Source organism: Mus caroli, unplaced genomic scaffold (assembly GCF_978045245.1).
Source record: "Mus caroli unplaced genomic scaffold, Mus_caroli_1 scaffold_11, whole genome shotgun sequence".
Classification (NCBI taxonomy): domain Eukaryota; kingdom Metazoa; phylum Chordata; class Mammalia; order Rodentia; family Muridae; genus Mus; species Mus caroli.
Genome location: NW_028227266.1, coordinates 76,856,951 through 76,928,393, shown reverse-complemented (window position 1 = coordinate 76,928,393; position 71,443 = coordinate 76,856,951). Strand labels below are relative to the sequence as shown.

At 44.6% G+C, this 71,443-nt stretch overlaps 2 protein-coding genes and 1 long non-coding RNA gene across 9 annotated transcripts; all 3 read right to left on the bottom strand.

Moving 5' to 3' along the window:
- Window positions 1-5,625: 5,625 nt before the first annotated feature.
- Window positions 5,626-7,702, bottom strand: LOC110302220 (uncharacterized). 4 transcript variants are annotated; one of them, XR_003837599.2, is made up of 4 exons: window positions 7,502-7,702; window positions 6,791-7,275; window positions 6,549-6,642; window positions 5,626-5,851 (listed from the first exon to the last, which is right to left on the bottom strand). It is a non-coding gene; the product is annotated as an uncharacterized LOC110302220 (long non-coding RNA). The 4 variants fall into 4 exon arrangements; XR_002378787.3 differs by having other exon boundaries at window positions 6,791-7,066; XR_003837598.2 differs by having other exon boundaries at window positions 6,791-7,702.
- An 8,157-nt stretch (window positions 7,703-15,859) lies between these two features.
- On the bottom strand, window positions 15,860-53,420 carry LOC147002076 (ciliogenesis associated kinase 1). Of its 4 annotated transcripts, none has more exons than XM_085844807.1 (13): window positions 53,145-53,420; window positions 48,811-48,865; window positions 44,207-44,328; window positions 43,030-43,109; window positions 33,500-33,632; window positions 30,474-30,645; window positions 27,971-28,138; window positions 25,543-25,854; window positions 22,947-23,137; window positions 22,677-22,825; window positions 19,473-19,617; window positions 16,758-16,880; window positions 15,860-16,203 (listed from the first exon to the last, which is right to left on the bottom strand). In XM_085844807.1, exons 1-13 carry the CDS (start codon window positions 53,243-53,245, stop codon window positions 15,981-15,983), a joined length of 1,974 nt encoding a protein of 657 aa, XP_085700933.1. In that variant the 5' UTR covers window positions 53,246-53,420; the 3' UTR covers window positions 15,860-15,980. The 4 variants fall into 4 exon arrangements, with proteins under 4 accessions (XP_085700933.1, XP_021026974.1, XP_085700935.1 ...); XM_021171315.3 differs by having other exon boundaries at window positions 19,473-19,601; XM_085844809.1 differs by lacking the exons at window positions 15,860-16,203; window positions 16,758-16,880 and adding an exon at window positions 16,890-17,755.
- Window positions 44,207-53,414, bottom strand: Cilk1 (ciliogenesis associated kinase 1). The gene is made up of 3 exons (XM_085844810.1): window positions 53,145-53,414; window positions 48,811-48,865; window positions 44,207-44,328 (listed from the first exon to the last, which is right to left on the bottom strand). Exon 1 carries the CDS (start codon window positions 53,396-53,398, stop codon window positions 53,279-53,281), a length of 120 nt encoding a protein of 39 aa, XP_085700936.1. The 5' UTR covers window positions 53,399-53,414; the 3' UTR covers window positions 44,207-44,328; window positions 48,811-48,865; window positions 53,145-53,278.
- Window positions 53,421-71,443: the final 18,023 nt, after the last annotated feature.

Sequence of the window (71,443 nt, the reverse complement as noted above, 5' to 3'; positions counted from 1 at the left end):
CGGTCCCCCAAGACAGGATTTCTCTGGTCTAGCCTGGCAGTCCTGGAACTTGCTCCCTAGACTAGGTTGGCCTCAAACTCACAGAGGTCTGCCTGCCTTTGCTGGGATTAAATCAAATTTAATTGCAGATCAAACATCTTAACCCTTAAAGGTGAGAGCAGGTTTTGACTTGGTTGTGGCAAAGAATCTTGGTAGGATGATGAGGCTCGAAAGAGTCCGGGAACTTAAGAAAGGCTCATGAAGCTACTCTTTGAGGTTAAATTAGTAAGACAGTTACGGAAGAGAGGCTGCCTTTGTGCAGCTGACTTCAAGCTGTCCAATAAGTTCTGGGATATAGCTCTCATTACCCATGCTGAGGTGGACTTCTCAGAGACACGGCTTCCCTAATGTCTCCCTGTTAGAACCTAGTGGGGAACCCCCCACTCAACTCCCTATTCGGCCTGCACCCAAGAATCACGAACAGACGACCATCTTGATGTAAATACATGAGGACATTTAATTACAGAGCTCCGGACCAATATGCATCCCACACAGGAGATAACGGATGTTGGCCACGAGGCTCGAAAGCTGGGGGTTTTTATGGGGTAAGGGACTTAGGGGTGTGGAATTCAGCATAGCGACACACTGTTGGCTTATTCAAACATTAACAGAAAGATTACAGGGCACCAAGACTTTGTTCCTGTGGGCTGGGGGCTTATCTTTGTTCACATAGCAACCAGTTGATGTATGACTTTATCAGTTGTCAAGAGGCAGTAGACAGAGGGGAGGTTCCGGCCAGGTGGTGTTGACCCAGACAAGATAGCCCTGCTTGTCCTCACATTCCTCTTTATCTTATAGGTTAAGCTGTTCCCAGGAATGTTTTAACTACGGGGCATACCCAGGTTTGTTTTTCTTTATTCTCAGCCCCAGGTAGCCTCTAGGCTCACAAACAACCAGCAATTTCTGAGTACTTTATATGACTTACAGGTCTTGGAATTTCATCTTTCTTTCATCCCATACTCCAGGAAGTGATCCCTCAGTCATGCTCTGTAAGTAACCATGGTAAACTAAGTGGTTTAGCAAGATAAATGGGCTTCTAAATAAGTTCTCCTTTGTCTGTCACAGATGCCCTATCTTGGGTGAATAGACATTGTATGTATCTTTCCAGGGAACGAAAGCCACTAGTGGTGCCTGAACAAGGACTTATGGATCCAATGATGTGTCAAGAGAAGCAATCCTATGCTCCCTGCTATGGGTAATAAAATATCTCACCAAAGACAGGGAGTGCTGGAGCATGTGTTTAATCCCAGCACTGGGGAGACAGAGGCTGGCAGATCTCTATGAGTTTGAGGCCTGCTTGGTCTACAGAGCAAGTTCCAGAACAGTAAGGGCTACACAGAGACACCCTCCCCCTTCAAAAACAAACAAACAATCAAATCTCACCAAGGCTGAACTGTCTAAGGGTAGGACATCCTTGGGTGGCTGTCTTCCTCTAGATGTTGTGGGGTTGTTATACCCAGTTCTTGGGAACCCCAGAAGAACTCTAGGAATTATAAGTTCAATATGAAAACAAAGAGAGCCTTTATTCCTGGAATCAGAGCTGGATCTAAAGCCTTTCCCACTGCTCAGGTTAGGGATGCTATGCCCACGTCCAGGGACTCAGAATATATATATACATATATACATATATATTCCCATATGCGTGAGCAAGGATCCTCAAATGTTGGAGTTACATGAGTGGGAAGGTGACAAGGGAAGGACATCCTTCAAAGCTGATAACGTGGGGGCTGGAGATTTGGCTGACTGGAAGAGCACTGACTGCTCTTCCAGAGGTCCTGAGTTCAAATCCTAGGAACCACATGGTGGCTCACAACCATCTGTAATGAGATCTGGTGTGTCTGAAGACAGCTACAGTATACTTATATAAATCTTTTAAAAAAGAAAACTGTTAACGTTTGTTCAGATAGTGGGGAAACCGTGCAGCGGAGGAAGGGACCTTGGCCTGGGACATAACTTTATGGGGCTCTTAGGAGCGAGTGTATTTTTACAAACTGGTCACAGCTATCTGGGAACACTTAATTGCCCTTCTCTCCTGATCTAAGAGTGGGCCTCTTATCATTGCAAGGACATTTAGTCCTCATTCCCTTCAAGGGCAGGAGCCATCTGCACCAGAGAAATGTTGATTATCTATCAAGGAGAGTGTCAGCCTCAGTAACACAGAGGCTAGCTTATGTTGCTTTTTGTCTTTTCCCAAAGCTGGCATCTGCTGGTCACCCCCTCATTTCGGGGGTTCGTTATGGGGAAGGGAGTGCCACCATGAAAAGGGGAATTGCAATATTCTGGCACTAGGCTGGGCCCTCTCCAAAGGTTGGAGGCATCTATGCTGGGAAAGGGGTTTGAAGGGGGAATTCAGGCTGGTTTCCTGTGTCTCTTCAGGGTGACAGGCTTAATTCATGAATGGGGTCAACCCTGTGGATTCAGGGGCATCCTTCAAACAGCTGATGGACTAGAGAATGTATTTCCATCCCTGAAAGTAGCCTGTATGGGTTATGATTCTCGCTATGGTGGGCCCACTGTGTGGCCACGGCCATCAGTGACAGGAGATGCAACCCTGGCTGAGTTGTCCACCTAGAAAGCAAGAAAAGACTTACAATAAGAAAAAGACGTGTGGACAGCATTATACAACCCAGTCCGATTTAGCAGGAAAAGCAGAAGAAAGAGTGGAGGAGATGGAGGTGTTGCCTCTCCACGTCTTACAGCTGTTGGTATGTCAGGGAAGGAGAGTACGTAGTAGAATCCACACTGAAGAGGCTTTCCTATGACCCAGCCATGGGAAGGATCAGTGTAGAGAAAAGAAGGTTGAAGAGATAGGCAGTACCTCTTCAGGTCCAACTTTACTATGGAGAGTGGAGAAACTCATGATCCAGCATGATAGGACTGTGTTCATGGGAGAGCTGAGAAAGAAGTTATTTCTTCAAGGATCTCAGGACTGGTATGGGGTTTCAGTGGTTTGGCTGGGCCCCATAGTGGAATGTGATCTTTATGTCCTGGGAGAGGCTTCAGGGGGTCTTATGTGATTCAGAGCCGCATGCAGGATGGGCTTGTCATAGAGGGAGCAAAACATTTAGGAGTGGATGAAGACAAGGGAAAACAGATAAAGGGGTCTGTCCGGTCACTCAAAAGAACAGACACGTGGCATGATTTGTGTCAAGGCAGAATTCCTAGGGAAAGGATCGACAGGAGTTCTGTGCTCATTTGCCTCTGGAAGGCTTTAAAGCTAGAATGGAAGTTTAATTAGGGGTTAAAGTAGAGAATACAACAGTACAGGTGAAAAAGATTAGAACTTAACCCATAGGTTAAGTATGCAGTGTACATTTCTTTCCTGTAAGAGAGTGTATGGGGGGTGGAAACTATACACCCTGACCTAGGCCCTTTTAGCAGCCAGGGGTGGCTGATAGAGAGGCATGATCCATGGTCCTGGGACACGGACTGTCAGAGCCAAAGGTGCTGGCTCCAGTATAGCAGGGAGAGCATGGTCCTCCTCTATTACGATCCTGGCCTGAGCCAAGCACTATGAGTCGGTCTTGTTGAAACTATCATATATGGGAAGGTGTATAATGGTCTCACGATGGTGGCATATGAGAACGAGGGTGAGTAGGCCTCCACCCACACGGCTGTACCTAACACTGCTCTTTTGACCAATGATGACAGAAATGAAGAGTTCTTTTCTTTCTTTCTTAAAAAGATGTATTTTTATTTTGTGTATGTGAGTGGTTTTGCTTGCATGTATGTCTACCACATGTGTGCAGTGCCCATAGATCCAAGAAGAGGGCATCAGATGTACTGGAATTGGAATTCCAGACAGTTGTGAGCCACCATGTGAGTGCTGGGAACTAAACCCAGGTCTTCTGCAAACATAGCAAGTGCTTGGAATTGCTGGTGCATCTCTCCAGCCTCCGAGAGAGAGAGAGAGAGAGAGAGAGAGAGAGAGAGAGAGAGAGAGAGAGAGAGAGAGAGAGAGAGAGAGAGGGAGATCTTTTCATTCTATACTAGACTTTAGTAATAGTTCCTTTTTTACTACCCCCATAATTATGTAACACCAATTGTCATTTGACTGTCATAGATGACAGTAGACGTTCAGAAATGCTTCCCATGAAAAGATTTCATTATTGAGCTGGGCGTGGTGGCACACACCTTTAATCCCAGCACTCAGGAGGCAGAGGCAGGTGGATTTCTGAGTTCGAGGCCAGCCTGGTCTACAAAGTGAGTTCCAGGACAGCCAGGGCTACACAGAGAAACCCTGTCTCGAAAAACCAAAAAGAAAAAGAAAAAAGAAAAGGTTTCATTATATATTCCTAACCTTTGAGAGTTCTACAGATTTGGAAACATATTTAGAATAACAACAACAAAACAAAACAAAACAAAAAACAACCCTAGCATTTCCAGAGTTTGGATGAAGGCATCCTTATGTAGGTGGGAAAGCGAAAAGGAAATCCCAGAGGCAGCCATAAAGCTGCTAGGTAAGAATTCCAGTGCTGGGCTGGGCTACCTCCAGATGAGTTGATGACCAGGCAAGCCCCTGAGGCCCCACAAGCCACTAAGGCTATTGACAATGCTGTTGGTCGCACACCAGAACTGCATACCTATTGCTGAAGAAACTGCATTCTTTTGTTGCAGGACATGGAGAAATCAAGCTAGCACTAATCTGACGGAAACTGTCTTCCTTGATGGCAGACTTTTAAAATCCAGAAGGCAATGCCCAGGCCATTGCGGAGAATGGTTGCTGACACTGCTGCTCAGCTATGGATCTTGCATACACTACCAACATGACAGGCAAGATGGCTGAGGCAATAATGTTGTGGCTCTCATGGGTGCAACAACTAGTTTCCAGTCGGATTTAAGGTCAGCATCATGGGAAGGAAGCCATGTTTGATAATGTAATCCAAGGGCACAAACCTGAAGTTCCCGCAGGGAGACTATACTGCTATTGTTTACGTGTAGAACTGCCCCTAAACATTTGGTCTTGACCCCAGATGACTGCTGCTTCCAGCCTGTTTTAGAAGGAAGCATACTTTCTGTGAAGGGAGGTGAGCTACGGAGACTCATAACAGGTCAAATTGTTGAGAATAAGTGATTCTCTTGAGGCATGGGGGTCAAATGCCAGCCATAAATGGAACACAATAAGTTCCATCCTCTCCAAGGCTTGGGGAACATTGCAGGGGTGAAGGCAGAAAGGATGCATGAGAAAGGGGTGGAGCACTGTGCAGAAACTCCTTCCAGTTTGAAACTTAACCTCCCAGAGGGAGCTTTAGCAGACTCAGACAACTCATGAAGTTTGTAAGTCACATGAGGCTGTTGGCCGAAGTTACATAACAGAAAATAGTTGCTGGGGGAGAGGAGATTGAGCTGCCGTCTAACGTGAGTCGTCTCTCGTGCTGGAGTGGTGTTCTCAGTGATCCCGCATCTCCTATGTGTCTGTAAGAAACCCCCCAAGCAGCAATCCAAAAACCAAAAATCAAACCAAACCAAAACAGAGCAAAGACAACAAACAGAAGGCAGGTACTGCATGGTAGCCATACACCCAAATAAGCTAATAATTACTTTAAAATATGAATGGTTTTAATATATCAATGAAAAGACAGAAACTTATGCTTGAATAGATTTTTTTTTAAATCAAAGAGAGACAACAGGTAAGGGAGATGCCCTCTATAATGAACTCTTGCGTGCTCACAAACAGAAGCACATGTGTACACACATGTGGGGCAGCGGGCATGGGGGAATAAAGGGGTCGGAGAGAACCCACGTCCTGCCAGAGTCCCAGTGCTCCTTAACCGTTGTTTTCCAAGGAGGTCATTTGGATATTCTGTTCCTCCTGTTGTGACATTGAGAAAAGCAAAGAAACACCTGTTAAAACAACAACAACAACCAACCAACCAACCAACCAAACCACAAATAAACCAACACAAACAGTTCCCCCAATCACAAGGTAGAAATCGGACAATATCCAAGGCATGGGACATTCTGTGAGATAAGGGACTAGACTCAAGAGCCAAGGATTCTCTGGGAATAATCCTCATTGATGGTCTCAGTAACGTCAAGGGAAAGGCTGAGAAACCATCCTAGCCTTGGGGAAACTGAGGAAACATGACTAGATACACTGTGGGATCCTGGACTGGTAAGAGGACATTAGTAGAAACACTGAAATCATAATAAAGTCTGCCGCCCATTTACTTGTGCACCAGGCACACTTTTCTTCTCAGTTTATCATGGTTATGTAAGGCGTTAGCACCCAGGAGAACTGAGGGCTCTGAGGTTCAACTTTACAACATTTTTATAAATCTAAAGTTATTCATAGTGTAAAGTCTACAGACCTTGTTTAGAGCAGCACTGAGACACATTACTAAAAACTCCACATGAGACAGACTGCTTTGAGGATAAAGCCTTGCAGATTTTTTGGTGGGTGTGATAACCTATACCCGTTGGAAATAAATACCAAAGCGTGGCACTCCCATATGAAACTATGTTTGGAGGAAAGACTCCCACAAAGCAAGAGGAGGCAGGAGACATACCAGCACACCCTAAAGCTGTACACATCCGGGTAAGGGCTGCACACAGAGTTATGCAGTGTTTTGTTTGCTTGTATCTGAAAATCCCCACAGGAAGCTGAAGAATAGAACAAAAGCAAAACTTGCACACGCAGGCCAGGAAACAAGGCTTCCAACCATGCGACGCAGGAACAGAAAATTCACCTAGAGGGTGTATAATCAATAAAACTGACAAAATTTACATTACTTCCCTTTGTCCTTATTACCTGTTATCCCTCGTAGAAACCAAGGGTAACTTAAAAGGGGGAAAGAATCCCGTTAATTACATCCTAGTTCAAAGAAAAGTCCCTGACAGGAAGGATCTTATGGCTGACCAGGACCAGTAGTGATGCGAATAGAAGGCTGTCTGGCTAATCTGTGAAAATACGGTGGGCTGGGTACAGCTCCAGCGGCAGCTAATGCCGGTCTCACGAACTCCATGCGACCTCTACTGTTTGGACAGTGGAGCTTGTGCCTCGACGTCACGATGGCTTTCGGCCTTTCTGGAAAACAAACAAACCAAACTAAACCAAAAACCAAACACCAAACCGAACAAACAAAAAACCCGAACGCAGTACAGAGCGGTAAAGCAAAGTCCTATCTTCATCCTAATTTTCTGGACATAACTGAATGTTCAGGATTTGGGAGGAGTGTTTTATTATTGTTGTTGCGTTTTCCCTCGCGCAATAAAAAGATGCCACCATTTTAACACCTGAAAGAAAGAACAGAACCCTTAGCCTTGGTTTTCAGAGTGTCTTTTTCACATTCCGATTCAGGGAAGCTGGGGCCATTCGTTGTAAAGGTGTTAGCCTAGCAGTGCACATTATAAAGTTCTTGGACTTTGAGAAACTCAGGATTTTCCAAATTTAGCTACAAAGGGCACGGGAAGCCAACGGAGGGCCGGGTGCATCACACTGTTCTAAGAATTAGCTTTTTACTCGCTTCGGTGTGTCACTTCGGCCACAGATGGAGACAGACGACTATGGCCCACGGACGACCGCGTGAGCCTCGTGAGGCTGGAGATGCGCTGGGTCTAGCTTCCGCCGTCCGCTCCGCCTTGGCAGAGGTGCCGACACGCAGCGAAGGCAGAGAACCCAGCTCGTACGGGGCCGCACCCGACGCGGGTGCCTGGGCCAGGAGCAGAGCCAGGCCGTAGAATAGACAAGGCCGTCGGGGGCGGGGCTTCGGGAGGTTTAACCAATCCAAACTGTTGTATTTTGCATAGCCACAATGCATTTTGGTTAACAGTAAAACATCCTAAATTTAAGTATTTTAGCTTAAACTTAGAACGAAGCGAGCATAAAATGATTATTTAACCCTAAAATCGGTTCAGGATTTGTTATAATATCAAGTACAGTCGACTACATCAGGTCACCATATGTGTAAAGTTACAAAATTCTATGGCCTTATATACCTACCAAGAGCAAGAGTTCTCTCGGATGTGAGGGCGATCTGGCTGCGACATCTGTCACCCCATTGATCGCCAGGGTTGATTCGGCTGATCTGGCTGGCTAGGCGGGTGTCCCCTTCCTCCCTCACCGCTCCATGTGCGTCCCTCCCGAAGCTGCGCGCTCGGTCGAAGAGGACGACCTTCCCCGAATAGAGGAGGACCGGTCTTCGGTCAAGGGTATACGAGTAGCTGCGCTCCCCTGCTAGAACCTCCAAACAAGCTCTCAAGGTCCATTGTAGGAGAACGTAGGGTAGTCAAGCTTCCAAGACTCCAGACACATCCAAATGAGGCGCTGCATGTGGCAGTCTGCCTTTCTTTTGTAGTTCCGGCAATTTTCGTTTTATTTCTACGCTTTTAAAGCCTTATTTAAAACTATATATATAAAATAAAATTTTCGTTTCATTTCTACGCTTTTAAAGCCTTCTTTAACTTAAAAAAAATTAAAAATTATATTTAAATAAGGCTTATTATATTGAAATATATTATATTAAAATAAGGCTTTTAAAGCCTTATTTAAAACTATATGTGTGTGTGTGTGTGTGTGTGTGTGTGTGAGAGAGAGAGAGAGAGAGAGAGAGAATATGAATTCAGGTGAAGGTTCCAAGCAGTTGTGACAAGGGTTCTGTCTGGGAACAGTTCTACCCCACCTTTCTTTCTTTCTTTCTTTCTTTCTTTCTTTCTTTCTTTCTTTCTTTCTTTCTTTCTTTCTTTCTTTCTTTCTTTCCCGTCCCTGCTTAAATTTATTTATTTATTTATTTATTTATTTATTTATTTAAAAAATGTTATTAGGACAAAATGCTATTGCACTTGAAAAGGCAAACACCCAGGACAGGTAGGCTGTAACTCTAAGCTGCTGAAGGAGGAAAATGGAGGAGGTAGTGAGGAAAGCCATCCCATTTAGTCTAGCATGGACAAGTGGCTTCATGGTGGGAGAGGGAACTTTAGAGACTCAAACAAGAAGACCCAAAATACTGGGGAAGCCAAAGCATTATGGAAAGCATGCTTAGATTAGAAAAGAGAGAGAAGAAATCACACTTTTCTGTATAATTTAGAAAAGCAGGCAGATTGGTGACCCTGTAGACTGACATTCTGAGAATGAAAAGACAATATCTCATTGTAAGGCTAATTGTTCTGCCTCATACAGTAAACTCCCTTTCACTGAGTGATTGACCTGGCCCAACTAGCTCGTCAGGTTCTATTCTCTTGACCAGAAGGAATTTTATCTTAATACATGTTTATTACTACACACTAATATTCATCCCCCTCAAAAGGTAACCCTAACTAAAAATCATTTAGGAGCCAGATCAGGGATCAGCACCCTCATTAACACTTCTGGCAAGGACAAGGCTGTCAAGAGGCCCCGATGTCATTTTTAGCTTTTATTTTTTATTGCATTTAAAAATTTTTATTTATATGTATGTGCACCACATGTGTACCTGATGCCGGGGGAGCTGAGAAGAGTGTGTTGGATCTCCTGAAACTGGGAGTTCCCGATGGTTGTGAACCACCAAAGGGTTGCCAAGAACGGAACTCTGGTCCTCTCTAAGAGTAACACGTGCTCTAAGCCACTCAGCTGTCTCAGCAGTCTTTCATCTCTGGCTCTTAGCCAAGAAAAAACTGGTTATTTTTCTTGGGGTCTTATTACCTTAAGCTGCCTAGTTAGTTTCTACCTCTTGTTCTTGTCAGGGGTGACCTTAAATACCATCAGGAATTGGGGTGATGACTGGCCTTGTTTCTCCCAAGTGATTGAGAACATTGGGTGTGGCAGTTGGGGTACCCCAAAAGTACATCAGTGTTTTTTGCTTGTATAATTCTGAAGTATAGGGAAGAATGAGTGTCTGGAAAAAGACATGGGGGAGAAGTAAGTAAGAGTGTGTTGTCTGCATTATGAGTTCTAGAAAAGGCATCAGGAGAAGCCAGAACAGAGGATGTTTTTAAAATGTCCAAGTCAAAATCCACTGGAACTCAGGATGTTTTCAGGCCCTGGGTTGGCTCTTGGAATGACCAGAATCAAGGTGAGGTCCCTTCCAGATAGCTTCTGGAAAGGGAAAGAGGAAGGGAGGGAGGAAGAGAAGGAAGTTACCCATCATTTAATTTTTAAGTTAAACAATAAATCTGTCTATCTCTTGGCTGCAGGTAGGGGCTGCAAGTGGTGAACTGAGCTCAAATCCTAACATCCTATATCTGGGTAGCATTTTTTTTTTCTTAGCAAGAAAAAAGTCCTTAGTGAGAAATAATTGTATAAATAACACCTCATATAGACGTAAGCCTGAGGTCTGGGGAGCGCCATCCCTTGGACTATTAAAGAAACATTGTTTTAGTCTTTGCTTATACTTTTGTTGTGTAGTAATTTCCTCTGAGATAGAACCTTACATTTTCCATCTCCTTAAGACAGGATGTTAGGGGGGCTGGAGAGATGGCTCAGCAGTTAAGAGCACTGACTGCTCTTCCAGAGGTCCTGAGTTCAAATCCCAGCAACCACATGGTGGCTCACAACCATTTGTAATGAGATTTGGTGCTCTCTTCTGGTTTGTCTGAAGACAGCTACAGTGTACTTTCATATAATAAATAAATAAATCTTTAAAAAATGACAATCTTTAAAAAAATGACAGGATGTTAAAAGGAAAACATTCTATCCTATAAAGAAGCCCATTAATTCAGGAAGTAAACAACTCAAAGGTTTTAGGAAGTCCCTGAAACCAACCAGATATACTAAGCCCCTCCCTCTCCAAACATATGAGCAGTAAAGCCTGTTGAGAGACATTCTCAGACAAGTTGAGCTGCCTAAAAGACAGTCTCTAACTTGTTGAGTTAATAGAACTTAAACTGGGAGATCAGATTCCTATAAAATTTACTCAATGAATTAAAGAGTACTCAGAACATGAATTTCCTGGAATATACTGCCAGTACTCTGTAAACTATAAGTTTCTTTAAAGACAAACTGTAGGTGAATGTGGCTTGAAAAAAAAACTAATTAAGCACATTGAAAACAGGAACAATAAATAGTTAAAATAGTTTAAAAGAAAGCTACTTAAAAAAAATCTCTGGTCATGTATTTTGCTTAATTCTGGAAAAAAATAATTTACTTGTTATGCTGCCCTAAGCATATATTCCCAATTCTACTGTCATGAATGTAGACAAAATATGTCACTAAGGAGGTGTTATAGTAACAAAGGAACTTTTTTTTTTTTGGTGTTTCAAGACAGGATTTCTCTGTATAGCCCTGGCTGTCCTGGAACTCACTCTGTAGACCAGGCTGGCCTCGAACCCAGAAATCCGCCTGCCTCTGCCTCCCAAGAGCTGGGATTAAAGGCGTGCGTCACCACACCCAGCTTTTTTTTTTTTTTTTTAGGTTTTTTTTAGGTTTTTTGAGACAGGGTTTCTCTGTGTAGCCCTGGCTGTCCTGGAACTCACTCTGTAGACCAGGCTGGCCTCAAACTCAGAAATCTGCCTGCCTCTGCTTCCCAAGTGCTGGGATTAAAGGTGTGCGCCACCACCGCCAGTCAACAAAGGAATTAATTAATAAAAGAAGACTAGCCAGAGAGTCACAGACAGTCATCCTTACAGTAACAGCAGTTTCTTCTCAGTCCTAAAGGTACCATCTACTGAAATGGTACAAAAGACAAAAAATTCTAGTCCATGTTTCTTGAATTGTAACTTTATTTGGAGCAGAAGTTTCCATCTATAGTATTAACATCCTCAAACATCTCAGGATAAGTCATTCAAAAAGTAACATTGTATTTCAGGAGGGTCCCTCTTTACCCCCTGTGCTTTGCCTTCTAATGATGCGAAGGTTGCTTTGGAATGGAGTCAGTGGAACGGAACTGCATTCTGTACGGAGATGTGGGAGCTGGGAAGGCTTTGTCCAGCCGGTGTTCAAGTCACATATCAGTGTTTAAGAAAAAACCAACACCCCTTAGGATGATACGAGCCCCTCTTCTGTCTTGATAATTTACATGAGCAGACCATACAAATAAATTATAAAACATACAGTACATTAGTTTGGAAACTGTAAGGACAATTGTAAACAATACCTACCCAGTTTATTAAACAAACATCTGCTTAGAACAACACAAAGCAGTAAGTATGTCAAATATTTTCTTAGAAACTTATCGCTTCTGGTCATACAGTGACCTGTGTCACCTGCCCCACCATTCCCACCCCCAATGGCACAAGACAACGGCTTGATGTTACGGAAATGTGACTTCACAGGAAAAGATGGTGCCCATTAGCTCCAACGGTATTTGTCCTTGGAACTGAAAGGGAAAGGAGCCTTCACTTGACACAGTTTGCCTTCCTGTACTCAGGTCTTAAGAATTCAGGAACATGGCAGTATGGCTGTTTTAGTTGTATGTGGTCCTTAGGCAAGCACTGTGTCTGAAACATTGTTTCGGGATCAGCTTTCTACACTCCTTAATTAACAGGACTTACCATAAAGGAAATAATCCTAATAGCAGCAGCTTTTATGCAAACATAGTTTCCCTTGTCTCTGTGAGGCAAACTCTGGGCATCTCAGCATATCCATGCCACCAAACCAGGCCCAGAATGAGCCACTCTGACTTGCCAGAAAGCTGTTTTGATATTGCTTTTAATAATAAATCTCCTTTATTTATTTTGATGCAATATAATTTAAGCTTTCTCTCTATGGGTGTTTTGTCTGCATTCATATCTGTGCACTGCATGCCCTCAGAAGAGGGCAGAGTCCTTGGAACTGGAGCTACAAATGGTTGTGAGCTGTCTCCTTGGTGCTGGGAATCGAACCTGGGCCTTCTGGAGGAGCAGCTGGTGCTCTTAACCTCTGGACCACTCTCCAGCCCTCCAAAGCTTTGCGATTGAAAATGAGGTACAGTTATGACTAGGTGCCATCTAACCCCTCACTCCTGTCAGCATTTTGCTTTTCACTTCATAATTCTACAGTAGGTAAAATATATGCAACAGGCAAATTCGACTATCTCTGTTTACAAAGGGCTATTTCTGTCTATAGCACATAGCTTGCATACAATTTCCCCTTTACCCATTTGGATGAGAGAAACGTACGTCTGCGGTTCTTGCTAGTTCTTTAGAATTTGGTTTTCCACTAAGCTGGTTTGCTCAGCTGCCCAGCTTGCTGCTCTCATGTAAACTTTCATGGCTAACGTCCCAAGGGAAGCTGTTTGCTAGTCAAGGAAGGGAAACCAAGTTAGGGTCCACAGAACATGAAGGAAAACAATTTCATGGCGTCAAACAACTGGGTAGCTGGGATCTTGTCAGTTTTAAAAAAGAACATAATGACCTTAGTTAACACTGGCTAGATTACAGAGAATCCACAGGGGTTCAAGATTTATTTCTATATCTTAATGGTATCTACAACTTGCAGGCAGCTTTGCAGCTAGCCGAGCAGGATTTGAGATTTACTTTTTATACATAATACAGAAAAGAGGAAATAAATATTAACCTTACAGTAAAGGACTCATCTCCGGACGCACATTTTGTTGGTTTAGAATATAATACAGAAACAAACGCTTTCAAGTTGTGCTTGCATGTGCATTTTCTAAGGTTTTGCTGCTAGCTTGTTAACAGGGAAACATTCACTCTCAAGCCCTTGCCCGTGATGTGCGTTCTTCACACCCCTCAGAATTAAAAGGGCTCCATCGAGTGTACTTTTGATTCAGATTCTCCAAAGCATAAACTGCTTTCTGATTTTAGGGCAGACAGAGCCCTTTGGAAGTCACTGTTAATACATCAAAGCAATCATTTACTAACGTATGAGGAATTCACCTTACCTTACCATTTTTATCTACAAAAAAGAACGTTTCATATGGTTTGCTTTGCTGCATTTGGAAACTGTAACAAAAACGTCCTTTGGGCTCTGGGAGCACGCGAGTGGCTCTACCATTGGTTGAGGTTGGCTACTGCCCTCGTGGCGGTGGCGGTGACTCTTCCTTTTGCCTGAGGCGGCTGCGTCACACAGAGATGGACGCAAGTGGATACTCTGTATGTTTCTGTCTCCAGACAAGCTTTGCTATTTTCAGAATTGCTGTAAACATCCCTCTCAATGGGACAGCCTCTGTCCAACAGAGGTCTCAACCTCAAAACACGCCACATAAGATGGGGGTTGAGACATGGTACAGTCTGAACATAACATCCTGGCGAGTGTGACTTCTTACAGTTTAGATCCCCTTCCCCGCCCCCCAAAGCTTCCCTACTCCTAAATTCGTTATGAGAAGTTGGCCTGCGGCGTTTATGAGCTGCTGCTCCTAATCAGGTGTGGAAAATGCAGCTGAGTACAACCTTCACTCTCAGTTAAAAAAAAAAAAAAGTCACTGGGTATGGTGGCACACTGGGTATGGTGGCATGCGTCTTTAATCCCAGCCCTTGGTAGGCAGAAGCAGGCAGATCTCTAAGTTCGAGGTCAGTCTCGTCTACAGAGTGAGTTCCAGGACAGCCATGGCTACATAGAAAGATACTTGGCTCTTTTGGTCTTTCATCTTGGCAGGGATATAGGCTTAATTGATTGTATTACCGTATGTTAAGAAAATTTTACATTAAAGCAATGATAATAAAAAAGGTACTTTTGACATAAGAAAGCTTCCCTTTTAAGGGATTTTTAACAATTAGATTTTTATAAAGATTTTACATGTATATGTTCCTGTCAGTGGTGTTTATATACACGAGTGCATGTGCCCACAGAGGCCAGAAGAGGGCGTCGGATCCCTTGGAACTGGAGTGGCTGAGTCATCTCTCCAGCCTGGATATTTTTAAAAATGGAAAAAAAAGTATGGACCGCAGGGGTAGGAGGGAGCCTCCTCTCTGGCTATAGGGGTGCAGGTCACAGACACCTTCGATGGGCTGCAAGCTCCCCACCCTGCCTCTGTGGCTCGGCTGGGCCTGAGGGAGGCTGGCTGGCAGTTCTGTGGGTAGGTAGATCCTGGCTGGTAGGCCCCAGGGAACCAAAAAAAAAAAAAAAAAAAAAAAGCTCACCAGATCAACAGGTGAACAGGTGATTGCAACTCTGCCATCTCCCTGTCTGCCCAGCAGAGCTGGCTGTCCTGCTCAGCCCCTTCATCCCCATCCACAGGTGTGGGCTGGTGAAGCCAGAGGCCAGCAGAGATTTCAACCAATACAAAGCAACGAAGAAGTAGGAATGTGCTGTCTCGTATGATTATGCCTGGGTTTATCTGGATTTTTTGCAACTGTGTTTGTGAGTGTAATAAAATTTCACCAACTAGTTATGAAAAGTTCTTTGTTTTGGGGGCAAAAATAAAGTGAAATGTCTAAAGAAAGTGACAGTTTAGGACAGAACAGTTGTATGAAAGACAATCGTATAAAAAGATAGGATCAGGGCTGGGAAGCTTGTACAAAGCCCAGGGGTAAAACCAAGCACGGCTTACACACCTGCAATCCCAGCACTCAGAAAGGTAGACACAGGAAGATCCCAAGTTCAAAGCTATCCTCAGCGACATAGTTGAGTGGGAGGCCAGTCTGGGCTACATATGACCCTGTCTCAAAACAACAAAACAACTTCCACCCCCAGAACAATCAATACAAGCTGTTCAGAAAAGCAGTGAGCAGATCACCTTCCGAAGACCAGTCTAAGAAAGCCTAGAGTACCAAGTGGGCCACTCCATAAAATTCAAATATATTGAGTAAATAATTTCGTATCCCACTGCCTTAAACTGCACCCTGTCACAATACTGAATCAATATTATTACATATTTCAAAATCTGTATAAAATATTACATGGAACAATGAACAAAAAAAAATCACTTAATCTTTAAAAAGTTCATTACAAAGTTGACTGTATAAAATGCTAAAACATAATCCATATATACAAAATGCTGTTGTTTAAGAAAATAATGAGACCCGGTTTTAGAATAAAATAATTTTATACAAAAAGAGGGTATTGCATTCAAATCAATGTTTAAAAAAAACATTTAAAAGAAATATTGAAATGCATTAGTTCAGAACAGCTGTAAGTGTGGGTTGTTTTACACCGCCTCGTGGTTGTGCGGGTACAATGGAGTCAGCTGAGGAGCACGGCCCGTGGCCTGGACAGTCACCGCCGAGATGGGTACTTGGAAGACCAGTCTATCCTGCCGTGCACAGGCTGAGCAGCTGGAGGTCGGGGAATCAAGCCGGGCGTGCTCCTGGGCTGGGTGTGAAAGAAAGGCCTCCCTGGGTGAGGTCTCACGGCCTTGAGGGAAGAGTAGCCTGCAATGGAAGAGAAATGCTGAGTGGGACCCAAGGCAGGTGCAGGAAGGCCAGCACAGGGACAAATGTCTGCAACGGACACGGGGTGGGTGCAAATGCACAACTGCCTCCTTCTCGTCTCCCCTACTGCAGGCAGGGAGAAATCTGTGGGAAGATTCTATCATCTGGCAAAAGCCCCCTGTCTCTTTCTTGCCCCTCTGCACCCTGTATTTTAGCCTCTTCACTGCTCTCTGAATTTGCTAGGCCTGATCTGCTGCAGAGCCATTCCCAGTGCCTGAGGGCTCACCCACTAACTTCCGCCCCACTTCTACTAAGCGCCTTTTTGTAGCAAACTTTATTGACTCCGTGGGCTCCAGGCCCCAAGTCCACTTTTCGCCTGCTTTGGTTTTTTTTCTCCTTAGCATTTATGCACATCAGACTTAGTATGTGTTTACACTCAATTCACTCGCAGCCTCGACAGAGTGCTGCCTGACTCTGCAGACCCTGTCCCTGCCACAGAGCAGCAGCTCAGGAACTACTGGACTAATTTACAGATGACAAGAACTGCGACTCACCGGGGGGAGGGGCTGCGAGGGGCGCCAGCTGAACCCTCTGCATGGCAGAGCCGATTTCCTTTTTCAGAAAGGAAGGGATGTAGCTTCCAGTCAGTCCACTGGAGCTCGCAGAGCCTGAGCCAACTGAGGGGTGGAAAGGAAAGCTCATTACCACAGAGGCACGCCTACCACACCAAGAGTTCAGGAAAGCACGTTGTTACCTCTGAGGGAAAAAGGAGACTGAGGAGAGCTCTGAGAAGCTATGCCACCATACCACAGTCAGAAAGGCCACGAAGGCAAAGGACATGCCTTCCCATGGGCAGGCAGCAACTAAGGGGGCCACTGTTAAACTATGCAAGGGACATATTTGATAGTTTTCCTACCAAGAATTGGTTTAGCCTGTTCTGAAACTTTTTTTCTTCTATTCCATCTAATGGAATATCCTTTCATGTCAGTATATACAAATTCTGAAATGCAGCTGAATGTAATTCACTTAACATATTCTCTCATGCGAAAGGGTAATCCTATTTATTTACATGTTATAAATAGCCATTAAATATCCTGCTGATAACTAGACTCACTGGCCCCAACAAAAATGTCCTAAAAGGTTTATGTCTTCCTGCCATCTTTCCTATTCTCTACTCCCCACTTTCTTATTTTTTCCTAAGGCAGCATGCTAGTCTCCTGAATGCTGGGATTATAGGTGTGTGCCACCAGGCAAAGCTTGTTTAAATCACTTACATTTCAAAGTGTGCTAAGGGAAGACTGTATGCTGTCCTTCTGCCTTTGTATTCTAGGAGGTTCGTGGTATAACTTGCAGAGAGCAGGTAAGCAGTTAACATAGACTCATGGATGAGTTAATACTGACCATTAAGGACAACAGAGGATGGTGGTACTGAGCACTAAACAGATGAAGTTCCACTGTGAGGAAGAGTTACAGCTGCATTGTCTTGACAACAAAAAAGGCATCTGATAACTGCTTAGGGCAGAGTGGGGAATGCCCTGGAATGCATGGAGTACTGGTAAGTAAGGAGACAGGAAAAAAAGTGAGAGGAGAACTTGAACCCCCCGCCCCAAGGAGAAAAAAATCAATAAACACAAGGATAAACCTTAAGACATATAAGTTTAACATCAGTGAGAGCAGAGGCCCTTGGTCCAGTGAAGGCTCCATGCCCCAGGGTAAGAGAATGCCAGGACAGGGAAGCGGGAGTGGGTGGGTTAGTGAGTACGGGGAGGGGAAATGGGGTAGGGGGTTTTGGGAGGGGAAATGAGGAAAGAGGATAACATCTGAAATGTAAATAAAGAAAATATCTAATAAAAAAAAAAGACATACAAGTTTAGACAGAGGATAGCATTTTATGCCAGATCAAGATTCACTTTAGCCTTGGGTACCAAGCATCAATAGGATGAGGCACTATATCCAGCTGGGAGCAATGTGATATCTATAAAGCCCAAGATGCACACACCCTTTAACCTAAAGCTGATCCAGCAGAGGACCTGGTGCCTGTGTGCACACAAACAGAGATACAGTAGTGTCCACTTTGTGTCCACCTTGGCCCCTTCCAACGAACAAGCTGCAAACAGCCATTCACGTGGTCCGAAGGCAAAGAATGAATAGTGATCTAGTATAGTAATGGATAATCCAGTGTAGTGACCAGTCATGGCACATACAATTCAGGATAGATACAACATACTTAATATACACTTTATTTTTTAAAAGGAAGCATTCCTATAAACTTTCAACTATGCAAAACTCACTGACTTTTATATATATCTTTTTAAATGCACAGGAAAAGTTGACATTCCATCAGGCCTGGTATATAGGGTGGGGTACGGGGGCTTACATGTGTTCTTAGGTGGCATGATGGGTACCTGGGCACAGCATTCCTACATGAGCCCTAATGGAAGAAGGTGCTGGGGAGCGGCGAGGGTTAGGTGTGCACTGGGTGCCATGTAGAGCACTCGGCCAGGGAAACAGCACGGGGAAATTGTCTACCTGGCTAGCCATTTTGGAGGACTTTATTTTAAAAAACAGTCTGGGGCTGGTGAGATGGCTCAGTGGGTAAGAGCACCCGACTGCTCTTCCGAAGGTCTGGAGTTCAAATCCCAGCAACCACATGGTGGCTCACAACCATCCGTAAGGAGATCTGACTCCCTCTTCTGGAGTGTCTGAAGACAGCTACAGTGTACTTACATATAATAAATAAATAAATAAATCTTTAAAAAAAAAAAGCTTAAAGTTCAAAGGCAGCCTGGGTTGTCTAGTGAGACCACTTAGACCTCGTCTCAAAAACAAACAAACAAACAAAAAAAAAAACAGTCTGTCCACTTTCCAACCAGAAGGGACTCTGCTGCTCTGGGCAGGGCAGGTTCACCAGTCAGAAAGTCCAGCCGGAGCAGAGGAGTCCAGACTAACACTGACTTTAGGAGCCAGGTGTCCAAAGCACACCAGGGCATCAGGGGTTAGATTTGGTAAGTCGTGTAAACTTGTTTTTGGCTTCCTCCTGGGTCAGGGAGGACTGCTCCACTCCCCACCTCCCATGAGGACAGAACCTTTGGGGAGCTGGCTGAACCCCTAGGGCTGCTACAAAAGGGAGAGCAGGGCAGGGAAACTGAAGATGCCTGTGTCTCAGACAGAAGGGACCCACACCATAGTTCTCTAGGGAACTTCCTCCAGCCCTGCAACACCAGAAGAATTTGCCTCTGGTCACTCAGGAGTTAATAACTGTTACTCACCTGAAGTTATTTTGCTCACTACTGATACTGTTCCTGAAGATTTTCCAGACAAACCGGAACTGGACCATGAATTTGATGGAAGAAAGTCTTTGCCTGGATTTGGGAGCACGCCATTTCTTATATTTATTCCTAGAGAAGAAATGAGCTTAAAATGCAAAATAAACCAGACAGACAGAAACAATGGTACATCTACACGAAGGACATTAATCAGTCATAAAGAGACCAGGAGCTCGCCATTTGTCTGATACGGACTTTAGCCAAGGGAAACGTACTAACACACAAAGAAAAAGATTACATGACTTCACTTATATGTGGAGTCTGTCTTTGGTTGTGAGACTAGCCTTTAATGACTGAGCCATCTCTCCAACCCTATACATGGGATCTAAAAAAAAAAAATCAAATATACATAGATTATAAAATAAATACAGAGAGAAAATTCAAAACAAAACAAAACAAAACAACAAAACCCCAAAAACTCAAGCCATCAAGTTACCAGGTGTGTAGGGACAAAATGGAGACAACGTGAGGGCAGGTCAGAGAACAGGGTGCAATCTGTGAGTCTTTTTTTTTTTTTTCTTTTTTGAGACAGGCGTTCTCTGTGTAGCCCTGGCTGTCCTGGAACTCACTCTGTAGACCAGGCTGGCCCCGAACTCAGAAATCCGGCTGCCTCTGCCTCCCAAGTGCTGGGATTAAAGGCGTGTGCCACCTCTGCCCAGCACAATCTGTGAGTCTGATCACCTAAGAACCACAGGCAACACAACTGTACTACATATGACATCTTTTCTAAATTAGTAGGTGTTTGCTGTTCTGTTAACTCCACGAGACAGTGGACACTGTTAGGTCCAAAGCATCCCCACCCCTCCCCCACCCCTAGCGGCAGTGCCACTGCCAAGGTTGTAAATGATGCTCTGGTCTCATCGCAGGCTGGACTCTGACAGGGTAAACAGAAGGCTTGCTAGTGGATAAACAAAAGCCCCAAACCAGCATGCCTGAGGAACCTGTGATGTGGGCTAGGAAGAACCACAACCTCCCTCAGCCCCACTGCAGCAGCAGACAGCCTTCTGCATCTATTAACACACACTAACACACACTAACATCCCCAGACTGGCTCCCAGGTGGCCGGGCCCGCACACCTCTCTAACCTTCCTCTTACCTTCTAAAAGGTAAAGCTTTTACACCTTTTGTTATTCTCTCTGACCTCCGAGAGATAGCCAGGACAATTCTGAATTTCCCCAAATAAACCATTCCTTTCACCAGTGGTCCAGTTTGGTGGTTTCACTGCACCCTTGCTGAGCTGGTTTGGATGGCAGTGGCCCCCATAGGCTCATGTATCTGAGGCTTGGTCATTAGGGAGTGGGGCTACTTGAGAGGGATTAGGAGGTGTGGCCTTGGGGCAGTGGGCTTCCAGGTTTCAGACGCTCAAGCCAGGCCCAGTGTCTCTCTCTTCCTGCTGCCTGTGGATTTGGATGTGGAACTCGCAGCTCCTTCTCCAGCACCATGTCTGCCTGTGTGCTACCATGCTTCCTCCATGCTGAGAGCCGACTGAACCTCTGAAACTGTAAGCCAGCTCCAATGAGATGTTTTCTTTAGAAGAGTTGCTGTGGTCATGGTGTCTCTTCATAGCCACAGAACAGTGACAAAGCACATGCTTACAGTCACTCTAGTACATTTCTTACTATTTATGGATTGCCTGTGACATTGCTAGATATCTTAATCAGACAAAGTAAAGTTTATTTGAAACATAAAATAAATCTATACCAAATTTCAAAAATGAAAGTAACATAGAACATAAAAAATTTCTGTGGTAAAAAAAAAAAAAAACCAAAACAAACACCCCAGCAAAACCCAAAAATATAGAAACTGGTGACATCACGTGACAGACACAAAGGGAAGAGGCCATCTTGGAGTGGAAAACATTGTCTCATTTGTGGCCAGTCTGTGGGGTTTTCTTATGCTTCAGCTAACAGATCTGTCCATGCTTGCCTTTCTGGTCCCCTCCCTCCCTCAGGAGGACTCCGTCAAGGACTCCTAAACATTTGAATCTTCCCTCTTCCCAGTGACTTCTTTCCTGTAACAGTTAGGCTCTCTCCATTCCTCACTGATACCCCATGCCACAGCTCTGCAGCCCCTGGCTTCTTTTTGTGTCTGTTCTCTGAGGTTCCACCTTCTCACACGACCTGGATCACCTCACCATTAGCGGCTGAGGACATCGCTGTGCAAGCGGACATGCCTCATTAATGCTACTCCTTCAGATGCGAGGCCACCCAGGACAGAACATAGAAGCTGTGAGGCCATCGAGACAAACGTTTACCATGCTCCATGCTCCTGCCAAAGCCAGCCTCCACAGCTGCTCTATAGAACCGAAGCTTACACAGTCTATTCATCCATTTCCTCAGACCTGGGTCCCTCCACATTTGTCACCACGAGAACCATCACTGCAGACTTCTAGGATGATGTCAAAACCCTGAGAGCCTGCCTGGCACATGCATGTGCGAGGGTTGTGTGTGTGTGTATGTGTGTTCTGTCAAACGTTCTCAGTGCTTAGCATACAGTGGCTGCTTGACTGTTGAGTTAATCTGTGAGTGGATGGTCAGATAATGGTTGGAATCTAAAGTCTGTAGAGAGGCTTGGGCACTTAGCAAAATACAAAATTTAATGTCTATGGTACTTACAAAATACAAAACTTAGTATCTATAGTACTGCCCAGGATGTGCAACTAAACTGCTCCCTGGTTTCCTGAGTAGCAGAGACAAAGATGCTTCAGACATGCTCTGCAGTTCCTGCCAAGCCTTCCATCCTCAGAGATTCAGCTCATGTGTCCTACACTAAGTCTCTTATCTCAGGACACCTATGTAAAACAAAACTGCAAGGCCCAGATATTCTATGACGTCCTCACCAACTCAGAGGCCAGTGTGTGCTGAGCACACTAACCAACCACAGAGGCAACACAGCATGCAGTGTGAGGCGTGTCTGGGGCCTATAAGAAATTTGGATTTCCTCTCATGAGCAATGGCTGATGGCTCTGACAGGGTCTCAGCTGGATGAGTTACATGGTGTGGTCTACACTGTGGGCTAAGGAGGACACAGAGCCAACATGGAAGCACTCATCCTCCAGAACAGAACATATTTACGGATCATGTGCAACATGATCCCAGAGACAAGACAGGCTATTGGTCATTGAGGGCAGCGTGCCCTTTCTGTTACCAGGCAAGTAGCGAGAGTGTTTCAAGTAGTGCTGCTTTGCTGCGGACTGCAGGGTCGGCGTGTCTCTCCTCTGCGAGGAAGCCTGCGTGGAGACAGTGGTTCCTGTACCCACCGGCTCAGATGGCTTCAGGTCCAAAACACTTTCAAACCTGCATCAAGGGAATGTGGTTTAAGTCAGGAGGGAAGAGGGGATACTGGTGACCTGTAGATCCAAGTCAGCCTGCTCATGGGGACAGACAGCACGCCTGCGGGGACAGACGGCACACTTGCCTGCAGAGGGTGTCATCACTCTGTCTTTTCTTGTTTTTTACATCTATCCTGGTGAGAGAGGGACTGAAGTCTAAGTCATCCAAGTTGGCCCAATCATCAGAACCCTTTGTCGACCTGGAGATGAGACCCCATCTTCTCCTGCTCTTTGGCTTGATTTCACCATTTTTCTGTTCCAGGCTGGCTAGGATTTTCTGTGAATACAAATAGAGAAGAAGGAAAAGAAAAAGCAACATTAACAGGGTTTATCTATCAATAATTTGTGTGTCTGTGCGTGTGTGTGTGTATGTAGGTGTGAGTGTGCGTGTGTGTGTGTGTGTATGTAGGTGTGAGTGTGTGTGTGTATACGTGCACACATGCTAGGGAATGAATCCACAGCCTTGTACTTCCATCAATAAATAGTTTCTATCCTGAATTTCCATTGTTACAGTAAGAAGGATTGAAGTATGGTAGGTAGTATCCCACAGGCTCCATCTACTTGGAAATGCAAGCCCATACCCCTGTCTCTAACTCACCCTGCACCAACTACAATGCTTTGTAAACAGAACTTCCCAAAGTTACACGCAACAGGAATGTAAGAAAGGAAGACCCAAGAAAGTATTCCAATGCATTCTCTTGTTACTGCGACAGAACACCCTGACCCAGGGCCCTTCGCAGGCCGGGCAGTGGCAGCACACACCTTCAATCCCAGCATCTGGGCGGCAGAGGAAGTAGATCTCTGAGTTCAAGGCCAGCTTGGTCTACAAAGCAAGTTCCAGGACAGCCAGGGCTACATATAGAAAACTTGTCTGGGGTGGGGAACAAACCAACCAGACCAAACCAGACTAAACCGGACCAAACCAAACCAAAAGTGCCTTAGCAAAGAAAGCATTGCTTTGTCCTGAAATTCCAAGTTTGAGTCCATCCTGGTGGGGACCTGAGGCGCCAGTCGAGCACCCACGGCCAGGAGCAGACAGCGATGACTTCGTATGTGCAGGCTGCTCCTCGGTTTGCTCTCTCCACTCCTGAAGTCCGGTGGGCAGCCCAGGAAACGCTGCACATACTGGGGTGGGGACTCTCCCCACGTCAATCAACCCAAGTAATAAAACCCTGGGGCTGGCGAGAAGCTGCGTGGTTCTGAGCTCACACTGATCTCACAGAGGACAGAGTTCCGTCCCCAGCACTACGTCAGGCAGCTCACTGCCTGTAACTCTCCAGAGAACTGAACACTTCTGGCATCGTATACTGTCCACTTAAAAGCTAGCTGAAAAAAAGAATTGCACTCAGTTAGCAGCCCAGCACTGACATCAACCCATCATCGTCCTATGAGTAACGGTCTGCACACGGAAGAACGGCTTCCTGCTCCTTAGGATTTTCAAAACACCGTCCTAGGCATTAGGATCTCCCATGACCAAGAACGAACTGCTGTGAGCGGGGAGGAGAGATAAATTAAGATTTCATCCATGGATGAAGAAACTGACTCTGTAGGAATGAACAATAATAATTCCTAGCAATTCCTGAGTCTTAGGAAGTATTAGTCAGGGTTTCTATTGCTGTGAGAAAACACTATGACCAAAGCAAATACAGAGGAAGGGGCTCATTTCTTCTTACTCTTCCAGTCCATCTCTGAGGGACGTCAGGGCAGGGACCTGGAGGCAGAAACTGAAGCAGAAGCCATGGCTACTGTCTTGCTCTCCAAGTCTTGCTCAGCTTGTTTTCTTATACACCCCAGGATCACCTCCGCAGGGGTTGTACCACCTACAGTAAGCTGGACACTCCCACATCAACCACTAACTAAGAAAATACTCTACAGGCTTGCCACGGGCCAACCTAATGGGACTGCTTTCTGCCTCCTCAAACAACTCTAGCTTGTGTCAAGTTGACATAAGCATGCTAGCACTATGTATGTTTGATAATATACTAGCTACTATTCTTCTTTCAAGTATTAACTAGGTCAGTCCTCAAAACAATTGTACATTATAATTGTTTCTATTTAACAGGTGCGTAATACGGAACCGAGAAGCCCGATAACTTGCTTTTGGTTAGCAAGCTGCTGAAGAGCAGAACTCTGGCTACGGAGGCCACTTGCCGACTCCTCCACTCGCTAGCAGGAGACTGTGGTGGTTTGAATGGGAATGTCTACCATAGGGATGTTTCAGCACTTGCTCTCCAGATGGTAGCACTGTTTGGATAGAGTTGGAGGTGTGGCCTGGCTGGAGGGAGTATGTCTCTGAGGTTGGACTCTGCCAAACCCAGGCCCTATTTCCCTGTGCTCTCTCTGCTTGGTTGTCTGCAGTCAAGGTGTGAGCCCTTAGCCTCCTGCTCCTGCTGCCATGCCTTTGCGGGCTCTAACCCATCGGAACCATAAGCGCAAATAAACTCCTTCTTCTCTAAGTTGCCTTCGTCACACCGTTTGATCAGAGCGACAGCCGGAGGGCTAATACTGATATGGAAAAGGTGGAAACTGAAGTCAGCCTTCTCACAACACCATGGTACTGTGAAGATAAATGTATATGACCTTATGCACTGAAAAGGAAAATATTTCACACATACTCTCTCTAGCCAGAAGAAAATAACTGAGATGAAGAAACAAGTGTCTGTGTAGACACTCAACACTTACTGGCGGAAGATTCTTATTGTGAAGGGATGGGAAGAATGGAGGGCTTGGTTTGCCCTCCTGAACATGGCTCAGCTGCTCAGTCCTAGAGACATCGCCTTTGTAGGGGTGCACAGAATGCTGAGGGGGCTGACTGGCTTGGCTTGGTCGTGAAGAAATCAGCGTATATGCCTTGGCCGGGGCCTGGGCAGGAGGGGCTGGCTTGATGTAAGGAGGAGGGCCTGTCTTGTCCTGGACCTCTCTTTGTGGTTTTCCTGAGTCCTTGCTGATGATGCCCAGTGGGTGTCCGATCTGGAAGTAAGGATATCGAAGTGCCTAGAATGACAAGTGAGGCATTAGGGGAAAGGCAAAGAAGGGACAGGGAGCACTGTTATGATCAATGGACGATAGCTCATGTGAACACTACAGGCTCTTAGCCAAACCTGCTCAATAAATCAATAGCCTGCATTGGCAATCCCTTCTGTTTTTCCATATCTGAGCTAAAATAACATTTACATATTAGTTGCAATACTGAAAATTATTTGGATAAGGCAAATGGTATGGATCTGGGAATGGTGGGACATGTCTCTAATCCTTGCACTCAGGAGTTTGGAGGGAGGAGGACCATAAGTCAAGGGCCAGACTTGGTTAAACTTGTTCAGGTGAGGCCAGCTATAAAAGATCTGGTCCCAAAATCAACTGACTAACCAAACAGCAATAGCAAAGCAGGCAGTGGGTATCTCTGCCAATACTCAGGCAAAATCAAGAATACAATACACAGTACACTCAAGCCTCCCCACTAAGACATGCTTTAGAAGCAGGTTGCTATGAATAACTGAGTTTCTGGATAACCAAGGGGTAAGCTTTAACGTGTAGAAGCTTACAATTGTATGAAATTCTGTATGTATTCCCTGGAAATTGTTAATGGATCTTACTGAAAGTAGCAGCATTTTCTTAATGAGTCTGGAACATAAGTTACGGACATCTATAACTATTATATGTAAGCACAGAGTCAAACAATGTGGGCACCCTGTCAGAGTCCTGGACTCTGGTGTGTAACCTTAGCATTTTCGAGTCTGATTTGATTTGGGGGCCTTTTTAGCTTTTCGGATACCAGTCCTCCTTGGTTCTCGGTTCTATAAGAGCAAGAATAAAGGAACTTAGTTTAATATTTTAGGGGCATCCTATAAAAATGCAGTGTTTCATGAGAAATTTTCTTTTCTGCCCTTAAGCCACTTGTGAGTTTCACCTTCTAAAGTGCATAAACTTTGTAACTCTTTCGGGTTCTGAGGAAGAATTTTTCTGTCCCCTTAACCTTCCCCCAACTGTCATCTCTCTAGCTACCACGAATTCTAACATTAAGCTGGCACTTTTGTGAGAAATATCACAGATCATCCTCTCTGGCTAGAACTGGTCATTTTTTGATGCTCTGAGCAGTGTAATGAATCGTTCACGAACCAAGCTGACAAAGGTGACACAACCAATGCAAAACCAGGCTTGCAGGGGGCAGGTGAGTGACGAGAGCCACCTCAGCTCTTTTGGGTACATTTCATAATTTATCAGTGTAGCCCAGGAAAGGGTAGGTGGGCAGATAGGAGGAGCAGCCCCATTCAGAAGCCCTGCCACCTGGATATAGGCCCCTGCACTCTCTGTACCAATACTGAAGAAGTGACAAGGGAAAAACCACTCAAACTATCTAAGACGTAGTTTTCTTACCTATAGAAGTGAAAACAAAAACATTTACTGTGTGGAGTCCTCATTAGATTGAAACCACATAAAACAAACCATGACATGTGCAAAGTTATGAAAATGCAGGCTGCAGTCTAGCTCTATCCCTCTGCCGTCCTAGCTAGCTGTACAGGAGGGAGCTGGGCTTGTAAGCTAAGATTACTTTTCAGCAATCTGTGCAGGCTTATCTCTCAACCACTGAATGATCCTAACTCCTACAGAACACATTTAAACACTTCTAAGACTGACAGGTACACGGGTCTTTTCTGAACTGCCCTTTTTTTTTCTTTTCTTTTCTTTTCTTTTCTTTTCTTTTCTTTTCTTTTCTTTTCTTTTTTCATTGGATATTTTCTTTATTTACATTTCAAATGTTATCCCATCCCGGTTCCCCCCTCCTAGAAACCCCTGAACCACTCTTTCTTTCTTGACAATTTTATGTTCATTTTCACTGCCGATCATGTATGTATCACGTGTTGTGACATATATGCTAATGTTCGAATCAAACACAGTTTAATCTGAACTATTTTAATTGTGCACAAGGTTCAGATTACCTTAAATTCCTCCAGTTCAGAGCAGTCAATACTATTTTTCAACCATGTTATCAGATGACAAACTTATAATTTATAGGAATATTCAGGGTTAGGTATAGCTCTCTTAAGAAATGCTTTGAACAGAAAAACAACAAAACCAACAAACAAACAAACAAACAAACAAACAGGCAAACCTGACTAGCGGTTGGTCGTTTCTTGGGATCCCACTGAAGCAAGTCTCTCAGGAGCTGAATGGCTTCGCTGCTAGCATTTGGGATTAGAGTCTTTAAGTTATTGGGTATGCACTGGGGCCAGAGGAAATTCATAGCACTTGACAGCTGGTAGCCTTCAGGCCAGTCAGTCTGCAGGAAAAGACAGGAAATGGTGCTCAGACCATTTGCTGTGACTGCAGTCAGGGGTCTTCTGTGTGCCCGTCACAGAAAGGCAACTGTGTCGTGCCTCCAGTGGCTTCACTAGAGATGCATATGATGAGGCCCGGGGCTACCCTAACACAGACTACCTCGCATGCCATCTGAGAAACACTAGACAAGGCAGTGATTGCCCACCGGCTTAGTTTGTTATTGAAGCCTGTCCATCTCCAGAGGGCTGAGGATCGAAGTCCATGGCATTCTCTCTCCTGTGCTACCTGACATATGGGTTTTAGAATCTGTTAGTATATTTTTAAGGGGAAAACAAAATAAAACAAGATAAAGCAAAAGACGGATTCCTAACCCAGTAAGTTTGTGAAATGCCATGTGTCATCTATCACCAGCCTGATGCTGCTCACTTTCACACTGAGAAGACAGAGACACTGCTTGCTCCACTCTCCACGTTTCACACACCCCATGTCTGGGGCACTGAAGGCTGGAGAGAACCATGGGAAATCTGAGCAGCTAAGTGCGAGCCTCTCCAGCTTCAACACTACTGTTTTGTGAGGCACCCTGCAATAGAATTTTGACCTCTTCCTGGAGCTAACAGTTACTATGAATACTATCCAATCAGATAGTTCCCGAGAGAATGCTTAGTGTTTGTTGAGTATCCAAAAATAATTCAATATAAATCCTTTCCTTAAAAATATCGCTGTCTTTAAAAGACAAAATATGGCATTTCTTTTAAAATATAATAATTAAAGATGACAAAAGCCACCAGAGGAACAGATGAAAGAGGGAGAAGGTCAGAGGAAGGAGACCAGCCAGCAGAGGATGTGGACAACGTTATCATTCAAACAACTAAAAAACAAAAAACGAAAAAGAAGGCCTGGAGACATGGCTTAGAGGTTAAGAGTACTAACTGCTCTTCCAGAGGTCTTGTGTTCAATTCTCAGCAACCACATGGTGGCTCACTACCATCTGTAATGGGACTGGATATCTTCTGGTATGTTTGAAGAAAGCTACAGTGTACTCCTATACATAAAATAAATAATTCTTTAAAACAAAAAACGAAAGAAACTTTGTCTACTATGTATAAGGCCCTAGGTTCGATACCTAGTTCCACACATAGACACTCATACACGCAAAGAAAAAAGTGGGGGAGGGGAGGAGAAGGAGGAGGAAGAGGAGAGAAAGAGAAGGTGGAGAGAATATAAAGCCAGAATTCATAACAGCAATGGTACTGGGAACTGAGAAAATAGACACAAAGCAAATCTGTGAATAGCACAGAGCTCATATACAGCGGGGACTGGAGAAGCAGCAGGCGGAGTCCTGTGGAGAAAGAAGGGGATATTGATGGTCTCTAAGGAGACACTCACTCAAGCAACATACAGAAATGAGGATATCTCAGGGTACAGGGCCAGCCAGTGTACAGGAATGAAGCAATGAGCCGAGGGGCTCCGAGATGCATTAAGTTTTAATTAAGATGTTTTAAGTGAAGATCAGACTGCAACCAGAACTGTTTTTAGGAAGGTGAGATGAGAGGCTAGTCACAGACTGAAAGACAGGCTGGTGAGGAAGCCTGGAAGGCAGGGAGTGGGGGCGGGTGGAGGGTGGGAAACAAGCAAAGATATTCATGGTCCCAGCTCCAACTACTTCTTGCAGTGAATCTACAAGAAGACGCAGCCTCAGCTGAGTATGGCGGCTACACATCTTACTCCCAGCATTTCTAGGAGGCAGAGGCAGGTGGATCTTTGTGAATTCCAGGCCAGCCTAGGCTACATGATGAGACCCTGTCTCAAAGGCAAAACCAAAACCAAAACCAAAAACAAAACCCAAACCCAAACCCAACCCAAACAAAGAAACCTAAGAGTCATAAGCCACTCAGCCTCAAGACTGGTCCTTTAGGGACTATGATGAGACCACAGACAGAAATAGGAGCTGGAGAAAGGAAGTGTGTTTAAAGGTAAGCTCTGTGCTTCAGGTGAATTGGGCCAGAGGTGACTGAGAGAGGAGGGAAGGCCCCAAATAGCTGGAACAGTTACAAAGGAGAGAAGGGGCGATAGAGAGCACCTTTGGAAGGCTCAGAACACATATGCATATGAATGGAGGTCTGTAAAGGGTTAGCCAGTATAGAGAGAAAACAGAGAGAGCCAGGACAAACATAGCTGTAAGCATAAGGAAGGGGAGAAGACAGTAGAGAACCTGAGCAGAGAAGAATGGTCAAGGCCTAGAACAATCTCAAGTGTGTCAGTGCTGTACAGTACTGGGGAGGGGCAGAGCAGGAAGCTGCTGGCTTTGGCCCATGAGCCTTTGTTCTGTTCATTACCTTCTTTGGTGTTCCCAACACTTGGCAAATTTTGAAAATTGTGTCAATTTCACTGGCCCCAGGGAAAAGGGGCCGGAGCGTGTACACCTCCGCCATGATGCAGCCCACTGCCCAGATGTCAATGGGGGAGCTGTAGTTGGTGGATCTCAGCAGTACCTCTGGAGCCCTGTACCTGGAAAGACAAAGTTAACAGCTAGCTATTGCTTCTACTGGTCAGAAAATAAATTCAGTAACTCTCAGTAAAAGTATGTCGTTTCCCTAAATGCAATGTGGTATGGGGGCTTATGAGGACTCGGTAGCTGTCATGGCCAATAATAAAAACTAACAGTCTTAGGGTTGCAGAGGTAGCTCACTGGGTAAGGGCGATTGCTGTTGCTGTGCAAGCAGGAGAAACCGAGTTCAAATCCCAGCACCCAAGTAAAAAGCCAGGCACAGCTTCTTGTGCCTGTAACTCCAGCACAGCGGAGCAGAGACAGGTGGACTTCATGAGCTTGTTGGCTACCCGGCTCAGCCAAAAAGGTGAGCTGACAGTGACAGAGGAGGACACCTCTGACCACCCCCCACCCCCATGTGAGCACCATGCACACATGTGCAGTGCATGAACCATATATACACATATACCCCACGCATATACAAAAAAAAAAAAAAGAGAGGGGAGGAAGGAAGAACAAGAAAGAAAAGAAACAGGAATCCAATCAAGGCTTCTTCAACCTTTTCCATTTATGACTCTGTTTCCCTGCAGAAATTTTTATATTTCCTCAGGTAAAATAGGTATAAAAATTAAAGATTATTAGTAGTAAATCACACACTTATTTTAATCTATTCTTTAGTGTACATATAATCTTACCATTTATTAAAGAAGAAAGCAAAAATTCACCTTTGGGACTGGAAAGATGGCTCAGCAGTTAAGGGCACTGACTGCTCTTCCAGAGGTCCTGAGTTTAATTCCCAGCAACCACATGGTGGCTCACAACATCTGTAATGGGATCAGATGCCCTCTTCTGGTGTGTCTGAAGACAGCAACAGTGTACTCATATACATAAAATAAACATTTTTTTTTCGAGACAGGGTTTCCCTATGTAGTGCTGGTTGTCCTGGAACTCACTCTGTAGACCAGGCTGGTCTTGAACTCAGAAATCCGCCTCCCTCTGCCTCTCAAATTCTGGGATTAAAGGCATGAGCCATCAAACTTGGTGAGAAGAGTCTTACATAGCCCTTGCTGGCCTCAATCTCATGATGTCACCAAGAATGACCTTGGATTTCTGATCCTCCTGTGTCCAGTGCAGGGGCTACAGGATAGTGGTTTGATGAGATGCTGGGGGCTGAGCCCAGGGCTCTATGCATGGTGGGTAGGCACTCCATTCACCGAGCCACAGTTTATGTGAGTACACTGTAGCAGTCTTCAGACACACCAGAAGAGGGCATCAGATCCCATTACAGATGGTTGTGAGCCACCATGTGTTTGCTGGGAATTAAACTCAGGACCTCTGGAAGAGCAGTCTTAACTGCTGAGCCATCTCTCTAGCCCCCACTTAATGATCTTTAAACAAAACTCAACCGAACATCAATTTTAAAAATCAAACATTCTAACCCAATCCAATCCAGACAGTTCCTAACTTGATACTAATTTGCTGAGGAATGATGGTAGGAAGATAGTAAGTGTTTGTTTCCTACACATAAACCATTATGTTATTCTATAAGAGCAAAAAAATCCGTCCAGATGGTGAACACACTGCAGTTACAACATGCAGTAGTCTTGAATCGAGTCTGCAGTGGTTGGGGCAGGATCACTGGCACTGTGTGGGGGAACAGCACACACCCTGAAAAGCACGCATGTCATGTGTTCAGTAGCAAAGCTGCAGCCAAGTCCCACCTGTTAACATGGGATCACAGGCAGAGATATTCCAATCCATCACACAGCTGATTTTGAATTAGGTTTTAGTTGTCCATTCAGAAACATTTCACCTTCACCATTGCCCAGTGTTTCACAAGCCCATGTTCAGATACTGGGATCCACGTGGGACTGCGGCCCACAGTCTTAAGCACCAGCCTCTACTCCCAGAGTCATCTATTAAAGTCTCTCCCTGTCCCCTTCTCCTCTTCCACGTCTACCTCCTCTGAAGCCTTTAAGAATTCTGTGTGGGTATGTGCACATGAGGCCAGAGGCCCTGGAGCCCTCTGGAGCTGGAGTGATAAGTGGTTGGTTCTAAGCCACCTGAGAAGGGTGAGGAACTCAACTTGGGTTCTCCCTGAGCACAAGACATACTCTTAAGGCTCAGCCATCTCCCCGCCACACAGGAATCTTCTCTGTAGCACCTTCAGAAGCACACGGAGGTATAAAAGAGAGGGAGCCGGGAAGGAGGCTATGGGGACACCATCCTCAGAAAAGCTTTCACACAAACATGATGTATTTGGGGTTGGAGAAGTGGCTCAGCCATTAAGAGCACAGGCTGCTCTTGCAGAGGAACCAGGTTCAATTCCCAGCACTTACACGAGCGTGCACAATCATCTGCAAATCTAGTCCCAGAGGCTCCGACCACTCCAGGCACCAGGCGTGCATATGGTGCATATGCACACGTGCACACACATACACACAAAATCACGAAATAACAAGTCTAAAAACTTAAGAAATTACTAAGACTACAGAGAGCACAATGGTTTTTCTTTTAAAATTGTTTTTAACAAGCTTACACTTCACTTAATAACAAAATATCTGCAGGGTTTGAACTACCTTTTCCTTCTAGTGAGAAATTAATGTTTATGATTAATACTGTTCTCATCATAATATTTTATTGTTTCTGTTGTTTTGATTTCTTTTTTTTTTCTATATAGCCCTGGCCAGGCTGGAACTCACTATATAGACCAGGCTGGCAATGAACTCATAAAAAATCTTCCTGCCTCCTGGGTGCTGGGATTAGAGGTGTGTGCCATTACATTTGCTGTCATTACATATAAGATACATTATAACTGTATCTTTTGAAAAAAAAAAAGCATAATTAGATAATTCAGAGAGAAAAAGCATTTACCATCTAGTAGACACATAGTCTGTGTACGGAGGTCTTGATCGGATTTCTCGAGCTAATCCAAAGTCCGCGATTTTCACAAGTTCTGGTCCCATGCAGAGGAGGTTCTCAGGTTTTAAGTCCCGGTGGAAGAAACCTGCAGGGAGAGTGAAGAGATCCAACCACACACTCCCTTCTGCACTGCTCTCTGCAGCTCTAACACTCTCTTGACAACATCCGTAGGTAACCATCACCCCTTCGCACCTCTCTCAGGGCTTTGGTCACTTCCTTATATAAAATCCTTCCAAAGCTGGTCTGCACAGTTTTATACACACGGAAGCATTTTCAAATACACTTGTGGGCTGAGATAACTGCAAACCAAACTGTCCTGGGGGGTGGGGGATCACCCCGATCAAGTCAGCAGAAGTAGTTTGAGACTAATACCATGTCAAAAGACAACAATTGTTATTGTATTAAGTTTATAATACAGAAAATAATTAAGATACATAAAAAAGCGGGGCGGTGGTGGCGCACGCCTTTAATCCCAGCACTTGGGAGGCAGAGGCAGGTGGATTTCTGAGTTCGAGGCCAGCCTGGTCTACAAAGTGAGTTCCAGGACAGTTGGGGCTCTACAGAGAAACTCTGTCTCGAAAAACCAAAACCAAACCAAAACAAAAGAGACATAAAAAAGATTAATGGGTCTTGTCTACTCAGCCTTGTGACTCTGGTAAGCATTGTGAAACTCACACTGTGAGGAACAAAGAGAGCTCACTGAAGTCTCAGCTACAGTGGTGCTGCCAAGATGTGGCCAGGAGGTCTTTAATGGGGGAGTCTTCAAGGTGCATGCAGAGATCCAGTTACTGGCAATATACATGGCTCTGCAAACCTCAAGCCACCTCCTCCCTACGGTACCACCCACACAGACATCACTCAGAATGCTTCTAAACCTCACTGGCACTCAGATGGGAAAGACAACTTAGGTGATGCTGCCCACAGTGTTAGTTACGTTTATCACCTCTAATATTATATCCTGAGCCACCCTTAAAGCTACATCCTTAATTGCATCCTGACTGGGTGTCACTTTCGTCTCTGCATCAGCTTGTCCAAAACTATCTCACAAATAATCTGTCCTCCTCAAACAGTACCGCCAAGTACTCAGTAGTTGTGTTGAATCTGGTTTGGTTGGTTGGCTTTTAAAAAAGATTTATTTTATGAATATGACTGCTCTGTCTTTATGCACACCAGAAGAGGGCATCAGATTACAGATGGTTGTGAACCACCATGTGGTTGCTGGGAATGGAACTCAGGACCTCTGGAAGAACAGTCAAGTGCTCTTAACTACTGAGCCATCTCTCCAGCCTGAATCTGTTCTTTTGATAGTGATGGGACAGTCCCGCATTTCCCTCCGAATGCCTCCTCCTGGCCTTTCTCCCTTTCACTCTGCCCTCCCAGCAGCTCTTATTGCCTAAGGCTGGATTATTCCCTTCCACCAGCATCTCTGGATTCTCACACCTTCTAGTAATTTAAACAATGTTACACACACACACACACACACACACACCCCTTTCCATAGCCTCTTTAAATTGTTTAATAAATCTGATCTCTTTCATTCTACTTAAAGAGATAAATATACTTTCCAACTGAAGAGAGAACTCTTGTGGTAAAGAACCTGACTAGCATGCATGCTGCCCTAGGGTCAATCAACCACACTGCAAAACATAACTCCCCACACCCATCACCCATCTGTTCCACTCAGCTGAAGTTCTCTACTCCCATTAAGTTCACTGTATGGATCCCCATCGATAATGTACCCGGTTCCTTTTCATCTGTATCGATCCCAATCTTGACCATTCTCCAAGGCTGACTGAGTTGCATTTTGTCTAAGGAACCATCACACACGGTGCCATTCCTCATTCTTCCCCTGAAATTATTATTCTTCCCCAAGAAGTTATTCAGAAGCTTTGCCAAGAGTGGGCTGGGCTCTGTGGATTCTGATCAACCCACACGGCCATGGTTCTTGGTCTTTGCCTTCACAGGAAGAGCAGGCCCTTTGTGTGGAGACTTCTATCATGTACACACATGGTCAGTGTTTTCACTGTGCAGATGGAAGCACTTTAACAGTTAAGGCCTTTTACATTTCTGAATGTCTTGCATGCAAAAAAGAGCCAAGGAGTCTCATAGCATGTGATTGCTGATTGAACTGAGGGAACTACATGGGCGTGTAGGAAGAAGGAAGGACCTTCACACTGATGAATCTACATGGACGAAGAGAGTAGGCCAGAGCTGTGGGGAGGATGGAAGAGAGGACGTCCTAAAGACAGAAACTGAGAACTTCTTGACAGGTGCACAGGCTCAGAAGCAGGGTGGTGACAGTTGGATATGCATATCACAGCGGGTGACGATGCCGTTCCATGAGGTTCACAGCTGGTCCCGGTATGCATACCACAACAGGCACTCCTGTAATACCTCAGGAAGCAAGAGCCAAGGCTACTTTTGTCTGTGCTCTAGCAGAAAGTGACTGTGATGTGAAAAGGCACTACATGGCGATGCATGATGGGAAGTAGCAATGTTTTAAGAGAAGAACACTCCTCTGTGTTCACCATCCTGGAGACAACTGGGCTTAGCAGCTGGTCAGATTCTAAACGCAGAGTTGTATAGCATAATGATGGAACTGCAGACCCAGTGGGTGGCTTAGCTGGACCAAGTGGATACATCAGAGCCTAGAACCTCATGCCTACATGAGGATGAAGGCACAGAAATGATCACAGACATTCACGGGGGACACGCGTAGGAGGAAGAAGTGCTTCCTTCACAACACAGGGCCACCTGCTTTGCACAGCCCAAGGAACTGAGATCAGTCAGGTGTGGTGTGGGTTAGACAAAAGACAGTCACAGCAAAGTTGGCCTCTTTCCAGCATATGTATATTTGTAGATACGAGTCCATGCACGTGTACGCGTACACTAGGAAAGCACATTATATTTCAGTGCTTCATCTTTATTCTGCCACTGTCCTGACAGACCTAATGGCCTCCCATAGACAGTTTTCTTCAAGAATCCTAACCAGGTTTGTAGTTAGCCAAATATAAATAATTATAAGAACCAAACTTGAGGCTGTCAGAGTAAGAAACTCAAGAGTGATTCAATATTAGTCAAGAATGGCCTTTCCTATAAAAGAAAAAAATCTGATATGGACAAATCCAGATGGTTATTATGAGCCCAGTAAAAATATATTATCTACCCACCAGATGAGTGACGCCTGTTTTAAATCTTGGTATAACTGAGTCACGGCGTTTGGGACCTTTGCTCTGTGAACACCTGCCAGTTCCCAGGAGGCCTGACTCTATGGACCCGTCTTGGAAACAAATGAAGAATTATGCAAGTGTTAAGAGTAGTCTTTTGTCAGTGTACCTAGGATGGTTTCCAGGACTCTCCAGTGAAAAGAAGAAACAGCAGGCACTGTTTTCTTACCAACAGATGGGGAAACTGAGTTATGGGCAGGGGGCAACAAGTCACTCACAATCCCACCAAAAAAGAAACCTGTCAGAGCCTGAGAGTGCCAAGCACGACTCTCCCTCTTGGCTCAGACACCTACACCTTGATTTGTGCTTTGACTCTCAAGTCCACATCAATGCTGATTCTCCTAGTAAGCATCCCCTCCCTCCTCGAATTGGGGTAATTATTATTTAGAAACTTATATGGCATTTCTCTTATAGTGACTCATCTGTCTTTGAACAGCCCCCCCAACACCCCCCCACCAACTCCCTCTGGCACCATCTATTACGCCCACATCAACAACTCTCATCTTCTCCAACTCAGTCCATCCTACCACATTGGCTGGTACTCATGCAAGCATTGCTTGTGAGTCCATTGTGAGCCATGCTCTTCTAAGCACCGAGCACCCCTCCCCCAACAGTCAGGCTGTATTCTTTCCTCTTGATCCTAGTCTCACAGAGAGCATCCATGTTCATCAAAGGGGAATGAAGAGTCAGGCTTCTCACTTATTCCTCTAATTAGCTTCTTTTTTCATACTTCATCTGTTTTAGTGAAACATGACTATTTAAAAAGACAACTCAGCTTAGGATGTGAGTGTGTAGACCAGCAAGGAGGCCTGTGGCCATTTAACCCATTAGTGCCTGAGTTTCCTCATTAGTAAAATAGAGACTAGCATCTACTTCACAGGTTTGCTTTGTGGGATAAAACACATTATATCTATAAAGCTTTTAGAGGGCAATACCGGCACATTAGTGCCTTTCGAGAGCTGGTCATTTTGAGGATAATTACTAGACAGTTCTCTCTGGTAACCTCCCACAAACTGCCAACGTGGGCTTGCATATATGGTGTCCTTTTTTGCAGATAAGAATCAAGGCCTGTGAGGCCAGTGACAAGTGTCAGCTGTGGGGAGCTGGCAGTGAGCCCTGCCTGGGTCTGTGCTCTGCTGACGTGTACAGTGTGGCCCATAACAATGAGCCCCCTTCTTCCTTCTGGCTCCTGACTTGACAATGGAAATCCTTCTAGCTGTGCCATTTAGGGATCACACAACAGCAGAGCGCTGTCACAGCAAGAACCCCCCCAGTTCCAAATGGCTTCCAGAACACAGAAACAGAGCCTTAATTTGAGTTCAGGGCATTGCCTGACTGCTGAATAACACAAGGGCTTCCCTTTTCATTCTGATAGAAGATTTTCATAAATAACTTCAAGGAAGAAAGGAAAATACAGCCTCAAGGAAGGCTTCCCCCGGTCCATATTCTGTTATTGGTGACTGATTAAATAAGGAGAGGTGACTTAAGTGTATTTAAACATTATGAATTTATGCGGCACATCTTCCTGCTGTAAAAGTAATTTCAGATAATTCTCAGTTTCTTTCCCTTCCTTCCTCCCCAATTTCCTTCCTTCCCTGAATCTAAAACTTCAGTGTTTATATCAAGAAAAGAAAGTAAGCCATGGGAAGGGCAGCACAGGCACACAAAGGGTCACCTCAAGGTCACACATTTAAGGCAGTGGTGAGGCTCAAAGACACAGCATCACCTCCAGGGTAAAACACTGCCCCAAATCATTTCCATTACCTGATGTGGATGTATACCCCCGGCAGCTGTACAGGTAGGTCAGCAGGAAACATACGATTTGAATTATATTCCTGCAAGGGACATGTGCTTTGACATTGTTCGGTCAGTACCAAGCACAGCCATGTGTTTATTCCCCATGGGGCGGGGGGGCGGGTGTAATATAGTCAGTGACAGGAGACATGGCCATAGCAACCACCCGCTGTGCTGTTCTTTCCCTCTCAGAGGACAGTACTCCCCAGGGCGAGCTGCACTTTCTCACTGTGAGAACAAGCTACGGGGGAAGGGCTGAAAGTAGACAGTGCCATGAAGTGCATCAGATGGCTTCACTACCACAGGAAAGGGTGAATATTAGGTTCATGTGCACTTAACCCAAGTCAAGTCACGACCACACCAACCCTGTAAGTTAAAAAAACAAAATCAAAACATCACATTTATTTACTAGTTGTGTGTGTGTGTGTGTGTGTGTGTGTGTGTGTGTGTGTGTGTGTGCAAGGGTTACCAAGGCATGTGTGTGGAGGGCAGAGGACAACTGGCAGGAACTGGTTCATTCTTGCAACTGAGAATGAACTCAGTCTGACAGGCTCAGTAATTAGTACTCTTACCCACTAAGCCACCTCGCTTTTTTTGTTCCCTATACTCCATTTTTTAAACGGTTATTTATCATCATCATCATCATCAACAACAACAACAACAACAACAACAGCAACAAAGGGGCTAGGACTTGAGCTTCCTCTGCATTACCGCAGTGTGCTCTCTGCAGAGCTCTGAGCCTCTCAGAGCTCCGGTCTCCTCTTCTTTGAGAGGCATGGCTACTTTCTGTTCTCCCTATCTGTGACGTTGGCAAGGAATGAAAAGAGTAACAGATGGAGTTGACTCCAACCAGAACCACGCATATCGCTGTTGGGAAAAATGTCAACAACGTCCACCTCTGGTGATGGCCAGGATGGTGAGGTTTGGAAAGCGCAGGCCTGACCCTCCACCGCTGAACCTTCCTTCACACTGCACACATTCCCAGTGCCTAAGGCTTGAGAGGGAATGGCAGTGCAGAATTCCCAGGGGCTGCTGAGGGGTGCTAAACTGTTAGCTGAAGCTATTTGCGTCTGCATACATACCCATGCCCCTGTTTACGTGTGAGGGACAAGAGGGCCTATACAAGTGATAAGCATGTGGGCATGGGTACATACAGAGATAGCTACATGTGGATGAACATGTATGGAAGTGCGTAGGTGGTCTGTGTCTAGGAGTACATAAGTGCTTCATTTGGTAGAGTCTCAGGAGAAAGGCTGCGAGTTCTTCCTAACAAATATCTGAGTCTCATGCAAAGGAGTGAAAAGGAGCTCTCTGTCTCAGCTTCTGGATTAAAGAACAACTCACCCTAAAACCTTGTGACTGCTTCCTACTTGACAATAAGCTGGCAGAGAAAGAACTCCCTTGATTCCCTTCTTTTCTCCTTTGAGCTCTCATGTGCCCTCTCCTAGGTGTCCCTAAAATCCTGTGTTTGACTATTACACATCACCCAGTGTAAACTCCTGTGAATAAAGGCTAAGGAGCTGGTCAGTGCTCCCAAGTCAGTGGGATCGAAGCTCACCTGTACTCCAGTGGTTCACCCAGCTGGATGAACAAGTCAGCTCAGCCCTGCGTATCACTCATTGATTACAAAGTCTGTGCTGGAGGACCACAAGGGATAGCCTGTCTCTGTGCTTCATCTACTCTGTAACTGAGAAGAGTTACTTAGAGGTAAAGAGCTGGTCCTGGCCCTGGATATACTGTATCACCTTGTACAACACAACATTTTTCTACCCACTGACAATTTACAACAAATCTGGTAACTGCCAAAAGGTTTCAACCCAGACTCCTCACTGAGAAATAAGTCCATTTTTTTTTTTTTTTTTTTTTTTTTTTTTTTTTTTAGTGAAATGTTTACAGTGACAACATACAGAGACTGAGTTTATGGATTTCCTGCCTGTACAAAATCAGCCACTGTCTGCATACTAAAATGACCTCGAATGACCTTCTCAGAGGACTCTGGCTTTCCCTCACAGATGTCCAGGTTTGGCTACATAGTCATAGGAAAGTTACCAATCTGAGTCTCCTCTGCAGTGGCTGGAACCAGCAACCTTCCAGAGAGCTGATGAAGATGCCTGCTGCATGGTCACTGCTGTCCAACCTTTACAAACTCAGGTTAGAGGAAAAACACAAGGGGAGAGTTTCCTGAAGGGCACATAGCTAAGCTTCCCTTTGGACATTCTAAAGCTCTCAGCGGACTACCCACACCATCCCTGAGGTGAGTCACAGCAGAATTGCTTTCTCTGATCAGGTGAAGTGACTGGCCTACCTAATAAAGGATATCACAGAAAACCAGCCTACACAGCCTGATGCTGTGTTTACTATAAGATTATGTAACACACTGCCCCCTCCAAGGGGCCCATGAGAAAGTGTCTTCCTAGGCATGGTATCCAGATAGTTTTATGCCCAGTAAGATGGCTCAGCAGGTGAAAATCTTGCTTCTAAACCTGATGACCTGAGTTCAAAACCCATGGAAGGATGGAAGGAAGAGGACTCATTGCAAGACCCCTGAAAGTTGTCCTCTGACTAATGCACCCAAACTGTGACATACACAGACACAGACACATACACATACATACATACACACGCTAGATAAATAAATGTAAAATGAACAAATTAACTTAAAAATAATAGTTCTTCTTTTGATAACTAGTATAGTTTTTGTTTGTTTTTTTTTTTGTTTTTTTTTGTTTTGTTTTGTTTTTTGAGACAGGGTTTTTCTCTCTCTGTGTAACGACTCTACTCTGGCTGTCCTGAAACTCATTCTGTACACCAGGCTGGCCTTGAATTTACAGATATCCACCTGCCTCTGCCTTCCAAGTGCTGGGATTAAAGTTGTGCACTACTATGCCCAGCTAACTAGTCTATTTTTACATCAAGGAAACTTGATCATGTTTAACATTTTCCTTTGTACAACAAGCTCAGAACCAAATTTATTGTCTGTTTCTTCTACTGAAATAAAATTTACTGGCATGTTGGACATGTCCTCCAAATATTAGGCTATTGGAAATGATGTTTACCCCTCACCCCCAACACACACAACCAGAGTGTAAGACCCTGTTGCTGAAGACACCATTTATTTATGCCATCAAATATGGAAAAAAAATCAAGCTGGCTGGTGCCCAACTAGAAGCTTCATCCCTACAAACTCTGCAACCTACAACAGTGACCTGCCTTCAAAATATACTGGTGTCGTAGTGGCACACATGTTATGAGAGTAACCAACCACTTAGGGAAAAAAAAAAACAAAACAAAAAACCTGGATTTAAGGCCCATTCCATGACATGGAATCCATACTTGACACCATCAGTGAGGTCAAGAGACTGGGACTAGTGGCCCTAGGGAAGAACCTGCTACTCCAGCAACAAAACAACTTGTTATAGCATATTGCTACATTTTCATAAGTCAATGCACACCTCACCCCTCATCAGAAATGCTTCTTGCAATATATAACACAGAGACCCACAACTGAACACTGTGCAGACAATGAGAGACCTTGGAACATTCAGCCTGAGTGAGATGTCTTTATCAAAGCCCTCCCTTCAAGCAAGGCTCAGGGATCTATGCAGTAGAGGAGGCAGAAAGACTGTAAGAGCCAGAGGGGGATGGTTGACTCTAAGGAAACAGCATTCTGCAGATACAACCAGGCTGATGTATACCATATCAACTCACAGAGACTGTGACAGCACACACAAGACCTGCACCTCCCTCCTCCCTCACCTCTTCTCCTTCTCCTTCTTTTTCTTCTTCAGACAAGGTCTTACTATGTAGCCCTGGCTGGCCTTGAACTTGTTATGTAGACCAGGCTGGCCTCAAACTCATGGAGATCTGCCTGTCTCTGCCTCTGCAGTGTTGATTGAAGGCTTGTGCTAGCACACCTGGCTAAGTCCCTTAGGGAAGGAGGGAAGGATGGAGGGGAGTGACTCTTACTCCCAGCTGCTCCCTACCATGTTTGCCTTTGTCTCTTTATCAGTTTGCCGAATTTTAATTTATTTTGTTTCTCCATTTTGTTTCTCCAGAGTGGTATAGTTTAACCACTCTGACCCCCTTTGAAACAAATTGGAATACAAATGATGTAGAAAAATGAGCAGCAGAGTTCAGAAATGCTAACATGGGTTAGACTCAGCACACAAAGGCCTCAGAATTCCGATCGGATGTTTCTTGTTGATACATCAGTAAGTGGTGGGAAATAAATCTTAGATCCATCTATGATTAATAAGTGTGACACAAAAACTGAAGAACACACACACAGAGGAAAATCTAGGAATCAAAGTACAAAGGTAACATATTCTGAAGGCCACTGTCCACCTGTCAACTCTATGGTCTCTTCTGGAAGTGCATTACAGAGCACATTAATACTTGCTCGGTCACTTACCTAATGACATTTCACTGCTATTCAGAAGCACAATCCTGTAAAACACCTACCGTGTTTGTGAATGAATGCCAGTCCTTGCAATATCTGGTACATTATATTCCTTACAGCAGACTCTGGAAACAACTTATTTCTGTATGGATCAGAAGAAAATGAAGTTAAAAACCCAAGTTTCTGTATTAAAGAGAATCTCCTGTGTTTGTGTCATTCTGGTTATATAGTATGAAGTTAAGAAAATTTTACTAGATCCTTTGATAATAAATACCAGAGAAAAATAATCACTTGATGGTATAGTGAAGCTAAGCAATAAACACCAAGTATATTCAGTTCTATTACAAAGAAGAGAGTAAACCTTTTATAATAATAATAAAGAAACCTTTAACACTGTATCTAAAACCAACCTGGGCATGGTACCTATCTGCAATCTTAGGACTCAGAAGGGTCATATAAAGAGCTGGTTCTCAGCCTTCCTAATGCTGACACCCTTAATAGAGTTCCTCATGTTATGACCCCCAACCATAAACTTACTTCATTGCTACCTCATAACTATAATTTTACTACTGCATGAATAATAATGTAGCTATCTGGCATGCAGGATATGATATATGACCCTATAAGAGGGGTCATGACCCACAGGGTGAGAACTGCTGACATCGAAGGATCTTGGGTTCCAGGCCTGTCTCAACTACGCAGCGAGTCTGAGGCCAGCCTAGCAATGAGATCTCTTCTCAAAAACTACAAAATGAATGGAAGCGAGCAGGCTGCTTCTTGGGAGTTACCCGAGGGCTCCCAGGCACAGGAACGTGGCTGGGCCCTTCACCTAGCTGGCAGATTTCACATTAGAGTCCAGAGGCATGGCTGTTAAAGGACGACAGAAAGAACTGGAAAACCGAATAAACAAAACAAAAAGCACGACTACTTTGCAATTTTAACGCATAAAAATGTTGTGAGGCTGGAGAGATGGCTCAAAGGTTAAGAACACATACTACTCTTGGTAAAGGACCCTTGAGAAGTCAGTTCCCAGCACCCACGTGGGGGTGGCTCATCGTGACTCCAGCAATGGCGCAGAGCTAGTCATTGGAACACCAGCAATGGCACAAAGCTGGCGCCTCTGACCTTCGTGAGCACCTGTACACACACATAGTCCCTACATGCACACTTTAAAATAATAATAAAAAAAAATCTCAAAGACACTTTGTTAAAAGGAATAAGGTTATGAGTAAACCATACCTTTCTTTAATGAGCTGGTAAAGGTTTTCCTTCATGTACTCAAAGATAAAGTAAAGATGGTCGTTTTCCCTGATAACCTCTTTTAACTTTACGATATTGGCATGATTAAGCTTCTTTAAAGACTGAAAGATGGTGAGAGACAAAACAAAGTTAGAAAAATAAATCTGTGTAAAAGGGAAAGAAACCCCAAGCACACACAGAGAACAGTGTCTAGTCTCAGAAGTGAGAAGATACCATGGGTTACATTTTATTGGTAATTTAATAAACAGTATTTTTCTGAGGTCACTTAACTTTATCTAGAAAGATGACTTTGATCAATTCACTAGAAGGCTAGAAGGTGAGCGTCTGAAGGTAAGCTGGTATTCCTGGCTGTACCCAGCCCAGAGCAATAGGTCAGGACTATTTTTGTGGCAATAGGCCCAGGCTATTTTAGGCTTACACCCTCACAAGCATGGAATTCAGGTTGTGTAAGTGTCGAGAGGGGAACCAATAAAGAAAGCCATGGTTTTAAATCTTCTAGCTCTAGAGAGTACAGCTGGTTAAGGCTGAGATCACCAGGCAGTAGCCTACAGACATGTTCAACAGGAAATCGCCCAAAGGACTGAGTCTCATAGCGTGACTGAGGTGCACAGCCTGACTGGGGCACACAGCCTGACTGGGGTGCACAGCCAGATTCTAGACCTTCATTAGACTTGTGAGTCTACGACAAAATGGTCCTTCCTACAATGTAAGTTTTAACTACTAGAGAGGAATGAAGACACATTATTGATGAAATTCTAAAGGAAAGGTCTAAGAGCAACGAAGGTGAGAAAGTCAGGCAGTCACTGAGCGCTGAGGAACATGACCACGGTTCAGAAGATGATACAGGAGTTTCTGATTACTTAGCCTGCATACATAGTTTTTAAAGTTCATTTGAATGTAGCCCGGCATGTATGACTTGCCATATACACCATCTGTCAGCAGTGAACAAAACTGCTGACCTATTATTAGTGAGCAGCAACTGTGTTCAAGTACAATATCCAAGATACTCAGTCTGGGAGTCCTATCTGGATGACCAGAGTTTGACCTCATTGCCTTAAAAAGTCTTTTCCCACCGAGGGCAATGAAATCAATACTGATAAACCATAGAAGCTTCCCTGCCTTTGAATGAAAAAGAGCACACATTTTGCTAGGTGGTGATGGCACACACCTTTAATTCTAACACTTGGGAGGCAGAAGCAGGTGGATCTTGGAATTCGAGGCCAGCTTAGGCTACAGAGTGAATTCCAGGACAGCCAGGGCCACAGAGAAAAACTCTGTCTCACAAAACCTTTAGAAACAACAGCAGCAGCAGCAGCAACAACAAGAACAAAACCAACCCCCCCCCCCAAAAAAAAATCCCCAAACCCAAAAAACCCCAATAAACCAAACAAAATGTGTGCAGAAGGAAGTGTTAAAGTGAACACCTAAGTCCAGAAGGACCCAAAAGATCAGAACTTGGAACAATGGAGCTTGGGCCAGTGAGGAAACACAGACAGCAGAGAAGGCCCAAGGAAGACCCTTCTGGAACCTTCACCCCAAAGGACGAATTCTTGCCAAGTCATGCTGCTGGCTTGGGTCCTCAGCTGGCTTGGCTACAGTCTCCTAGGATGACCCAGCAAGCTTGATTATTTCTTTTGTTTGGACTGGATTCCTGCTTTCCCATGAGGAACTATACAGGCTGCCGTTCACTGGCTGCGCTGACTGCAGCCATCTTTTCTACCCGTTTGCTTGAAGCGTGTCACAGGTATCGCTCGATGAGCAGCTTCACAGCCAATTCATTCAGAAAAAAGGGAAGTGGGACTTAGAGCTTTTCTAGAAGGAGGGCAGAGGTTCAGCTCCGAGGCGTGGTCTCTCTGAAGCATGAATTACAGGCCATGTCTAAGAGCAGCTTTGAACAAAGCTCCCATTTCATCCCGTTTGAGTGAGGTTACTGAGCAAGTTAAATTTTGTGTGGTCACATTACCCAGATCTATTTCCAAAAAAGAAGCATCTTGTGTGGTTATAGAGACGTTTCTGAAGGAGTAGAGACAAGCTTTTTTTGTGAGAGCAGATAAGCATCAGTAGCACCTCCAAACAAGCCAACAGTTCTCACAGGGGCGCTCTCCACGGATACATCAATAGTATCAATTTTGACACCCCCCCCCCCCAGGGACTGATCGATGCTTTCCTCACTATTAAAACTGAAATGTTCTATACCCTAAGGATAAACATGGTGGAAGACAGTGTCTGCTTCTCAGAGGCCAACAGCCCAACTGGGAGCATAGAATATGAATTTAAAATGCATGTAATGGGACTAGGCTTGGTGGTATGCATTGCCTGCCTTTAATCCCAGCACTTGGTTGGCAGATGCAGATGGATCTCTGTAAGACTAACATAAGTATTTACAATCACTTTCACAACAGAGAACACTACATTTATGTATGTATGTATGTATGTATGTATGTATGTATGTGTGTGTATGTTGGGCCTGTTTGTATGCATGTACACCACATGCTTGCAAGTGCCTAAGAAGGCCAGAGAGGGCGTTGCGTCTGACAGAACTGGTGGCAGTTCTGAGCCATCTACGTGTGTGTTAGGAAGGGAACCAAACTGGGTCCTCTACAAAAACAGTGAGTACTCCTAACTTCTGAGCAACCTGCCTAGTCCTGAATGCCTTAAACCTTAATCAAGCTTAATGTTACAGATTACCAGCAAACAAATACCATTCTTCAAATTGGGAGACTTGTAATAAAATTATATCCAATTATTATTTTTCTCTTCCTCCTCCTCCTGTTCTTCTTCCTCCTCCCTCTTCCTCCTTCTTTTTGAGACATGGTCTCTATCAATCGTGGACGTCCTGGAATGTGCTATGTAGACCAGGCTTCCCTCCAACTCACAAAGATCCACCTGCCTCTGCCTTTCAAGTACTGAGATTAAAAGTGTGTAGCACCATGCTCAACTCCTTCCTTCCTTCCTTCCTTCCTTCCTTCCTTCCTTCCTTCCTTCCTTCCTTCCTCCTCCTCTTCCTCCTCCTCCTCCTCCTCCTCCTCCTCCTCCTCCTCCTCCTCCTCCTCCTCCTTCTTCTTCTTCTTCTTCTTCTTCTTCTTCTCTCTCTCTCTCTCTCTCTCTCTCTCTCTCTCTCTTTCTTTCTCTTTTTGAGATAGGATCTCATTATGTAGGCTTGGCTGGCCTGGAGCTTGATACATAGACCAGTTTGGCCTAAACTCAGAGATCCACCTGTCTCAGCTTCCCAAGTGCTGGGATGACAGTCATGCACCAGCACACCTGACAACATTTTTTACTCATTACATATATACACGGACAATAGCTTCAACAATATCTTCAGGCTTATGGAGTCTAAAAGAGTTATTGCTTTGCCCTTTATAGATGAAGTTTATAGGCCCCTGCTCTAGACCTGAAACCCTAATTCCATGCACTAAATGGGCTGATTTCATATCCTTCTGGGCTTCTCAAACAGGGTTGAGAGGACTAACAATAGATGAAGCACTTCTCCAATGCACAGGAAAATAATTACATATGGAAAACCCAAGCAGTCAGTCTACCAGGGGAGGCATAAGAGATGACTGAGGCAGGATGGAAAGAAGAGAGGAAGAAGAGAAAAGGAAGAAAAGGGAACAAAAGTGAAGATCAGGGCTGGGGTCAGCTCTGCTCTGAGAACTTGCTGAGGAGGTGTGAGGTCCGGGGCTTGTACATCAGTGCTGGACTTGGGAATGGAGGCGGGGCAGGCAAAAACAGGAGGTTCTTTTTTTTTTTTTTTTTTTTTTTTTTTTGGTTTTTTCGAGACAGGGTTTCTCTGTATAGCCCTGGCTGTCCTGGAACTCACTCTGTAGACCAGGCTGGCCTCGAACTCAGAAATCCACCTGTCTCTGCCTCCCGAGTGCTGGGATTAAAGCCGTGCGCCACTACGCCTGGCCAGGAGGTTCTTTTTATCAGGCGTTGTGGAGCCTGTCAATCACAGCAAGTGAGAAGCTGTAGGACTTAAGAGGATTTCTAGTTCAAGGGCAACCTGTGAGATATAGGCAGACCTTATCAAAAAAAAAAAAACCCTCCAAAAAAACAAAAAATGAATATGGAAGGAAAGAAGGAAGAAAGAAAGAACAAAGGGAGAAAAAAACTAACGAACCAACCAACCAAACAAACAAACCAGTGAAGACACACTGTGCAATGCTGACCAAGCTCAGTGTTGGTCAAAGAGTTCCATCACACCCAACAGAGTACTCATTCGTGCAAAAAAGTGCAAGAGGCACTGCTATCATAGCTAGGAAAAACTAGCTACAGGCAGAGTGTCCTTCGCATCAGTAATTAGGAATGACACCAGTAGGGGCCATGCTACAAATCACCAGTCACTGAGCTATGCTGGTGGGAGAACGCCATTAACAACAAAAGCACTCTGATAACCAGATATTCACTAAGTAACGCTGCGCTCTCCCGCTGTCAGACACCAACTGTATAATGTCTTTCCTCTGCTTTCACAGCATTGGTGAGAAAAGATGAACGGGGTGACCACGTCAACTGCAAATCTAGCCGCACAAACAGCTATTCTAGTCAGCCAAACAGAATCATTCTGGTAAATTAATAAATACCTTAACCTCCCGAAGGTTCATGCATTCTTCCCAGGAGTAAAACTTTCTTTTCATTCTGAAAGAGAAGAAAAGGAAATTGCATGCTTATTTATAGGCTCCAGCCTATGAAATGTTCACATCATTTCTTAAAAATGTCTTTATTCAGGCTTGGGGAGATGGCTTGGTATTGCATGCTCTTGCAGAGAACCCTCACTCAGCGGTATGGCTACCCACATAGCCAGCACCCACACCAGGCAGCTTAAATCGCCCGAAACTCCATCTCCAGGGGATCCAAATGTTCTTTTCTGGCCTCAGTGGGTACATACACACAAATAAAAATAATTATTAATTTTTTATCCTGAACCTAACCAATGTTGGTTTCAATTTTTATAAAATATTATACTATTTAAAAACAAAACAAAACAAAACAAAACCTCATTTTAAACCCTGGTTAAGTCAGTCAAATGTAAATCACTAAACTCCCCAGCAGCTGTGGGAATCTGGTGTGCTGCTTGGTTTTTGTCAACTTGACACAAACAAGACAAACCTGGGAAGAAGGACTGTCAACTGAGATCATGTCCCCACCAGACTGGCCTGCAGTAAGTCTGTGGGACACTGTCTTGGTTAGTGATTGAGGCTGAGCTCACTGTAGACAGTGTCATCCCTGAGCTTAGCAATCGACAAGGCGCAAGCCAGTAAGCAGCACTCCTCCATAGGCTCTGCATCAGCTCCTGCCTCCAGGTTCCTGCCCTGACTTCCCTCAGTGATGGAGTGCAACCTGAGAGTTGGAAGAAGAAATAAAGCCTCTCTTCACCAAGTTGCTTTTGGCCATGGTGTTTACCACAGCAACAAAAACCCTAACCAGGAGCCTGGTGCAGTGTGAAGAGCCAGGACTACCATCTGACTACCACTAACTACCATCTGACTACCATTAACTACCATCTGACTGCCACTAACTACCATCTGACTACCACTAACTACCATCTGACTACCATTAACTACCATCTGACTGCCACTAACTACCATCTGACTACCACTAACTACCATCTGACTACCACTAACTACTGTCTGACTACCACTAACTACCGTCTGACTACCATCTGACTACCACTAACTACCATCTGACTACCACTAACTACCATCTGACTACCACTAACTACCATCTGACTACCACTAACTAACTTGGACTGAAGAAAGCGGCCTCAAGTTTATTCTTTGTAGGCCAGAGCTGGCCAATAGAACTTGGAGATTTTTGGTGATGGTGTGGTAGTCACGAATTTGATGGTACAGGATGAGGTAGACAGTAGTCCTTAGACTTGGGGCAGGTGGTGGGTTATAAAAAGAAAAGAAGGAGGAAGAAGAGGAAGAGATAGAAATCATGAAGGTGGAAGAGAGGGTCCCTGGGAGAGATGGGGGTTGATATGACCAGGATACATAATTCATATGTATGAAATTTTTAAAGAATTAATTTAAAAACATTTAAAAAAAAACTCTGTGGTTACTGTGCACTTGAAACTTAGCTAGTATACCATAGGAACTATATTTTAATTGCAATGCAGATGCCAGACTATATCTCACTACTCTCAGTAATAGAAGGAGGTACCTCTCCCCAGTGCTCTAGGGTATTGGAATGCTTGGTCTCAAGTAGATGGCTGTTTGGGAAAACTTAGGAAGTGTGGCCTTGTTAGAAGGAGGTGGAGAGGGGGCTTCAAGGTTTCAAAAGACTCACCCCATCTGGAGTGAGTGGGCTCTATTTTCTGTTTCAGGTTCCAGACATAAGCTCTCAGCTACTGGTCTGCTCCTCTGTGCCTGCTACCTCAGCCCCACCACCATGAAAGTGAAGAGCTAGTTCAATGTAGCTAGGCATATGCAGTAGGACCTATCACAAGATCAGGGCGGAAAGGAATTAGGTAAAGTCAAGATACGGAAAGGCTGAAGACTGCAACCAAGAGGGAAGAAGGCGGAGATAAGAGAGAGACAGAGCTGGAGAAACAGGACAAAGCTGCAGCAGCCTGAAGGTCTCAGAACTGATGCTTGGTGCTAAGAGGATGACACTGAATGAAAGCTGTGTACACTAGGCCCTCCCAGGCTGTGGTGCAGGAAGTTCATTTAGAAGGTGACTCCAAGAATCCAGGGCAAAGAGCAGCAAAACCGGGGGAAAGGTGAAAGATCAAGTACAAGACACAGGACTGAGCTGAGACCAAGACCAGAGACCAGAGCTCAGCTCTGCTGTGAGCACTGAGTCTCAGCTAGGTTACTACTGCTGTGATGAAACACCATGACCAAAAGCAAGTTGGACTTATGTGACTTACATTTCTACATCCATAGTCATTCACTGAAGGAAGTTAGGACAGGAACTCAAACAGGGTGAGAACAGGCAGGCAGGAGCTGATGCAGAGACCATGGAAGTTTGATACTGGCTTACTCAGCCTGCTCTCTTATAGAACCCAGAACCACCAGCTCAGGGATGGTACCACCCACAGTGGGCTTCCCTCATGAAACATTCATTAAGAAAATGCCTTGTAGGCCTGCCTACAATCTGATCTTATAGAGGGTCTTAATTGAGGTTCCCTCTTCTCAGATGACTTTAGCTTGTGTCAGGTTGACATAAAACTATCCAGCACAGGGCTACAAAGAGGCACGAGGACACAAAGAATGCTTGTCACTAGTGGTTTTAATCGACTGTCTTTTCAGTTTGGTATGAACAGTGAAATGACTAGAAGCCAAGAGCCTTATAGAGAATCTGCTAGTCAGATGGCAAATGGTAATAGGTTGAAAGTAAGGTTCTAGTGGGAATGAAGTAGGTAGACCAGATGGATATTTAGTACAATTGACAGGACTGGATGAATGAAAGTGAGGCATCTGGAGTTGGGGAAAACGGAGTCAGAAGGAGTACTGCAGACCCATAATCCAGTTCTTGGGAAGCAAGGAAGAGGGTTGTGGATTCAAAGCCAGCCTAGACTACATAGCAAGACTGTCTCATATAAACAAAACAGAACAAAGATAAGAAAGAGAAACACGTCTGGAATAAAATGCAATGGTATACTGGATATAGGTTCAGTTCAAGGAATGGTTTTTAAATGGTTCCAGGATTTAGTGGAGATGGTAATAAGGCAGAGGACACAGGTGGCCTGGCAGGCAGACTCTAACATGGTTGCTAAAGACCATTATCTTCTATTTATAATCACGTATACCCTTTGTCCTTCAATAACTTGCTTCTAGCTAGAAATGGCACATTATTCTGAGAGAAAGTCACTTCAGTGATTGGTTTATAAGAGTGAAAAGATGGAAGATAGACTTCCTTCTTTAAAAAAAAGATTATGCCAGGTGGTGGCGGTGCACGCCTTTAGTCCCAGCACTCAGGAGACAGGCAGGTGGATCTCTGAGTTCAAGCCCAGCCTTGTTCACAGAATGAGTTTCAGGACAGCCAGGGATACACAGAGAAACCCTGTCTTTAAAACAAACAACCAATTTGTTTATTTAGTGTACATACGGATGACAGTGTGCTTCTATGTGTGCCATGTGTGTGCAGGTGGCCACAGGAGCCAGAAGAGGTTGTAACCCCTTGGAACTGGAGTTACAGGTTGTTGTGAGCTGGGACTGAACTCCAGTCCTCTGTGAGAGTGGTGGGCATGCTTAACCTCTGAGCATCTCTCAGTTCCTTATTGACTTCCTACTGCCTACATCTCAATGAAGCAAGTCTCTACATTGCAACTGACTCTTTGGAACAGTCCACCTGGCAAAGGATGGAGAGGCAACCTCTGGGCAATAATCAGCAGAGAATGAAGACCCTAAGACCAACAATGTGAAGGACCTAAATGCCACCTAAGTCACACGAGAGAGCTTGGAAGTAGACCCTTTCTTTCCCTGTCCAGCTATCAATCAATCTATAGTTTTGAGCAGCACTTGGACTGCAGCCTCAGAAGGGCCCCTGGACCAGATAACTCAGCAAAGTTGTGCTGGCCCACAGAAACGGAGATCTAATGTATGTATGTTGTTCTAATCCACAAGCCTGGAGTTAATTGCTATACAGCCACAGGTAAGTAATGCGAAAGGTCTGAATCATGGCTACAAGAACTAAGTATAAGTACAAGACAGCAGATGCAAGACGGCAAATATCAGATAGGCACACATTTCCTCTCCTGGCAAATGAAGCTTATTAACTTCACCCCTCCCTCATCAGAGGTCTTATGGCTTCTTTATAACGCTAGAATCATTGCCTGATTCTTCCTCATGCCTCCCATTCACTCCCCTTTAGAAACGTTTCAAAGACAGGGAATGGACAGAACGGAGTTGGAATCACCTTGATAGGCAGAGCTGACTATGAATTTTCAAGAAGTCAAGCATAGACTTACTTTTTAATGGCAATCAGTTCTCCAGACTCAATGCTTCTCCCCAGCAGGACAGAGCCGTAGGTCCCATCCCCAAGCTGCTTGATCGTTGTGTATCTATTCATGGTGCGTGTGCCTGCTCTGTCGGGACACTCATCTCAGGGCCGAGGCGGTTCAGTCCTGCAATGGTAGCAGGCCTCCCCAGACTGTAACCAGATTTTTCGATGGCAGCACCAGCACAAGGTATTCAACAGAACGTGATTATCTCCCAAATACATATTTTCAAAGATCAGTCTTCTGCCTGTGGGGAAGCACGGATGGTTAGGACAAATGATAGTGAACACTTTGAATGTGTGGTTTTGTGCAGTCTAAAGCAATGCTCACTGAACTGTAGCCACCAGACTGTCATTTACTCATTTAAGTAAAGTTTTATTGGGATAAAGCATATTTAGACTTGCTGATTATCTCTATCCACAATTGCAGCACCGAGTATTTCTGAGTACTGGATAGCCTATGCTATCCAGTAGCCTATGCTATCCAGTTTATGCTCTGGAGTCACAGAAATAGTTGTCAACTCCTGGCCTAGATATTCTCTTTCAAATACAAATAAGTGTCTTTAGAAAGCTAGAGATGGCACGTTTGGAAAACAATACAATGAATGACCTCCAATTCAGGGCTTGATTGGAAAACCTGCCTAGCTGCGGTGAAGGAGGGCTGCTGAACTAAGAGCACCCATGCTAAGTGTGTTCTCTGCACATCAGCTACAGTCAGCATGCAAACATACAAGAGCCAGAGGAGGCCATATCACACTGCAGAAAGAAAGCTGACACACACATTACGGACTATGCGTAGCTGAGTATCATCAGCTCGATTTTTTTTTCTTTTAGATGATCAGACAAGGAATGAATCATCCAAGGCCTGCATATATGATATGTAGCAACTACCCGTTGTTGTAGGTTTGTTTTTCTTTTTAAATAAGTCCTTGACATTGTAAAAATTTATATAATTGAGACTCACTCAGTCTACCTATAATAAAGATGTTTTGTAACCCAGGTTACCTGACTAAATTGAACATGGGATCCATGACAGGGGCCTCAGAAAGGGGCTGCAGTGGAGACTTGATGAAATGCAACCACAGTCTGAGGTTTAGTTGTAACATTGTTACACACACAGTAACTCTCGGGTCCTGATCGGGACTATATGGTTACTTAGATGGAGCTGCTCGGTGCAGTTTCTAGTACGACAATATTGCTTGTAAACCATCTGTGTCTCAGCGCCAAACTGAAAGGCAACAATAAAAAATAAACCTAGACTACGTTCTTGTAAAAGCTGTGTATGACTTGAGCATCTGTGAGAACGACAGCGGCAATCCTGACTTCCCTTCTCTATGACACAACTGAAGGAGTGGCTAGGGCCAAGCGCAGCCTCTTCATGCTCAGCTCATCCCCTCCCCCTGGAGGGGCGTTTGGTTTCTTCTTGACCTTCAGGACCAGATTCCCTACAGCTTCTTCGTGCTATTCTTTATAGTGATGAATTCTACTGCTGATGATAAATATTCATAAAGCACATAAATATTAATACATATTTGTAAACATAGGCCCTTCTTTCAAAGGAGGGCTTAGCCATGTTAGGAATGAGTGAGGGGGGTGGTATTTCAAGTAGGCACAGGGTACCAGGTATCTGGAGGGAACAAGGGTGGGGTTAGTTGGCTTGGCTTCCAGTTGGGTCAATTCCAACTGTGCCCAGGAGGCAGTAAGAAAAGTCTTCAAAGAAACTGAGTCATGAAGGAAGGCTGAGCATCTTGTAGGACTAAAAAGGAAAGCTAGCAACACAGGAGCAGCAATGAAAGCATAGGGTGTGGTTTGGGATTGAGGAGTGGGTGGCCTAGAGCATAACTGCAGTTTTGTTCTGGAGGACCTCAGATACCGTTGTGTATGTGTGTGCAGTGTGTGTGTGGTGTGTGTGCATGTGTGTGTGCAGCGTGTGCAGTGTGGTGAGTGTATGTGTGTAGATGTGTATGTTTGTGTGTGCCTGTGTGTGGTGTGTGCATGTGAGCACAGGTGTACTGACCTGTGCATACATATGTGAAGATCAGAGGTCAACTATCGCTCTCTACCTTCTTTGAGACAGGGTCTCTCACTAAGCCCGGAGTCCAGTGTTTTGGCTAGATAGACTGATTATGCAGTGAGTCCCGGGGATCGGTTTGTCTCTACACCTCTCCTTCCCTAGCACTGGGATTCAGTTTTATGTATGTCCAGGCTTTTCATATGGATCTAAACTCAAGTCTTCATGCTTGCACAGCAAACACTTCACTACACTGAGCCCATATCTCCTCAGCTGCCAGATCCCATGTTTCTAAGTATAGGCACTGACTGGATTCTATGCTGAAGAAAGAAAGAAAGAAAGAAAGAAAGAAAGAAAGAAAGAAAGAAAGAAAGAAAGAAAGAAAGAAAATGCTATATAAAAAGACATTATCAAGTCAATGGATAACAGATAAACGGAAGTAAATTAGATAAATATTGTACCTGTCTTAAATTTATTGAAGTTGATGCCTGTGTTGTGGCTCAGTAATAGAAAATACACCCAGAAAGATCTAGTGATAAAGGACAAGGACAGTATGATTTAAGCTGTGTGTGGGGTTATGTCCTGATAACACCACTATAAGTTGAAGGTATTGTGAGTTGAAAATTAATTTGGTATTCCATGCCACCCCTCAGCTTAGCCCACCTTCCCCATGCTCAAAACACAGCTGGCTCACTTTATCAAGGATTAAATAACATCTATACACACAGGTGTGCATTTTTTGTAGCCATGATGGATGGATGTAAACACAAAACACAGTATAATGCCAGCATCGCCCTCTGTAGAGATCAGTTGTTTGCCCCTGATGGAATGGCAGGCCTGAGGCTGTGGCTTGCTGTCACTACTCAATATCAAGAGAGTGTGGTACCATACAACCCAAGGCTGGGAAAAGATCAAACTAAGAATTCAAAGCATAGTTTCTATGGAAACTTTGGGGCCCAGTGTAAAGCTGAAACACTGTAACTGAGCCATTGTAAAGTTGAGCACCATCAGGATTCTCTCTGTGTGTGTGCATGCATGTGCAGGTCTGAGGCAAACAGGATAAAATGTTAATGGGGAAAATCAGGGCGAGGGGTGTGCTGTGCTCTGAACTGTGTCGCTCACCCCACTCCCATTCCTAACTACAAGTTCTAACTCCCAAGGTGATTGTATTTGGAAACCAAGCCTAGAAAGAGGTGATCGGGTTAAAAATGAGATTCACAGGGTAAGGCCCTGATATGACAAGTTTGGTGTCTTGTCTCCTTTTGCCCTGCCCCTGCCATGGGAAGGCCCTCTGCGAGCAATCTCCAGATTAGGAAGAGGTCTCTCACCTGCAGAATTCGATTCCATTAGAACCTCGGCCTTAAGGCTTCCTAATCCCCCTAAGGCTTCCTAGCCCACCTTCCCAGAGCTAGTAGAAATAAACACCCCTGGCTGCAGGCGGTCACCCTTTCCTTCCTCAGCTTGTGGCACAGGTCTAAGGAAGCGGAGGTACAGACAGGGTACTCCTTCTATAGCCTGTCGGCAAATCTGGCATTAGTACAGCTTCAAAGTTTCTACTCAAGATAAAAGGCACACAGATCACACTGAACAATTTACCTTCATTTAAAAAACACAAAGGCACGTTTACTTAATGGGACCTTCCCAGAACTCCGCCACTCAATAGGGTTCTTCCGTGCATGGTCATCCTATTGTGGGCTGTTTGCATCCACGGTCTGCTTCAACCTGACAGGAAGAGCATCTGACCACTGCCCCAGAGACTGCAGCACTGCTGGATCTTCACCACACCCACCCGCATCTGCATCGAGTTTACAGTGTGCGATGCCCCACCGCCTGTGCACTTTTCATTTGTAGCGTCTGAAGACTGCCAAGCCACCATTGTATGTCATCTTCCAGAAACCAACAAATCAAAGAACCACACCAAACAACTGATTTGTCAAGAATCACCTAATGAACTGTATCAGCTGTTTCTAAATTTTATTATTATTTTCTGTCGTTGTGTGTGTTATGTACATGAGAGGGCATGGCGTAGGGGAGGGGCAGGTGTGTCATGGCATGAGTGTGGAGGTCAGAGGACAAGTTTGTGGAGTCAGTTCTTTTCTTCCACCTTTACGTGGGTTCTAGGGGTCAAATTCAGGTCACCAGGCTTGTGCCGCACGAGCCTTTAGCTGTTGAGCCATCCTACCAACCCCGTGAATATACATTTGTTTGTTTGCTTGTTTTGGTTACATCTGTTCTGCTCCTTAAATAATGGCAAGTTCTTGCTTTTTTTTTTTTTTAAATTTATTTATTACATGTAAGTACACTGTAGCTGTCTTCAGACACACCAGAAGAGGGAGTCAGATCTTGTTACGGATGGTTGTGAGCCACCATGTGGTTGCTGGGATTTGAACTAAGGACCTTTGGAAGAGCAGTCGGGTGCTCTTACCTGCTGAGCCATCTCACCAGCCCAAGTTCTTGTTTTTAAAATTAGGGGTCTGCTATGACCAGGCTGCATTCTTTTTCTAGTTTGTTAGATATTTTTCTTCCTGTCAAACCAATCTTGCATATTGCTACTTAGGCTAATCTCAACATGTTTAGTGTTCTGAAGAAAACATGTCATGAAAGTGTGTATGCACATAAAGTTACTAAGCAAGTGTCATCCAGCTGTCTGCAGCCTAACCGCACAGCTCCTCACAGGACCCAGTTCCCATCCTTAATTATCTCCGGCACTCACGTCTGGATCCTCTCGCACTCCTCCACCTTCTTGATGAATTGTGTTGACTAAAGCTTAATAACGATTATATTACAGTGGTGTGTGGGCGCCCCGCTTCCCTTCTTGCTGTGGCCTTATCCTAGCAATTATTAACAAAAGCCTTTGCTTTGCAGCTAATGCACCACTATTTCCTTCTCCACTTAAATTGGGTAATTGCAACAACGCTTTCCTGGATTATTAGGAAAACTACTTATGAATGAAGCACTTTACTGAAATTAAGATGCACTGAATCATTTAACACACAATTGCCCTAACAATTCCCCCTTGTTACAATTTGTCATTACTATCAGGAAACGAAAATCAACTATTTTGGCAAGGTCTGACTGTCACTGTGTCATGGCAGCAGCTTTGCGTGCTGAATGTCAAGTAATTCCTCAGGGATTTCCCAGCAGGTCGGACTAGCACGTCTTCACGTGCTGGTGTCAGGTAAAATGCTAGTCATTTTGCTGAGAGGTTAAACATGTAAGCTTGGGTGTGTAAGGAAAGTATTTTCCCTTGAAATAATTCACAGTTGACACACATAAGGAAATGTAGTATATGCTACGACAGAGAGATCCTGTCACGGAAGAGAGCAGCCAACTCTGGGGGTGAGAAGAGGTGACGAGCTTCTGAGATGAGGCCGTCCTAGGATGCTGAAGGATAAACAAGACTATTACACAGGAGGGGGAGACGGGGATTACATGTAGAGAAAGCTACACACATACAGAAGCTTGCTAGGAATAATACTTTGCTGTGTTTAGGAGGAAAGAAAGCCTAGGACCCTTAGTTGCTGAACTTGAGAATTGCCTAGGAAGCCTCTAGCGTCCTGATACATGGCTGCTCCGAGGGGCAGGCCGAGTGGGGTAAGCTTGGATCATTTCGAAAGCTCTCCAGGGAGGACTGGGGTGCAGCACCTCAGAGTGGGGCCCATTTATATATCATACAGGAGTTTTAATCTGTAGCGTGCCAAGGAAAACCTCCAGAGTCTTGCAGAGCAACAGAAGTGGGAGAATCCCCTGGAGACCAACTAGTTGTTAGAGCAGAAAAAGCAAAGGCAGAGAAACTCGAAGGGGCCACTGCCCTGGCCGAGGGGCTTATGCTGGAGGCCCAGACAAAGGCAGTTGACCCGATTTCATCAGAGACAGGAGCAGACACAGGTTGGGATGTGGAACATGCCATTATGTTATTTGGGCAATGGAAAAAGATGTTTTGTTTTGTTTTTACAAGCTTACTACCTGGGGTACTGGATTCAAACTATAAAGAACGCCTTTCATCTAATGATGTAGCTCAGGGCTACAGCGTGTGCCTACTTACACAAGGCCTGGGTTTGATTTTTACAGAATTGCAAACCAACCAACCAACCAACCAACCAACCAACCAACTAACTAACCAACTAACAAAAGCCCGCAAAACCAACCCTAAAACAAAACAACCATTGAGCCCACAGTAGGTGCTTACTAGGAAATTACAGATAGCTCTACAAGTTCGACTTTCCTCCTCAAGGCAGTACATTAGTGAAGCCTTACTTAGAAACATAATACTCAGACCAAGTGGATGTACTTTGAGATTTCATGGCATTTCACAGAAAACACAACAGGAATGGTGTCTGCTGGACTGTGCAACCAAGCTGAGCTGTCTATGTCTAGACGACCAACACTGAAGAGACGTTAAAGAACACAGTGAGGCCCTCCATGAGAGCACAGGATGCTGGAGGTGAAGGAGGTTGGGGAACCACAGGATGTTCCAAGTCTGCAAAGTGATAGAGAAAAGATCAGGCTCCCTCTGGACGGCTCCTGAGATTAGGACCACTCAGCTCAGGGAGCCATTTTCTTCTCCACAGTTGTTTTCCACACTAAAAAAATAAAGTGGGGTTAGCACCAGGCAGGAGGTCAACCAAAAGTCAACTCTAAGCAAGAAGAGGTCGGATATGTTTGGGTTCAGTACTACTCAGTTATTACTTTTGTGGTCCAAACACGATGGGTTCCTGTCCTCAGATGAAAGCAGAGAAGGGATGCTCCGTTGCTCTGGGACGCGGCAGGGTGATGGACAGTGCCAAGAAGAAGAAAGGATGCTCTGCCGGTGCCATCGAGCCCACTCCACAGTTAGCAACATTAGCTAACAGATCCTGATCGGATTCAGACCAGCACATTCGGGCCTTGAAGCCACCTGCTCTAGCCTAGGCATACATTAGAGCCCGGCAAAGACAAAGTGCTTCCTACTAAGAACTATTTAGAGATGGGGCTACAGCACCAGCACACGGTACCGAAAGGGAAGTGAGTGGGTGAGGGCAGAGGAGGGCTGTAAGGGGGAGTAAGACGGGTGACAGGGAAGCAGCCTGAGTTTCTGTCTTGAGCATGGTTGTGTGTAAAGCTGCACTAGTGAGAGCACACGGGGTCCTCTGTAACTGGGAGGCATCAACTACAAAGGCAAGACTCTCATCTGTTAGGATAAACTGAAAGACATAGGCTCAGCCCTGTCTACCATTAGCAGGGCTGTCGTACATTCCCTGAACACATCGGCCTTTGGTTTCTTGCTGAATGACCTGGTAAATGCCCTTAACACTAGACTCACTATTCCATCAAGAGGAGCTAAAAGCAACCCAGACACAGCAGCTGAAGGTTACACTGACAGGCAGGTGACAAACTGTCTTTCATTAGCAGCATAGGTACTGGGGAACAATGTTTGGCACAAACACCTGAAGAGGAGAAATGATATATTTTAGTTCATAGTTTCAGATGTTTCAACCCACGGTTGGCTGGCTTGGCTGTTTTTGGACTGTGGGAAGGCAGAACACTGTGACCCAAAAAAGATGTGCTGTTAGGCTCGTCCAACCTCTGACACTGTGAAACAATAGTGCGTGCGAAGCTCACACGTAACAAACGCACAATCATGTTACAGAAAAACAAAACATAAAAATATCTCCTAATGTTTTAAGTTTATGATTTACGTAGGGATGTATTTGCCCTTATCCTCTGTTGTGTATCCTTTAGCCAGAGGGTGAGCACACCCACTGAGAACAAAGCTTCACTCATGGCTGTCAGGAAGTAGAAAGAGACACAAGGGGCCTGGGACAAGATATGTCCTAGAGGACACACCCTCGGTGGTCTACTAACTCCAACTAGGACCAAACTCCCAGAGGTTCCTGTCACCATCCAATGCTGCTGTCAATCAGGAATCCACGGGTTAGGTCAGAGCCTGCAGGATCCAGCCAGCGCTCAACAGTTCTATCTGCCAGCTGGGAACCAAGACCTCAGCCATGAGCCGCTTTATCTCTAAGCCATACAGTCATAAAGACTGAGCAGGCTATAGTCACAGACGTGTGCAAGAGGTCACTGTGTACTTGCCTGAGGTTCACTTTGTGCCTGCTTCCACTCTGTGTTTCCATTTTGAAAGAATGCACGCTATAAATACAACATAAAGCCACCATAAGAAATTTACTCTGGTGTCACTCAGAGATGTCTGGAGAACTAGCTGGCCAAAACAGAGGCTTCCACTCTTCACCCCAGAGTATCTCTACGTGCAGCTTCTCCTGGGCCTTTAAGATCCCTGTATGGGGGCTAAGAATGTAGCTCCGTGGGTAGAGTGCGTTCCAAGCTTGGCTCAGTCCCCAGTACAGTGTCAACTGAGCACCGTGGTCCTTGCTACTGTCACTACTAACGTGAGGCAGGAGGAGCTGAAGCTCTAGGTCGTCCTTGGCCACAAGTTTGACACTAGCCTGAAATACATGAGACTGTGTTTCAAAACAACCAGAAGTAACCACAAAACTACTTAGTATCTAACCGGATGGAGTCCAGGTTCCAATTCAAGTCTCTTGCTCCTCTCTATCACATTTACCCATGATTCACTGGGACTTCAGTCTAACAGCAGGGAGCAGCTTCAGATCATTGAGTTCCTTACAATTTGGTCAAAAGGCCAACTAATATCTTTTTCTACAATTGTGAGGTTATCCACGTTTGTGTATCCACATTTGTGATGCATAATACAGATGGATATTGCATATCCGTGGGGGAAGGCTCCAAGTTAAGAACTGCCTCCTCTTTCCTAGGTCAACTCACACACCCGTTTCGGACGTCTTGTCCGGTGCCGTGGATAGACACAGCTAAGGATCCCTGATCACGGTATCCTCATAGCCTGTTCTCACCTGTGCCACCCCTGCTAGATGGTGAGTGACCCAATGGACAGTTCTCTACAGGGATGCAGCCCACACCTCTCTGTTCTTTGTGCCTTTCTGCACACAGCAGGTTCTCAAAGGCTGTCCCAAATGTGAAGTTTAGACCTCGCTATTTATTTTCTGTACCTCCTTGGGTACAGAAAAACTCTCAGCGTGTCTCTTTCTTCAAGGAAAAACAAAGACCAGGATCTCATTTGAGCTCTCCGGAAGCAGTCTGAAGTTCTGAAGCGCAGAAGAGTGGACACTGCAGAGCCTCCAGTCACAGCGAGGCCCCTCCATGCTGTTCCAGGAGCCTTTTGTGTTTGGGCAATGCTCTATCTAAACAGAAAAAGGCTTTCTCTCAAAGAGCTCTGGCAAATGTTTGAAATGTTACTGTTTTCCTAGCGAGGTGACACTGGTGAAGACCTTCCTGTGCCCTGCCCCAGTTCCCTCTCCCCAGTTTCATAGGACACCTGCTCATGAGCAGGCACTCCCTTCAGGCACCCTGTTCATTCACAGCCCAGAAAACAGGCCGGGGACAGCGGAACTGCAGTCCATTCTTTATTTTGGAACCTTGATGGTCAAGGAATCAATGTCACGTTTACACACACACACACACACATTCACACACACATATACTCATACGTATACACTCACACATATACACACACACACACACACACATTCACACACACATATACTCATACGTATACACTCACACATATACACACACTCACACGTATACACACACATAAATGTGTACACACACTCACACGTATACACACACACAAATGTACACACACACACACTCACATGTATACACACACATAAATGTACACACACACACACACACACAGGTGCGAACTGGCGATTTTTCTGCTGTGCTTGACCAAAGCCACTCACACTTTGCAGATTCCCAGGGAGAGCTCAGCCCTTGACCTTGGCCTTGGTGGTTTTCTAAGACCCTTTTGCTTTGATCAGCTCTACAGTGAGTCTGCTTATGTGCTTTTGCTTATGTGCAAGCTCCTGACACCTTCTCACAGCACTTCTGAAAATTAGGTTTCTAATGACTTTCTGTATCCGAGTTCAAATGTGTAACAAACTTAAGAGAGTAACTTAACACTGTGATTTCTTTATAAGCTGCCTAAAAATAGCAAATGTCTTTTATATCTCTCTCTCTAGGAATTCTTCCCCTGTATACACTTTAGCGAACAAATCTTACAAGCATTTTGTCTCTTAGCCGACTTCGTTTTCCTGAATTAGGAACAGCAGCTAGGAGCCCAGAAGAACCTTCTCTAAAGAGAATCTGGCTTGTCTGTACCATGACAAAGGAGCGCATTGAATGTGCCTTCAGCCACTGCACTGACGGCACAGAGAGGAGGAAATCAATTATCTGCCAGCCTTCTACACCCCAGGAACTGTTTCATGATCTCCACCTTGGCGTTATTGACTGTTCTCATTGCTGAGACAAAGCCTCACTAAAGCAACAAAAGCAATCCTTAAGGAAGGAAGTGTTCCTTTAGACTCGGGAAGGAGGTGGCTGGTCACATGGCATCTGCAGTGGGAGGCAGGGAGAGGTGAGTGGCAGGAATCGGCGCCTTTTCTCATTTTTACTGGGTCCCGGACCCCAGCCTTGGGATGGAACCACCCACATCCTGGTTGGGTCTTCCCTGATAAGTTTTTCAGGAAACACAGACACATCTGGTGTTACGGTTCCATGATAATTCTAAATCTTGTCAGGTTGGAATTACAACATGTTTAATTTAGGAATGACCGTAACTCAGTTTACCATGCTTCACTAAAATGCACTAAGGATAAAACAGCGGCTTAGTAGGAGAATAAAAACAGAGCAGGGCTCAGTAAACCTTTTCTGCAGAAGGGACAATAAACACTTGAGGCTCCAGGGGCTGCACATCTCCATTACAACTGCTCACCTCTGCAGCTGTCAGAGAGGTCACATAAACAAATGGCATGGACTTACAGCTTCATTCAGAAAAACTATAGTTTCCTAACCCCAAACAGGAAATCCCTGTGTAAATGGAAACACTCTCCATACAACTTGTCTTACAAGGCCACACTTATAAAAGTATAGTTCTCCTCACACTCTGAGGGCAGAGGTTTTAATACACTCGTGACTGCAGTCTTAGCATTAAGAATCTGACAGTCAGAGGGACACAGAACAGCTATCACAAAGACGTGTCGCTGAGCACTTTACAGATCTGTGAGGTATCATTCTGATTGTAGGTGATGTCCCTGAATCAATGAGCTCCTCCCGTGACCATTCTTCCCAGCCTCCTTCTGGCAAAACTGGTCAACCATATTAGGACTTGGCACAAAAATATGGGTCCCTCTAAAATGTTCGCAGTAATTTTGAAAAACACGTATATCTCAAAAGATCTTGTTTTCCTTCGGTTTCATCTGAAATCATTCTCTGATAAACTTACTTATAAAGAAAGTCTGAGAGGACAAAAGCATTAACTATCATTTTTATGAACTACGAGTCTAGGAAGAAGCATGCTGCTTTGGCATATTTGTGTATAGATGGTATTTGTATATACTATAAACATAGACTACAGCTTACAGGCGCAGTTAGAGGGTAATTTCATCGAGTATTTTTATTATGTATGCGTTTCAACCACAATCTATTACAGAATCAGGTATAAAAGTCATAAAAGTCCAATTGTGTGTGTCCCATTTTTGATCCACCCCGGATTTTGATATTTTGGTTAGAGAGAGTACTGTCAAGTACGTAACTGTAACTCTTCATCTTAGTTCTAGAAAACTGCATGTTTACTATGTTTTCTTTTAAGTTTTAGATTTAATTACTTTATGCATATGACTGTTTCAACTGCAGGTAGATGCATATGCATGCTTGGTGAAGACCAGAAGAGAGTTATTTTGTGTGCATGGATAGAGGCATTCCAAGGAGTATGTTATGTGTAGCAGTCAGAGGATAACTGTAGGGAGTTGGTCTCTCCTTCTACTATGCAGATCCCAGGGAATCATATATTTCTTGATCATATTAAAAAATATTTTATATGCATGAGTGTTTTGCCTACATATACATCTGTGTGTCATGTGTGTACTGTGCCCATGAAGGGTATGGTTATATCCTGGATATGCTATACCTATGTTATATAAAACTACTTATGAAAATATTCATTCAAAAAATGTGTGTTTCAGTTGGGTACAGTAATCTCAGTACTTAAGAGGTAGAGGCAGGGGCATCACTATGAACTTGAAGCTAGCCTAGGCAACATGAAAAATACCAGGACCAACACAGACTAAAGAATGAGACTGTCTCAAAATAATAATAAAAAAAATGTAAAAGGTATGTTTCTCACATACCCCCAGCTATCACCAGCCTTAAGTGGCCACAAATGTCCTCTACCATAGGGGAAAGAATTGAATGAAATATGAAGCACTACATGGCCATTCCATCTTAAAAACTGAGGATGCCAAGCTGAACATCTAGGAGAATATTTAAAGTATGGAAATATATACTTGAATGCTAACTAGTATAGATTTAAGTGCTATGTTCAGTTGGATCTCAATTCCAACTGTAACAGCAAGTGATGGACCGGCCTGCCTCCATCTTGGGCTTGAAAGCCATCTTATAATAAAGACAAACAAACTAGGTTCATTCCTGTTTATGATTAAACTTTTTTCTCAAACATTGGGCTATGCCCCACCTGTAACCATAACTACAAATCGTTCTGTACTGCCTGTTCCAAGAACCAGCTACCGTGTCCTTGTTTCAGAAGTTATCATGCCCACCTTGCCACCTTGCCTTGGTTTTAGGAGGTTGTTTTGACTGCCTTGCTATGTGCTGCTTCTGTAACCCCACCTATTATTGGCTTGCTGAATCCCCCATTTGGGAAATCCCCCCCCCCCCGAGCTATAAAAACCCTCATCTTGTCATGTTCAATGCCGACCTCTTGAATCCCACCTCAGGGATAGGCAGTTATTGTACAAAGAAAGCTTGCTTTAATTAAATTAGTTTGGCCATGATGATTTGGGTGGGTGGTCTTTCTCTTTCCATCTTTGGGATTAACACAAGCAAACTGGAAATTCTTCTTTCTGTATATAAACTTGAAGATCATCCAATACCACACCTTTGCAGAAGAGGTCAGAGACCCCACTAACAAGCATCAAGACTTTATCATCTTCAGAGTGGCATACTTTTAAATGTGAAAATGTAAACAGGGCTGGAGAGATGGCTCAGCGGTTAAGAGCACCGACGGCTCTTCCAAAGGTCCTGAGTTCAAATCCCAGCAACCACATGGTGGCTCACAACCATCCGTAATGAGATCTGACACCCTCTTCTGGTGTGTCTGAAGACAGCTACAGCATACTTAGATATTATAATAAATAAATCTTAAAAAAATGTAAACAGCCTTCCCTCTACCACAGGTGCATCAAATGCTCCCACGAACCTTGGTAAAAGACTCATGAACATTTTCCTAATCCTGAACCAACACTCAATTTCACAGAACAACACAGAATGTGGATATGGTCTGTACCTGAGTCTACGAATTACACTTCCTTCGAAGAGCTCACCTTTCAAAGTATGGAAGACACTTCAGGAACTCCATAAGGAAATTAGGATGTCAGGGTTCAGCGTGGGCTAGACATTTCCCTGAACGGTCAATGTTCCTCTCACGGGCCGGCAGCTCAGGGTGAGCAGAGAAAGTGTCAGAGCACGGAGAGTCGCCATCTCCGAGACAGTCGGACCTGCGTCTTTTACTTCCTGGGCTTCAAGGAAAGGTAGCTGCATTTTCCTCTTCCCAAAACATTTCCCCAGGATTTTAATGCAACTTGTGCTAGAAATTATTTACTTTGCCAAAGTCTTTTTACAAAATGAGTTGTTGGGGGTTTTGTTAGAGGGCTATTGGGAGGGGGGGTGTATATCTCACTCTATTGGCTGGCCTAGAACTTATTGTGTACTCTAGGTTGATCTTAAACACACTCATCTCCATGCCTCCACTTCTCTAGTGTTGATATTTTAGGTGTGAGCCACCATACCTGGCCAGAACACACGTGTTTTGATAAGGAAGCTAGAGCTGCAGTCCAAAGGTAAGCACTAACAGAAGTTAGGGCACAGCCACGCTATTATCTCAGAATAACGTGACTAGTTCAACAGTGCACATACCACTGTGCAGTCTTGGGCAATCACACTTCCTATAACCACTGAAGTCCAGGGTCAGAGTCTGACACTCTAGTGACAGGCCCTTTTTCTGGATGCCATGCCCAGGCTAGGTGTGGTATCTTACACCGGGAATACCAACACTCAAGAGGCTGTGGCAATGCTACCTTGAGTTTGAGAGCAGCCTGAACTACTGAGATCCTGACTTTTAAAAAGAATGCCAGAGCCAGGTGTGGTGGTGCACGAATTTAATCTCAGTACTCGGCAGGCAGAGGCAGGTACATCTCTATGAATTTGAGGCTAGACTGGCTCATAGCAAGTTTCAGGGCTACACAATGAGACCCTACCTCAAAAATTAACTAATTAATTACATTTAATTGTAAGAAATGCTATGGCCTTCAAAAAATGCTAATGAGGAATGGACAGTCAAGCGAGATCCTGCTCCTTAGTCTGCACATCACCTTACACAGAAAAGCCACCGTCCTCCTTAGCTCTCACCGCCAACTTGGCACAGCTGAGAGGCCCCTAAGGGGAGTTTCAACTGAAGGGTTGCCTGGATTGGTCTGTGGGGGATTGTCTGTATTGTGGATGTAGGTAGGCCCAGCCCACTGTGGGTGGCACCATATCCTAAGCAGGTGATTTGTAAGAAAGCTAACTAAGGGCTGAAGAGATGGCTCAGCAGTTAAAAGCACTGACTGCTCTTCCAGAGGTCCTGAGTTCAAATCCCAGCAACTACATGGTGGCTTACAACCACCCATAATGAGATCTGATGCCCTCTTCTGGAGGGTCTGAAGACAGCTACAGTGTACTTACCTATAATAGATAGATAGATAGATAGATAGATAGATAGATAGATAGATAGAAAGCTAACTAAGCATAAGCCATCAGCAAGCAGCATTCCTGTATGGCTTTTGCTTAAGGTTCCTGCCTGACTCCTCTCCATGATGGAATGTCAACTGCCCTAAGTTGCTTTTGGTCATTGCGTTCTATCTCAGCAACAGAGATGAAACTACAATGGTCACTATACCCAGAATTCTGTCCAGAAACCAATACCAGGTAAGTAGTCGTGCACAGATGCACGCAGTCAAAGCCAGGAGTGATGGTTCACACTTTCAACACTTGGGAGGCTGAGGCAGGAAGATCACCGTAAATCTATAGCCAGCCTGGGCTTCAGGGCAAGCCTCTCTGTCTTGGTTAGGATTTCATTGCTGTGAAGAGATACCATGACCACAGCAACTCTTAGAAAGGAAACATTTAACTGGGGCTTGCTTACAGTTCAGAGGTTTAGACTATTATCATCATGGTGGGAAGCATGGTGGCACGCAGGAAGACATGGTGCTGGAGAGGTAACTCAGAGTTCTACAGCAGAAAGAGTGATATTGGCCTGGCTTGCGCTTCTGAAGCCTCAGAGCCTGTTCCTAGTTGACACACTTCCTCCATCAAGGCCACAATCCTCCAATAAGACCACACCTCCTAATAGTGTCACTCCCTATGAGCCCAAGGGGTTCATTTTCATTCAAACTACCAGTCTCAAAAACCAAAACAAATAAATATAAATAGATAAAAACATACAGTCATGTATCTTTCATAAGCATATGACTACATTGGGTAGATCTATCTTTAACTTGACAAGGTTCCACAAAATGAAGTAGAAGAGGTTGCTGGGTTTTTTTTTTTTGTTTGTTTGTTTGTTTGTTTGTTTTTTTAAAGGCAGAAATGTTCCTGGCAAGGTCTGAAGGAAAAATAGTAACAGATCCTAGTAGCAGAGCAGCAGCCAGGAATACTGTGAATTCCAGCACTGACGGTAAGGGCAAGAATCACTGCCTGGTGAGCCTGGTCCTCCTCTAGGCGCAAGTCTGAGTTATCTACTACAAACCTACCAACTGTGAGCCTCTTGCTTAGGACTCTGCCAGTAGCTGCAAAGGGGGAAGCACACCATGGTCGGCCATTACTGAGTAGGCCCTGTGGACCATCTTCACGCGACTACTGGCCTGTTAGAATCTGACACAGCTGTGTGACTAAAGAGTAATGCCAAGCCCAACCAGAATTCTGCCTGACTCTGAAACCAGAAAGACAGATTGCCATCCATAAAATACGGTTCCTGGCCTCAAGAAACTTAAAATAACCTAAGCCAATGAGAGGACAGTATAAGGACAGGCTGGGGAACAAATATTTCAAGACTTTTAGGAAAAAGGAAAGAAATGAGTAGTGACAACGACAGAAAGACTCACGGGACTTGGGAATGGATAATGTATCGGCTGTGCAAGCATAAAGACCCAAGTTAAATCCCCGGCACCCACATACAAGCTGAGGCAAGACACAGCCTCACTTGTAACCTAATGGAGCCAGTGAGACACGGTTCCCAAATGTAAGACAGTGACCAAGGAAGAAAACCAGTGTCGACCTCTGGCCACACACATGCAAGCGCATACACCTGCATACACACGGGAATGTATTTACAAACACACAAGAGGATTTCCTCCCCCCAGAGATGGGTACTGTTAGCACAGGGGAGTATGGAGGATAAAGAGAGGCTCTAAAGCGAGTAAGATGATCTCCATTTGGGGGAAGGAGTCGCCCCCACAGTAAGACACTGAGTGCAAAGAATTTAGATGTGAAGGCTGAGGCTCATTACGAATGGACTTGAAAACTCAGGTGGATTAGTGAAGAACTGACACAATGGATGAACTAAAGGTCGAATGGCCAGGAGATATAACAAAAAGTGACCATGTGAAAGACTTAGCCGGGAAGCAGAGGAAGAGAACAGAGAGGGCAAACGTTCGAGAGGGCTCACTAACAGGCCTGGGGGGCTGGCGACAAGGTGGCTCCAATGTTTCAGGCTGCAGGAAGGGAAGGGCAAGATCTAGATTAGATGCAGAAGGAAGAGACTATATGAAACATACTTCAAAGGTCTTGGTGACTCACTGATGGAGGGAAAATGGCTGAAGAGAATTCAAATGCTTGAAAATTGAAACAACCCCCTGATTTGTCAGGAAACTTAGAAAGCTGTGAGGGAAAACCAGAACAGAACAGGGAGTCTGTGAGAAGGGCTCTGAGAGAGTGAGTGGACACTCAGTCAGTGAGGCTCCACTTTCCTAACGGCCAACCCCTTATCCTGTCAGCAATTGCGCATGGCACAGAGGGAGGACATTTCGGTAGGAGAAAAGATTCTTTGTGACTAGTATATGTGCTCAGTTCCTTTGGCAAGGACGCCTACTCGGGCAGGCTTCTTGGACCCCACAGCACGCGCCTCCATTATGGGAAACTGGTTGGTCTCATTAAGAATTGAAGCTGCCCTCTTCCCACTCAGTTACCAGTGTGACTGAAGAAAGGGACAAGGCAAAGTGGAAAGGAAAGCAATGTGTGTGTGTGTGTGTGTGGGCACTGGAAGGCTGCCCCCTAGAGGCAGGGGGTCCACGGGATGTCATCCTAAGTTAAACACTCCCAGCACTGTCCTTGGTTCTGCTCGGACTTACAGTGTTCTCCAAGTCTAGGTTAGTAGAGGGTCTTAGAGAATCTACCAAATTGTTCAGAAACTATTTCAGATGTGCATATTTATGCATACATTAGCTTCTGTAACAGTTACACACAAAGTCAAGGCACAGGTCTTGCAAATAATTTATATGTCAACTACACTGATTTAAAGCTCTTTAAGAATTTCATATGCAGCTCCATTCATTATTGAGACACACCTGGAAGCCCCCGACTCACCAGGAAATGGGTGAAATGAAAACTGTTAACTATCAAACTCCTCTCATTACAAAGAGTGCTGGGCTCAAAATTATAAAACAAACAAATAAACAAAAAACAGTGTTGCTAGCTTAGATATCAGTCAGGTGGGCAAAATCCAGGGTGGAATCTCCCTCAGACTTAGTAAAAGCCATTCCTTAGTAATAAATGGAAATGAATACATTCCTCTGCAGAAAGATGCATTACTTTTACCTTCTGTACAAGCCATACATGCTACTATCAAACTTTTAAACGGTTAACAATAAAAAATAAACGTTCTGAAAAAAAAAAAATCTTTCAACATCCTCTTCCAAACATCTGGTTGGAGTGGAAAGAAAGAAGCTGGAGTAAAAGATAATCTTGAGTAAAATGGTTGCGAGCAAGTGTGCTGCTCAGACCCGGGTGGGACGGACAAGGGCCTAGTTAGGCAAATGATAATCCCAAATCCACAGCACCCATCCACCCACAAACCCACCCGCAAGAGGTTTCAAGTCGGCCAGGGT

Coding starts and splice junctions, on each gene's coding strand:
- LOC147002076 (XM_085844807.1), bottom strand. CDS start 53,245: ATGAATAGATACACAACGATCAAGCAGCTTGGGGATGGGACCTACGGC. Junction 48,866..53,144: donor GAACTGATTGCCATTAAAAA/GTAAGTCTATGC, acceptor CTTCTCTTTCAG/AATGAAAAGAAAGTTTTACT. Junction 43,110..44,206: donor TACCAGCTCATTAAAGAAAG/GTATGGTTTACT, acceptor TGATCCATACAG/AAATAAGTTGTTTCCAGAGT.
- Cilk1 (XM_085844810.1), bottom strand. CDS start 53,398: ATGTATTTGGGAGATAATCACGTTCTGTTGAATACCTTGTGCTGGTGC.